Source organism: Notothenia rossii, assembly GCF_949606895.1.
Source record: "Notothenia rossii genome assembly, chromosome: 7".
In the NCBI taxonomy this organism is placed as follows: domain Eukaryota; kingdom Metazoa; phylum Chordata; class Actinopteri; order Perciformes; family Nototheniidae; genus Notothenia; species Notothenia rossii.
Genome location: NC_136905.1, coordinates 9,869,158 through 9,930,105, shown reverse-complemented (window position 1 = coordinate 9,930,105; position 60,948 = coordinate 9,869,158). Strand labels below are relative to the sequence as shown.

General features: G+C 39.8%; 6 protein-coding genes across 6 annotated transcripts; 4 read left to right on the top strand and 2 right to left on the bottom strand.

Moving 5' to 3' along the window:
- Nucleotides 1-507: 507 nt before the first annotated feature.
- Nucleotides 508-2,698, bottom strand: LOC307013737 (uncharacterized protein). Its single transcript, XM_079641287.1, has 4 exons — nt 2,594-2,698; nt 2,435-2,485; nt 1,865-2,015; nt 508-1,722 (listed from the first exon to the last, which is right to left on the bottom strand). The coding sequence occupies exons 2-4, from the start codon at nt 2,472-2,474 to the stop codon at nt 1,158-1,160; spliced, it is 756 nt and encodes a 251-aa protein (XP_079497413.1). The 5' UTR covers nt 2,475-2,485; nt 2,594-2,698; the 3' UTR covers nt 508-1,157.
- Nucleotides 2,699-13,569: 10,871 nt separating this feature from the next.
- On the bottom strand, nt 13,570-15,513 carry LOC307045683 (uncharacterized protein). The gene is made up of 4 exons (XM_079691511.1): nt 15,415-15,513; nt 15,257-15,309; nt 14,703-14,853; nt 13,570-14,581 (listed from the first exon to the last, which is right to left on the bottom strand). The coding sequence occupies exons 2-4, from the start codon at nt 15,294-15,296 to the stop codon at nt 14,017-14,019; spliced, it is 756 nt and encodes a 251-aa protein (XP_079547637.1). The 5' UTR covers nt 15,297-15,309; nt 15,415-15,513; the 3' UTR covers nt 13,570-14,016.
- Nucleotides 15,514-17,490: 1,977 nt separating this feature from the next.
- Nucleotides 17,491-18,888, top strand: LOC307045684 (uncharacterized protein). The gene is made up of 4 exons (XM_079691512.1): nt 17,491-17,602; nt 17,685-17,729; nt 17,847-17,997; nt 18,109-18,888. The coding sequence occupies exons 2-4, from the start codon at nt 17,690-17,692 to the stop codon at nt 18,671-18,673; spliced, it is 756 nt and encodes a 251-aa protein (XP_079547638.1). The 5' UTR covers nt 17,491-17,602; nt 17,685-17,689; the 3' UTR covers nt 18,674-18,888.
- Nucleotides 18,889-29,739: 10,851 nt separating this feature from the next.
- On the top strand, nt 29,740-36,116 carry LOC307013429 (meprin A subunit beta-like; the record flags this gene model as incomplete). Its single annotated transcript, XM_079640830.1, has 11 exons — nt 29,740-29,752; nt 29,847-29,885; nt 30,036-30,061; nt 30,154-30,241; nt 30,472-30,589; nt 30,853-31,051; nt 33,683-33,887; nt 34,193-34,354; nt 34,678-34,908; nt 34,992-35,453; nt 35,563-36,116. 11 exons carry the CDS (start codon nt 29,740-29,742, stop codon nt 35,769-35,771), a joined length of 1,752 nt encoding a protein of 583 aa, XP_079496956.1. The 3' UTR covers nt 35,772-36,116.
- A 16,901-nt stretch (nt 36,117-53,017) lies between these two features.
- LOC307013428 (meprin A subunit beta-like) lies at nt 53,018-56,546 on the top strand. Its single transcript, XM_079640829.1, has 2 exons — nt 53,018-54,844; nt 55,039-56,546. Exons 1-2 carry the CDS (start codon nt 54,678-54,680, stop codon nt 55,373-55,375), a joined length of 504 nt encoding a protein of 167 aa, XP_079496955.1. The 5' UTR covers nt 53,018-54,677; the 3' UTR covers nt 55,376-56,546.
- A 1,223-nt stretch (nt 56,547-57,769) lies between these two features.
- LOC307013426 (meprin A subunit beta-like) lies at nt 57,770-59,508 on the top strand (the record flags this gene model as incomplete). The annotated part of the gene is made up of 6 exons (XM_079640823.1): nt 57,770-58,003; nt 58,087-58,536; nt 58,648-58,821; nt 58,900-59,005; nt 59,209-59,247; nt 59,430-59,508. The coding sequence occupies exons 1-6, from the start codon at nt 57,793-57,795 to the stop codon at nt 59,506-59,508; spliced, it is 1,059 nt and encodes a 352-aa protein (XP_079496949.1). The 5' UTR covers nt 57,770-57,792.
- Between the last annotated feature and the right edge of the window lie 1,440 nt (nt 59,509-60,948).

Genomic DNA, 60,948 nt, shown 5'->3' with positions numbered 1-60,948 from the left:
GTTGCTCTGCATTGCTTCGGTATTGTCCTGAGAACGTCCGTATTTATTTTCTGTCATTGTCTTCTTTGTGTCTTGAAATCCTCTGTCTGTAAATCACTGGTTTTGATACATCAAATGCTCGGCTTACACTGTCACATTTACAGAAATGGTAATTAATACATGTTGTAATTTCCTTGTATTTTAGATAGCTTTAATTTAAATAAAACAATGTGCTTTTACAAAACAAATATGAAATGCTACTGTTAATTACACAATCTAAGGATTAGCTGCATATGTTTAGAAGTATGTTGGTTAGCACTCTTGCATATATATAAATAAGAAGATTAATACCACTCTCATCATGCATGGGTTTTAAAATGTGCTACAGTACAAAGTCTGAAATCAGGGATAAGAACTATCCTGGCTCTGTCAAGACTTTAAAAAACAATACTTACCAGAACCTCTAAACCTTGCTAATTAAGTCTCAGACAAAACCCTTTGTAGCCCTCTGTAGTAAACACAACTTAATATTTGTACAACTTGTTTATTTACACAATCTCGATCCAACGCGTTGAGTACGTGTTGGTTTCACTTGTGGACAGGAGATACAGAGTGACTAATTTATGAAAAACATGTCATTCTCTTTTAGTATGTTCTTCTTCTAAAAATAACTTCCTTCTCATACATTCATAAATTATTCAGAATGATGTGTGACAAATATATAACTGTAGATTCTTTTTTTTATGAATACAATCATTAGTTTCTTACTTCATATTACACAACATTTCTTCAGCACACTTTAGTTACCAAACGTTTTCACCTGTCTTGCTTTCACGAGTAATTATAGGTGGTGCACAGTAAACTCATGAGCTTCAGTGCAGCTCATAATGTGTTTGATGCTTCAATTTGTCTTTTTAGTTTTTCATGTCCACTTTCCCCAGTCTGATTTCACAATGCAGGAAAAACATCTGTTTTTCAGATTTTCAGAATCTACCAATCTATGTTCACTTTTCATTAATTCACTAACACAGTTCGTTACCCCCAAATCATTATTTTTTTAAAAGATCTATAACTGGTTAGCTTGTTTTGTCATTTTGTTCATTGTGTGTCCCGGGGTCAGATTATTGTGTTTCTGTTGATGCAGTTACTTTCCCTTTAAGGTGAGGGGGGGGGTTGACTTATGTTGTTTTGGCGTAGGCCTCGTAGAGGGAGGTGAGGCGGGCCTGGAGGTCTTCGGCGTAGGGGTCCAGCTCTACTCTCAGATCCTCAACGTATGGGGCGGCCATTGCTTGAAACTGATTGGCTCTCTGGATCATTTGATCTTGAAGCCGCTCGGTCACGGGGGCCACGCGCTCCTGGAAGTCCTGCAGGTGCTTTTCCACCTTCAGCTTCAGGTCATCAGTGTAGGGTCCGAGCTGAGCCTGCAGGTCCTTCACACTCTGCTTCAGCTCCTCGCTCTTCTGCTCCAGGGTGCCTCTCACAGCCTCGGTGTCAATGTACTCAGCGTAGGGGGCCAGCTCCTGTTTGAGCAGCTCCACTCTCTGCTGGATCTGGACCTTCATGTCGTCGGTGTAGGGCTTCATGATGTCCTGGGCAGCGGCCAAATCTCTTTCCACACGCCCCTTCAGCTCTTCGGCCTCTGTGATGACTTTGTGGATCATGTCCTTAGTTGCAGGGGGAAGCTGCTCATGCATGGCGAGCACAGAATGGGCGGCCACATATCTAGTTTGATCCAGGCGGGCACTAGAAAGGAGCGAGACCAATGGGATGTTACTTTTAATTCGAATTCAGTGAGGAGGAATTGCATATCAGTTTGCAGTATACTTTTTTTTGTTTGCATTATTAGAATGTTGACGATGGTAAAAATGGTCTTGTCTAGACTTACTTGACACCCTGGCCAAACTGTGATTTCTTGATCATCTGGAGGGTGTCATCAGCTGTCACTGTTGCCTTGGCGACATAGTCCCAGAAGGCCTCAGTCAGCAATTCAATCTGTGGCTTGGGTGCATCAGCATATAAGATGTTGGCATTGCAGCCTGTTGAACAGACAGAAAAACATTTTTGAAGAACAGTTGGAAGGTTCAAAATATTTCAGAGTGTTTTCAGGTATTTTAACCCCAAAAATATTCAGAAGGAGGTAAAGTGGCACTATACTTAACTTCCAAATCCAAGAGGCATGTGTGAGTGCGTGTGAATTACTATTAGGTTGGATGATGAGCAGTCTCGCTCCTTATATGGTCTCCCATACAAGGTTCCATATCAGTACACAGCAGTGTTATAATGTGCGTGTGAATCGGTTAATTTCCCATCCAAGGAATTGCTGGGTGCACCAATGATTTCAATGGTCCAAAAATCTCATTGCAATTCTATATTTTTCCTTGAAGTCTTTTGATTTGAGCGTACCAGTTGATGTCACGCTCCAAAACAAATAGGGATGTTTTTCCACCATACTCACCAGTGAAAACGGCAAGGACGAGCACAACAAGGACCTTCATGGCTCTTATATCTTAATAACAAGGAGATACAAAGATAGTTAGCAAAGCATGTTCACTAAGATTTAGTTTAAAAAGAAAAAATTCAGAAGCTACTCCGAGGCAATCCTTAATCATCTCACCTGAGTTTGTTGTTGTATCTACAAATCCACTTGGCACTGCTTGTGTTGAGCTGGTGAGGTTCTGCAGCTTATAAAGCAATCCGGACTCTAATGATCCCAAAGTCCAGGGGTGAGTGTCTTGCTGTCACCTTGCCTCTCCCTGCTATCCTCACAGATACCCAGTGCCAGGCACCACACAGCAATCATGCACAACCCAATATTGTTGCACCAATGCACAGACACACCAAGCAAATCATTTATTTTAGGCAGTTTCATATGTCATTTATCATCTACCAAACAGTATTGATTTAGTCATGTGCCTTTTTATATTTATTTAGCCTAAAAATATGTGATTCCTCACTGTTAGATTGTGACTAAATCCTCAGGTGACCTTGTCCTCAAAAGCCCTCCTGTCCTCAATGGTATGTCAGTCACACAGCTCTTGCCTGGTTTGAGTCCTACCTCTCAAACCGGAAACACTTTGTCACCATCAGTGACTGCAGTTCCCCTTCGGCCTCAGTCAACCAAGGTGTGCCTCAAGGCTCTGGGCTTGGACCCCTCCTCTTCACCATTTACTTGGTCAAATCCTCCGCCACCATGGTCTCAGCTTTCACTCATACGCTGATGACACACAGCTCTATCTCTGCATCAAACCATCCACTCAGCTCCCCCTTCAACCCCTTGTCAACTGCCTACAGGACATAAAAAACTGGATGTTATCAAACCAATAGCAATATAACAGAGCTCATGATTGTGGCTCCCAAAATCTGTCATCAAATCTGTTTTCTACCATCTCAAAAACATTTCCAGACTACGGCCTTCACTCTCAGAAACACTCATACACGCTTTCATCACCTCCCGCCTCGACTATTGCAATGGAGTCCAGTCCGGGGTTCCCAGCAAAGCCCTGGAGAGATTACAGTACCTCCAGAACTCTGCTGCCAGGCTTCTATGAAGGTAGATATGGTGCAAAATGCGAGAGCGTGTAAAACCTGATGTGAGCACTTGCAGAAAAAAAATCTGAGCTTGTGTGCATACATTTACACTTGTATAAAATATCCACGTAACTGTGAACCAAATTTGAATTCACAGAAGAAAAAAAAAGTTTTGTAGCTTGTAGAAAAAAAATGAACTTAGTGATGAAATGTTCACTTGCAGAAAAATACTTTTTTTAAAAATATGTTTTCCATTACAACTCCAACTTGGTTATTACAACCTCTCAAATCAGTCATTACAACTTGAAAATCTGCCCTGTGGCAGTATAAAGCGACGAATCTGCGGTCTTGACTTTTGCTACACTTCTTGCGATAAATGTGTCGCAAAAGTAATTTTCACCTGTAGATCAGCTGTAGATGTGGGGGGAGGGAGGGGGGTTGGAGCGAAGGGGCGGAGCTATCAGAACTACGAGGCTTGACTGCGGGGCTAACGGTTCGTGTCGCTACCTTTATATATACAGTCCATGGTCGCTACCAGTCCGTCGACAAAGCTAGCGTTAGCTGGCTAACTGACGTTATTTTGCCGCTAAACTGCACGATATAAAACGGTGGTCTTCAAAGCGGATTTAATCCTCAATCACAATAATAATATTCAAAGTAATACTGGGCAAGTAATGGGCAAAACTTACCGTTGATTGACGCGCCATGTCAGCGGACTGGTAGCGACCATGGACTGTATATATATAGGTAGCGACACGAACCGTTAGCCCCGCAGTCAAACCTCGTAGTTCTGATAGCTCCGCCCCTTCGCTCCGCCCCTTCGCTCCAACCCCCCTCCCTCCCCCCACATCTACAGCTGATCTACAGGTGAAAATTACTTTTGCGACACATTTATCGCAAGAAGTGTAGCAAAAGTCAAGACCGCAGATTCGTCGATTTATACTGCCACAGGGCAGATTCGTCAAGTTGTAATGACTGATTTGAGAGGTTGTAATAACCAAGTTGCAGTTGTAATGGAAAATATATTTAAAAATATGTATTTTTTTGCAAGTGAATATTTCATCACTAAGTTCCTTTTTTTTCTACAAGTTACAAAACTTTTTTTTTTTCTTCTGTGAATTCAAATTTAGTTCACAGTTACGTGGATATTTTATACAAGTGTAAATGTATGCACACAAGCTCAAACAATTTTTCTGCAAGTGCTCACATCAGGTTTTACACGCTCTCGCATTTTGCACCATATCTACCTTCATAGCTTCTCACCCCCACCAAGCCCTGGCAACACATCACCCCCACCCTAATCCACCTTCACTGGCTGCCGGTCAAGTCCCGGATTCAGTACAATACACTCCTCCTCAATTACAATTTTCTCCATGCCCTCACCCCCCAGTACTTGTCGGACCTCCTCTATCCCTACACCCCTTCCTGGAGTCTGCGGTCCTCAGACATTATTCTCCATTCCCCGCTCTCGGCTCCGAACTGTTGGTGACCGGGTGCTCAGTGTTGCGGCCCCCACCATCTAGAATACATGGAGAGATCTGCAATGCTGCTTCCCTGGACATCTTCAAGTCATCATTAAAAACTCACCTGTTCACCATGGCCTTTGACCCCTAACCCATCACAGTCCCCCTGCTTCTGCTACTGCTATTTATTTCATTTAAAAGGTTTTACTTTGTTATTTGCCCCTTTTGTTTTTTTGTTTGTTTGTTTGTTCACCATGTAAAGCGGTCTTGGAAAGGCGCTATACAAATTGAATCTATTATTATTATTGTAATCACTTTTATGTTAGCTCTGCGTCGCCACAGATAACGCTTTGCCAAGAATGGCAAATCCCTATCCTTGTGTCTCTGATGTCCTGCTCTGATTAGATTTATAGTGGTTGATTTATTGTCACTATTTGTTTGCCATGTTGCCAACCAATGTCACAGTAACTTATGGTTCCAGTCTGTGTCATGCTATGAGTCCTATGAGTCAGTTTGGCCAAAGGTCTATAGACACCAACACTGTCAGCTTTCAGAGGACAAAGTGGCCTCAGTTTCACACAAGGCAAACTATATATGCAACATTTTAGTTTCATACATTTTTTCTATAGACAGGATAAGGTCCTACTCACAATGGCTAAGACGTGAAAATGTAACATTTTAATTAAACGATTGTTATCATTTTGCCATGACAGTATTCTAAGACTTTTATACAAGTGGGCTAAACTTGATATCTATATATATTCTGCTTCTTTTGGTATTCAAAATATGTGTAGTGCCCATGCAAAACCGGCCATAGTCTATAAAATTGCTACTTGAACAACTTGTAGAAACAACTTAACCCTCGACACTGCCTTCTCTTTGAGTCCTTATGATAAGTTGTGGCTTCTTGCATTTCAAGTATCGGGTTCCAAAAAGAGATATCCGGTTATAAGGTAAATCAAGGATTTTACTTAGTTTTTGTCTATCGTCAACCAAATGTATTAACAGTCTGTATTAATGTTGATGGAATATCTCTTTGTCAAAAAACTCAAACTTCATGGGAGATGCAGTATTTTGTTCATAGTGTAATAGGTTATAACAGCAAACTTGTGAAGTTGGGTTGTAATGTGTTTATATTCAGCAGCAATTGTGACTGAACTGGGTGGGTAATAGCCTGCTGCAGACATGATGACATGATGATCAAGAACATGGAACTACAACTTCCCTATTCCCAGTAAAAGCTTACTATTTTATCTAAAACTGTCTCTAATCCATGTTGCCTAGCTGTGTTGTGTTGCTAAATATTGCTTGCTACATTTAGAAATCAGTAGACATTTTTGAAGCAGAAATGACATTTTTGATTGTATTTATTTGTTTTAATGTTCTGGCGTGGTATAGACTCTTTATTTAATATGTTACTGTACTTTTGTTTTCTGCTTCTTGTTGCTCTGCATTGCTTCGGTACTGTCCTGAGAACGTCCGTATTTAGTTTCTGTCATTGTCTTGTTTGTGTCTTGAAGTCCTCTGTCTGTAAATCACTGGTTTTGATAAATCAAATGCTCGGCTTACACTGTCACATTTACAGAAATGGTAATGTATACATGTTGTCATTTCCTTTTATTTTAGTTAGTTTTAATTAAAATAAACACTGTGCTTTTACAAAACAAATAATCATTGCTACTGTACCAGTAATGACATATCAGTGTTTGTTTAAACTTGCATTAGTTATGATGAAATACAAGCTTCATCACTGCCCTTTGCTCTCTAGGACGTAGCCTGGTTGTTGTCAATCAAAGAGTCCTTTTTTTCTCAGAAAATCCACTTTACACAGAAACACAGTTTGAAGCGTTGTTCTGGTCAGATAATTAGTGTGAGAACATGATAACATTAGTGTGTGATAACCCAAAAGGGTTAACTCTGTTTTGAGTGATTGGGAGACTGTACATACATGAGTGGATCAGCTTTCTTCTTGTGGTTAACATTTTAATTTTCTCTGATAAAATGGTAATCCATTAGATTAAAGAAGTTGATGCAATTTCAAGTACAGGCTGAGGTGTCACTTTTTTGTTTTGTTTTAGGAATATGTCTAATCTTGTGTGACAATCAACCAAATAAGCTACTAAAATGCAGTTCCATAATAGACATAAATGATATATTTTGTGTTTATGTAATGCGGACGTGATGGACCACAGTGACCTAACTACACATACCAACTAAGGTCACAGGCTCCAAAAATGCTGAGCCTCTCATCCAGCAACTTCGCACAGCCTCAGGGTCTGGGGGGGTCCGAAAACCAGTCAGTATCTGGTGTGACCAACATTTGCCTCACGCAGTGCAACACATCTCCTTCGCATAGAGCTGATCAGGTTGTTGATTGTGGCCTGTGGAATGTTGGTCCACTCCTCTTCAATGGCTGAGCGAAGTTGCTGGATATTGGCAGGAACTGGAACACGCTGTCGTATACGCCGATCCAGAGCATCCCAAACATGCTCAATGGGTGACATGTTAGGGTTAGGATTTAACCCTAGGGTTTTCGGACCCCCCCAGACCCCCCCAATAAAGCAAAACTGCACGTTCCAGAGTGGCCTTTTATTGTGGCCAGCCTAAGGCACACCTGTGCAATAATCATGCTGTCTAATCAGCATCTTGATATGCCACACCTGTGAGGTGGGATGGATTATCTCGGCAAAGGAGAAGTGCTCACTATCACAGATTTTTTCAGATTTCTGAACAATATTTGAGAGAAATGGTCATTTTGTGTATGTAGAAAATGTTTTAGATCTTTGAGTTCATCTCATGAAAAATGGGAGCAAAAACAAAAGTGTTACATTTATATTTTTGTTCAGTGTATATCACTCAATATAACAGGCCTACTCTTTATTTGCTTTAGTTTAGTAGATATCTACAAACAAAGAGTCGATATTTTTTTAAACCATTTAGTGCTTCACATAATAAAATACACAACAGCTGTAGTCTGATTATAGCTTTAGGAGCTGTAGGTGCGTGTGGTACTGTCACGATCTGTCTGTGTTGTGTTTTTTCTTGTCTAGATCTGCCTTTTGTTTTCTGTCTGCGTTGTGTTTTGTCTTGTTTAGATCTTTCCTTAGTTTCCTGTCTGTGTATTTTCCCTCCTACCTGCTCCCTCCTACCTGTTTACTTGATTGTGTTCACCTGGTGCCCCTGTGTTTTCTCCTCCCTCCTCACCTGTCTCTTGTTTCGTTGATTAGTGTTGTGTGTATTTAAGTTCTGTTTTTTGCTGTCTGTCATTGTTGGTTTTTCGTTTGTCTGAGACTGTGTTCTCAGGGTAGTGTTCTGTTTTTTGACACCTATACCTTGAAACAAAGGTATTTTTCTCTGTTCAACCTGCATTTGGGTCCTGCCTGTTTCACTAACCTTAAGAGAAGAAACCAACCAAAGATGGGCCCAGCAGATCAATTTGAGCAGGAATGATTGGATTTTTCCTTTTCTCTGGCTTACTGCTCTGATCGATGGAGGGGAGCGTCCGGTGTTCAGCAGCGAGAGGCTGCTCTGGCAGAGGCGCGCCAGATGGCTACAGAGAAACCAGGCTTGGTGAAATTCTTACCTGGCTGGATTTTGGATTTCCTCTCGGTGTGTGATTCCAGGCCTGCTAGCCCCAGGTATGCTAGCTCCCTGCCTCCCAATTCCCAACCTGGCATCATACGCCTCGGTGTGTTCCGTCTGGAGTCAACTTCTTCTTCAGTTCCTGCTCCTGTCCAGGAGCAGTTCTCTGGAATTCGTCTGGCTTTTGGAGGTCCACGGAGCCTCCAAAAGGCTCCTAAGAGAGGGAGTCGCAAGTCCAGGCGAGCAGCCCGAGCCCCAAGAGCCATGGTTCGGCCCCAGTTCTGGCCCCAGCAGCCATGGTTTCGGCCCCAGTTCTGGCCCCAGCAGCCATGGTTCCAGCCCCAGTTCTGGCACCAGCAGCCATGGTTCCGGCCCCAGTTCTGGCCCCAGCAGCCAGGGTTCCGGCCCCAGTTCTGGCCCCAGCAGCCAGTTCTGGCCCTCCTCTAGTCCCTTCTCTAGTCCCTTCTCTAGTCCCCTCTCCAGTTCCCTCTCCAGTCCCTTCTCTAGTCCCTTCTCAAGACCCCTCTCTAGTCCCATCTCTAGTCCCCTCTTTAGTCCCCTCTCGAGTCCCAGCTCAAGCCCCCTCTCCAGTTTCCTCTCGAGTCCCCTTTCAAGTCTCCTTTCGAGTCTCCTCTCGAGTGCCGTTGGAGGTGCCGCTGGGGGTCCTGCCAACTCTATGTCCTGTCCCGTTGGAGGTCCCACCGACTAGTCTTCTGCCGGGGGTCCTGCCAACCCTATGTCCTGTGCCGTTAGAGGTCCCGCCGACTACTCTCCTGCCGAGGGTCCTGCTAATCCTATGTCCTGTCCCGTCGGTGGTCCTGCTGACTACTCTTCTACCGGGGGTCCTGCCAACCCTGTGTCCTGTCCCGTTGGGGGTCCCGCCGACTACTCTTCTGCCGGTGGTCCTGCCAACCCTATATCCTGTGCCATTGGCGGTTCCGCTGGGGGTCCTGCCAGCTCCATGTCCTGTCCCGTTGGGGGTCCCGCCGACTACTGTTTTGCCGGGGGTCCTGCCAACCCTATGTCCTGTGCCGTTGGAGGCCCTGCTGGGGGTCCTGCCAATCCCATGTCTTGTTCCATTGGAGGTCCCGCCATCACCTGTCTCACCAGGGGTCCTGCCAACTCCTTGTCCTCTTCCGTGGGGGATCCTGCTGAAGCCTGTCCCACCGGCTCCGGTTCCTGTCCGGCCGACACCGGGTCTTGCCCGGCCTCCGGAGCTGTCCCGTCAGCGCCTTCCTATCCGTCCTCTGGAGTTTTTCCGTCGCCGCCTGCTTCGCCCTCGAGCCCGGCCCCCTGAGAGCCGCGGTCTTCACCCTCGAGCCCGGCCCCCTGAGTGCCGCGGCCTTCGCCCTCATGCTTGGCCCCCTGAGTTCGCCCGCTGTGGTCTTCGCCCCTCCATGGACTCTGCCTTATCCAGTCTCTGATAGTGTTACATTACTATGATGAAAGTGCTCTGTTTGATTCTGAAATTGTATATGTTTATATAAATATATACATATGTGTGTGTCTGCATCTGTAGCCTGTTGTCTCATCATACCGCACTATGAATGAATCAAAGTAAATATATAAGTCGTCATGAATACATCTGTCCATCAGACAGAGGGCTGCTCTGCCTCCTGTCATCAATAATCAGTGTTGGGCAAGTTACTTTTAAAAAGTAACTAGTAATAGTTATAGGTACTGCTCTCAAAAAAGTAACTAGTTACTAAATTATAAAAGTAACAAGTTACTTTACTTTAAAAATAATAACAATAAAAATAAAAGTTTTTGTGTTTTTTGCTGACTAGTTCTCTGAAGGCAACAAACTCGACCGTTGCGATGGGCAGCATGTCCTCAACAACATACATGGCAATCTATTTAGTTGACTCTGGGTGACATGTGGCGATTTGAAAGAATCGTTTTTTGGCTGTTTAGATGGTGTAGCTCCATCTGGGTCACTGCCGGTGGTTGAGACGGTGGGGTCTTTGGCGACTAGTTTTATAGCCCCATGTACATTACTTAGGTGCTTCAGGAGATTGGCATTGCTGTTATTCGATGTGGACAATGCTTTCTGTCCTGCACACAGTTTACATTTTACCGTAATATTTTTTGCGTCCTTTATCCCCACAAATTGAAAATAGTGGTTATATCTCCAAATTGTAAATGCGCTGCTGCTCTCGCTGATACTTGCATCTGCCATTGTGTGTGTGTATGCTGGTGGTGAGCGTTGCCGTATGTGTGTGTGTGTGTTAGCATTGGCAAGTGTTCGTGCGTGTGTATGTTCCCCATAAGGCAAGACCCGCCCAACTCTGTCTCTGATTGGCTTACCCTGAAATGTTACCCCGCGTTAACCAATCATCACTCCTCTCTGGTTACTTTCACTTTTCAATGGTGCTGTGAGAGGACATCACTGTATTCGCCTGTAAGTTACATCTGCAGGGAGATTAGTTTCAGTTCCATCACATAATGTAACGCAGTAACGCACCCATTTGAATCACAGTAACTATAATGACGTTACTTAATGAGAATAGGTAACTAGCAACGCTATTAGTTACCGCAAAAGTAGTTGCGTTACAGTAACGCGTTAGTCCCAACACTGTCAATAATGGACGTCTCTTTAAAATGACCGCTCAGAGGAGGGGAGTTCTCATTTCTCTAACCGCCTGCTGCTTCCCCTCCTCTCTCCTCGGTTCCCCTCCTCGGCTCCTCCGCTTGCATCTCATGTGGGCGGGACTAAGTCTCGAGGATCGGAGTCGAGGAGGGGAGTTAGAGAAATGAGAAAGGGCCATGGTGGTTAATGCACGTTATTGAATTTTATTATTAGATATTAATAGGATCCCTATAAAGTATATTCATATACTCGTTATTTTCTACTGATAGTTCATTAAAGACTATATAATGACTATTTTGCACATCTGTTTCAAGATTTCAAGATCTTATAAGGTTTATTGACATATCATATTATACACAACTATACGATGTAGTTATGCAATGAGTGAAAAACTTGGCTCGCAGGTTCCTCAACAGTGCATTACAAGACATCTATCAATATGTGTATATAACTCCACCATTAAACTGTCATATTCTGCACATTTCTTATACTATCTACATACATCTTATAAGAGTATAATACATAAGTATAATATCAGTTAAAATAAGTGCTTGAACATAACATTGCAGGAAAGCAATATATATTAGACGTTAACTACTTTGTCAGGCTTAATATTTATCTGTAGATACAAATGTCACTGTGTGCTGAGTGCTCTGCATCTGTGACCATTAAAGAGGGTTTCATCCCTCCATATTTTTCTTCTATACCCCCAAAGGTTTTTTCTTATTCAAAAAGAAGACCTTGACCTAAAGTATTCTTTAATGTTTAAATTAAGCCTTATTAGTTTGTCTGTTTTGCACATCTTCCTAATAATATCTAATAATACAAATAATAAAATGCAATAATGTGCTTTAACCACCAGGTGTCCCTTTCTATCAGCTGTGCACCGTTATGGTGTAAATACAGCCTATTTTTCATTTCAAACCTTTATTTATCCACGTGTATCCCATTGAGATCATTGATCTCTTGTCTGATGTTTAGACAGGATGTCATTTGTACATAAAAAACACCTTTACCTGTTCACTCACTAGGCTTTCAAGAACCTTGGCCAGAACTGATAATTTAGAGATGCGCCTATAATTATTTATAATAAACGTCTGTTTCCGGTTTCGTTTATGACGGATGTATTTTGTTGTACACACATTCCTTCACATTTACATTTTAATTTACATTAAAGTATTTCGTGAGACCTTCTAACATGTTTTTAAATATAACTACGGTTGTAGTTGAAAAGTTTGTAAATTAACATGAACCGAAGCTGTTGCCTGGCAACGCAATCGCACAACGTCACGTCAGTTAATTCCACACATTTAATACATTAATGTAGCCTTTGTTTCGACTAAAAGAGGTGTCGACAAGCTGGGGCAAAAAGAAAATCTGCGTAATCGAGTGTGACTATAAAAAAATTAATCATTATTACATTAATATTGACAATAACAACCGACCGTCGGGGTAGCATTTGCTTGGCATTTCCGGGTATTTCTCCACTGGTTAACATGGGTTAACAATACCGTGTAACTGTCAAGTTTGAAGGGACGAAATCCTGACATCTTCACGTCTACCAGCATGGTAAATCGTCACATGTTCACGTCTTGCTGTGATACCGGGTTGGTATTATGTCTTTAAGGAGCCACTGTGACAGAGGGCATCTTCAGATGCTTTGAACGAAAGTGACCCCTACCCCATGTTGTTGTTCCCTTGAACTGGGAAGTGGAGTACACCATTGAATGTTTTTCCTGCAACGTAACAACCATCACCTAGTTCTGATGGATGAGGTTTTGCCAACAGAGCTAGATGTCTGAGTTTATAGGCCTGTCTCAATATAATGAAGGTTTTATAGCTTATGCATGTCCATCAACAAAAACAGCCGAGTGTCACATCCCCCTTTACCAAGTTCCGGTTCTAAGGTTAAATGTCAAAAGCCTCTTGAAGGGGTTTAAGCTGTGCAGAAAATTGATAATGCCTAAATTACATCTAATCTAAGGATTAGCTGCACATGCTTAGAAGTACGTTGGTTAGCACTCTTGCATATATATAAATAAGAATATGAATACCACTCTCATCATGCATGGGTTTTAAAATGATGCTACAGTACAAAGTCTGAAATCAGGGATAAGAACTATCCTGGCTCCCTCAAGACTTTAAAAAACAATACCTACCAGAACCTCTAAACCTTGCTCATTAAGTGTCAGAAACAACCCTTTGTAGCCCTCTTTAGTAAACACAACTTAATATTTGTACAACTTGTTTATTTACACAATCTCGATCCAACGTGTTGAGTACGTGTTGGTTTCACTTGTGGACAGGATATACAGAGTGACTAATTTATGAAAAAACATGCCAGTCTCCTTTAATATGTTCTTCTTTCAAAAATAACTTTCTTCTCATCCATTCATAAATTATTCAGAATAATGTGTGACAAATATATAACTGTAGATTCTTTTATTTATAAATACAATCATTAGTTTCTTACTTCATATTACACAACATTTATTCAGTACACTTTAGTTACCAAATGTTTTCACCTGTCTTGCTTTCACGAGTAATTATAGGTGGTGCACAGTAAACTCATGAGCTTCAGTGCAGCTCATGATGTGTTTGATGCTTCAATTTGTCTTTTTAGTTTTTCATGTCCACTTTCCCCAGTCTGATTTCACAATGCAGAAAAAACATCTGATTTTCAGAATCTACCAATCTATGTTCCCTTTTCATTAATTCACTAACACAGTTCGTTACCCCCAAATCTTTATTTTCTTAAAACATTTATACCTGGTTAGCTTGTGTTGTCGTTTTGTTCATTTTGTGTCCCGGGGTCAGATTATTATGTTTCTGTTGATGCAGTTACTTTCCCTTTAAGGTGATGGGGAAGTTGCCTTATTTTGATTTGGCGTAGGCCTCGTAGAGGGAGGTAAGGCGGGCCTGGAGGTCTTCAGCGTAGGGGTTCAGCCTTACTCTCAGATCCTCAACGTATGGGGCGGCCATTGCTTGAACCTGATTGGCTCTCTGGATCAGCTCCACCTGGGCCTTCTCGGTCACGGGGGCCACGCGCTCCTGGAAGTCCTGCAGGTGCTTGTCCACCTTCAGCTTCAGGTCATCGGTGTAGGGTCCGAGCTGAGCCTGCAGGTCCTTCACACTCTGCTTCAGCTCCTCGCTCTTCTGCTCTAGGGTGGCTCTCACGGTCTCGGTGTCAAGGGACTCAGCGTAGGGGGCCAGCTCCAGTTTGAGCTGCTCCACTCTCTGCTGGATCTGGACCTTCATGTCGTCGGTGTAGGGCTTCAGGACGTCCTGGGCAGCGGCCAGCTCCCTTTCCACACGCGCCATCAGCTCTTCGGTCTCTGTGGTGACTTTTCTGATCATGTCCTTAGCTGCAGGGGGAAGCTGCTCCTGCACGGCGACGGAATAATGGCTAGCCACAAACATAGTTTCTTCCAGACGGGCACTAGAAAGGAGAACAATGGGATGTTACCTTTAATTCGAATTCAGAGAGGAGAAATTGCATATCAGTTTGCAATATACTTTTTTTTGTTGACAATGTTAACAATGGTCTTGTCTAGACTTACTTGACACCCTGGCCAAATGGTGATTTCTTGATCACCTCGAGGGTGTCATCAGCTGTCTCTGTTGCCTTGGCGACGTAGTCCCAGAAGGCCTCAGTCATCAACTCCAGCTGGGGCTTGGGTGCATCAGCATAGAAGAGGTTGGCATTGCAGCCTGTTGAACAGACAGAAAAAACACTTTGAAGAACAGTTGGAAGGTTCAGTTGGAGTGTTTTCAGGTTTTTTAACCCAAAAAATATTCAGAAGGAGGTAAAGTGGCACTATACTGAACTTCCAAATTCCAGAGGCATGTGTAAGTGCGTGGGAATGAGCATTATGTTGGATGATGAGCAGTCTGGCTCCTTATATGGTCACCCATAAAAGGTTCCATATCAGTACACATGTATTAATGTATGTGTGAATCGGTTAATTTCACATCCAAACAATTTCTGGGTGTTATTTAAAAGTGATTTGAGTAGTCCAAAAATCTCATTCAAATTCTATATTTGTCCTTGAAGTATTTTGACTTGAGCGTCATGCTCCAAAAACAAATAGGGACATTTTTCCACAGTACTCACCAGTGAAAACGGCAAGGACGAGCACAACAAGGACCTTCATGGCTCTGATATATCTAAACAAGCAGATACAAAGATAGTTAGTAAAGCACGTTCACTAAGATTTAGTGTAAAAAGAAAAAATTCAGAAGCTACTCCAAGGCAATCCTTCATCCTCTCACCTGAGTTTGCTGTTGTATCTGCAAATCCACTTGGCACTGCTTGTGTTGAGCTGGTGAGGTTTTGCAGCTTATAAAGCAATCCGGACTGGGAATGATCCCAAAGTCCAGGGGCTAGTGTCTTGCTGTCACCTTGCCTCACCCTGCTATCCTCACTGACACCCAGTGCCAGACACCACGCAACAATCATGCACAACCCCATATTGTTGCATCAATGCACAGACACACCAAGCAAATAATTTATTTTAAACAGTTTCATATGTCAGTTATAATCAACCAAGCAGTATTGATTTAGTTATGTGCCTTTTAACATGATTTGGCCTAAATATGTGTTTTCCTCGGTGTTAGAGTGTTACTAAATCCTCAAGTGTAACCTTAAATGGACCTTGTCCTCAAAAGCCCTCCTGTCTTCAAAAGTAGGTCTGTAATCACTTTTATGCCAGCTCTGCATCACCAGAGATAACGCTTTGCCAGGAATGGCAAAAATCCCTCTTCTTATGTCTCTGATGTCCAGCTTTGATTAGATTTACATTGGTTGATTTATTGTCACTATTAGTTTGCCATGTTGCCAACCAACTTCACCGTAGCTTGTGGTTCTAGTCTGTGTCATGCTATGAGTCCTATAGGTCAGTTTGGCCAAAGGTCAGCAGACACCAACACCGTCAGCTTTCGGAGGACAAAGTAACCTCAGTTTCACACAGGGCAAACCATAGATCAACATTTTTGTTTTTCCATTTTTTCTATAGACAGTGTCCAACTCACAATGTCTTAGACTTGAACGTGTAACATTTTATAGAAACGATTATTCTCATTTTACGATGATAGATAAGACTTTTGTACAAGTGGGCTAAACTTGATATGTATATATCTTCTACTTCTTTTGGTATTCAAAATATGTATAGTGCCCATGAAAAACCGGCCATAGTCTATAGAATCGCTGCTTGAACAACTCGTAGAAACAACTTAACCCTCGACACTGCCTTTTTTTTGAGTCCTTATGATAAGTTGTGGCTTTTTGCATTTCTCAATGTATGTATGTATCAGGTTCCAAAATGAGATAGACACTGGCTTTGAGATAACTGGTTATAAGTAAATCAAGGATTTAATTAGCTTGAACATTTCGCCTTTAGAAATGCCCTTAGTTTAAGTCAATCGTCTCAAGGTCTGCTGCACCTATTTGAGACACATTCCTGTATCAATGTTGATGGCATATTTCTTTGTCAAAAAACAAAGTTCCTAGGTTAGAAGAGCAAACGTGTGAAGTTGGGTTGTAATGTTTGTATACCCAGCAGCAATTGTGACTGAACTGGGTGGGTAATAGCCTGCTGCAGACATGATGACATGATCAACTCAGTATTCAGAGCCCTGAACTCCTGACCTGCTCCGGCCCAGAGTCCTGTTCATTTGTTTGTTTTCTATAATATTGGACATGTCCTATTTGACCCTCTTCGGCACTTTACAATCCGAAGCATTACATCTGTAAAGTGTGAAGAAGGTCAGATAAACTGTTCTCCAGGAATGAAAGGAATACCAACATACAGATCCCTTGCTTTATATTTACAACGCATTTTAAGAGGCAGTTTGGTACATTTATTACAAACTACTTATTCCAATTATTCCCCTCGGTCAGTTTAAAGCATTTTTTAAAAGGCCACAATTTGATTGAAAGCTTACTTAAATCACCTCAACCGCATTACCAAGGAAAATTGATACCAAGACTTTGGATATTTTGGCTTCTCACTACGCATATTTTACTCACGTTGCTTGCCCCTAACACAAAGTCCACCAGTCCAAGCATATCGAGGTTATCTGGAGTTATCTTAGGACACTTTTACCACTGGACAACGTGGACGGTTACTATGTCCTAAATGCTTTCTAAAAAGGGGTCAAACAAGAACTACTGCAATATTCATGGTCGGGCACATTGGTTTTATTGTTCCAAAAGCCATATTGCCTGTGAAAACTGTAAAGGTTGTGTCAGTGCGCCTGCGTTGGAGGCTCAGCAACTCATGTGATAGCAGTGCGGAAGCAGAGGAGTCAGGAGGAGAGTCATTGTGACAACATGGAACTTGACTCCTGGACTTTGAGCTCTTGACTACAACTGTTCTGTGCTTCAGTATATATACATGGAAGCACCAGTCTGTCATTCACAAACACGCTTAACTCTGAGAGACGCACAAGCCAAAAGCAGGTGAGAATTACACTAGATTTCAATACATCACATGACACAATAATGAAGTCTGAAAACTAACAATCTTATAACTGTCTTTCAGCAATCATGAAGGTATTCCTTGTACTCGCCATTGCTGTACTGTCTGGTAAGTTTTTTTTTGCTTTCTCAAGTGTCTTTTCTACATCACTCTGTATGGTTTACCCAACTAAGAGCTATTAATATGAACTGCATTTATAAAGCTGCTTCTGTGTCCGTCCAACAGGCTGCAATGCCAACATCTTTTATGCTGATGCACCTAAGCCACAGCTTGAAGTGCTGACTGATGCTTTCTGGGACTACATTGGGAAGGCCACCCAAACAGCTGATGACACCCTCCAGATGATCAGGAAATCAGAGTTTGGACAGGAAGTCAAGTAAGTAGTGTGACACACAGGAACCATGGTGACTATTAGTGGCATGTGTGGTTGGCATGGTATTACACAAAAACGTCTGATTGTCTAACCTTCACCCTGCGTGTCTTCCAGTGCTCGCCTGGCCGACAGCACTGACATTGCCAGCCAGTATGCCGTCTCCCTGCAGGAGCAGCTCCCCCCTGCCGCCCAAGACCTGATGACCAAGATCACCGCAGAGGCTGATGTACTGAGAAATGTTCTGACCAAGGAGCTGAGCACTGTCAGGGGCAAGCTGGAGCCCTACACCGACGACATGAAGGTCCAGATCCAGCAGAGAGTGGAGCAGCTCAAACAGGAGCTGGCCCCCTACGCTGAGTCCCTTGACACCGAGGCCCTGAGAGCCGCCCTGGAGCAGAAGAGCGAGGAGCTGAAGCAGAGTGTGAAGGACCTGCAGGCTCAGCTCGGGCCCTACACCGACGACCTGAAGCTGAAGGTGGACCAGCACCTGCAGGACTTCCAGGAGCGCGTGGCCCCCGTGACCGAGAAGGTCCATGTGGAGCTGATGCAGAGAGCAGACCTGGTGAAACAGATGGTGGCCCCCTATGCTGAGGACCTGAAGGAAAAGTTGGACCCGTACGCCAAGGACCTCCAGGCCCAGCTCACGTCCCTCTACGAGTCCTTTATCAAGGGCAACTAAGTCCACCTCCACACCTGCTCCATCGTTCATCAGGATGCCGACCTCTGTTGGAAGCATGTAATATACTGTAAACCAAATTAAACTAATATTTATTACAAGTTGCAAAGCTCTGCACTTGTCGAAATTGTAAATATTTGTGTTTTGAAGTTGGAAACTGTGACTTTTTTGTAATCTCTTTTAAGTTATCAAAAATAAATACTTGTATCTACAAACAATACTTTTGTATTTCTGGTCGATTACAGATGATGTAAATCTACAATAGATGTAATCCTAAAAAAAACATTAAATATATATTTTATACTTACGCTGTTTAGAGCATACAGTGAATTATCAAAACATCTCTAAAACAAACAAATGGTTACATAAACATAAAGAGGGACTGCTGTGGTCACAGTGGGGCATGTGCTGCTTTTTTCATAGGAGGTAACTTGTATTTCTTCCATGTCTTAACATGTCCTGGCTCTGGTCACAGTTTCGTCTCAATCTTTATCCAGAGGCAGAATTATGTTCCTATTCAGATACTTGTCAATGCTTGCCATGAAACTGCACCTTCCTGTTTTCAATACTACAATTGGGAAATGTTTTCAAAAACATGGATGACCAAGGTACTGTGAGAGAGGCCTAGATACACAGGTATTGATTCATCCCATTAGATTTTAATTTTTTTAAAAGCCCTAAAAATCATGTGAATCTGCATTTTATTCAATTTTATTTTAATGCTACTTTGGAAACAACAAAAATACTTCCATGGTGGAAAAAAGTTGTGCAATGTCTTATAGTTGTAAACATCCAAAACAAAGCCTTATCCACCTCTAGTGACGCTGCCGGCATCCAACTGGAGGTCCAGAGTCCAAATACAATACTAACTTTACACTCATGCACACAAGACACACAAGCAATGTGCATGCGTTCCCAGGTGAATACGGTGGAAAAGTGTTATCTAGATATATCAGGCCAAATCATTCATTACAAACATCACCCTTGAAGATTACATACCTTTATTTGGACAGGGAAAGAACTTGTTTCTGACTGATTCTTTATGAAGCTTCAGTGAGTAACTAACAATAAATGCACTTATAGCATGAGGCCAAAGTTTATATTTATTGCTCAAACTGTGAGTCCCACAAAATATATCTGCCCTAATTGTAAATGCAGAACTTCTAAGTGTTACATTCAATAAGACTATTCAAACTACTGCAAAGCTCTATAAAACTTTACAAATGCAAATCTGATGTTCATGCTCCAGCCTGTTTTTACACCTGATTAGCATTTGTGCTGGCACCAAGAAGAGCCATTCACACTCCATTATCAGTCAAAACAGCCAAAAGGCACCATTAAGGTCTTGATCCTAATGGCTACTTCCTAAGCTACGAAGTCTGTCTGTCTGTCTCACTCCACTCTACGATGCAGCCCATTGAGAGGAGGAGGGAGGTGTTGTTTGACGCACACAAGTTTCTTTGAACAAGACACATCTTGCCTTTACGACCGTGGTTACAAACAGAGGTTCACAGTTGTTTTGATGTAGATAGGAGGTTGTTACTAGACTCTTGCTGCTGGTTTGATAAGCAGATAAGTGCCTGTGGAGATGAGAAGATGGCTGTCTCTTGTCGTTTGGTCATTGTAAACGCTATCAGAGCAGGCTTTGTTGTTTAATCCAGCTTGTTGTCCACTATCAGCTGGTCTGGTTTTAGAGCAGGATGGTCTTGAGGAGTCTTAGGGGACTTAACAACTTGAATATAATCCAATCCAATGATGCTGTAAGAAATATGAGAAGCTTCTGTTTAAACTGTGTGAAGTTAGTCTCTTTCTTTACACTGATTTCCTCAAAAGTGTATACATTTAATCAAAAGCTTGAGATTGACTTCTGTAAGTTTACAAATTTAATATTACTTTAAGAGCATATGTATTTGACTGCACAAGAAATAAGGCCAAATGTATCTGTTTTTCAGGTGAAAAGTAAGAATGCATTTCATATCAAAAATAGCTTTAGTGAACTCACTTCATCTTTTAATTGGAAAATTACTATTTATGTTTAGTCAAGTACTGTATCAAAGTAACATGAACATTTGTACTTCTACTCCACCACATTTGAGAGGGAGTAGCATTAACATCGCTACATTTTATTAACGACTATTCTTTCTTTTATATTAAGACTTAATGATCAGGCTATAACATATGTTAAATGTTTTTAAATAGCTATTATTAGGAATCAGTGAACATGTGCTTCACCCTGACCAAGTATATTTTAAAAGTGTTTAAATGTTAATGAATATGAATAATCCCTTTATAACACAAATATGAAAAATGCGTTGTTAATATTTATAATAATGTGTAGTAAATACTTCCAATTTTACAACTTAGGTAAATGGTTTTGCGAGTAATATTAGCAAAGCTGTTTCTAATTTTACTTTTTAAAGTAAAGGAATTGGTTGTAGACCTAGAGATATAAGCCTTTGATGAATGGTTGCCAATAAAATAGTTAGTTTTATTTTATGTTACTTTAGATTCTCTTCACAGTCAACAATATAGTGAAGAGGATGTTGTGTTATAGACTTAACTGTTTCAAAGTATTTAAAGCATATGACATTAAAGCACTTTTTGCATACTAATGCATCAATGATATAATGATGAAATAGTGACGGGCCCTTCTGACCAATGATTCGTTTTTAATATCATTTTTAGTACGGAATGCTTTTTGCTGAATTTTAAGTTAATTTTAATTTTAATTCAGTACTTTTAGTATTTTTATCGTAAGCTTTCACTAGTTTAATTGTGACTTCTTCTTTTTTAACCACCACCACTCAGTGATGCATCATGCAACTCAGGGGTGTCATAGTCACTTTTTTGCCAATAGAAAAGTCTACACTACCACCAAGTGGTGAAACTGAGCCTAATGTGTGTGTGAGGGATTCTGGGAACTGTAGACACATCGAGTGGGTAAAGGCTCAGTTTAACTGTTCGTCCACTTCAACTTCAAAGTCACGTGATAGTTTGTGCAACAAAATGTTCTGTATTTTGACTATTCAAGCTCACTAGCCACTTGGCCACCTTGTTGAAATTATGTTATGGTACTTTATTGATATTTTACTGAAGAAACATCCCAAAAGATAACTATGGAATCATAATATATTTGTCAAAAATATTTTAATATTTCACTTTTACCTTGATACCAAGGAAAATTGGTAAATGAGCCTTAAACTAGTGCGATCAAATATAAAGAATAGCATATTTAATTATGTATTCAGCTCACTTATTGCATACCTTTGATTTAGAAAAGAAACATTCAAATATATGTCATCATAATTTCAAATGTTTTACTGTTTTTATCTTGTCATAGAACATCTTTATGAGATTTGTCATGTTTTACTTTGAAACTTTGCACATTTCTCCAATCATTGTGCATATTTGTGCCCAAAATTACAACAACATTTACATAGAAATGTATGAAGGTTTTAATGATATATAACTTTTTATAATATTTGCTCTCTCATTTTGATGTATCTTACTGTATTAGTGAATGCACCATTATACACCAAAGCTTATTCCCTGTATATCTAAACCTGTGTCTGTGTGTGTGTGTGTGTGTGTGTGTGTGTGTGTGTGTGTGTGTGTGTGTGTGTGTGTGTGTGTGTGTGTGTGTGTGTGTGTGTGTGTGTGTGTGTGTGTGTGTGTGTGTGTGTGTGTGTGTTGTGACATGTTTGTAAACACGTGTGTGTACATTATTGTCTGTTTCCACATGCTTACATGATGCATGCTGTGTATAAGTGCATGCAACAGTTTGCAAAAGACAAAAAAATAGTCTCAAAGGCGGAAATAACATTAAATTAACAAAATACGTGTGTGATAACATATGTCTAACACGTTGAGTGTCGAATTTAAATAATGTATTTAATTGCAAGATAACCATGCCTAAACCAACTGTAAGAGATGCAGCTGACAGATGGACATTTAGATGAAAAGCACAAAGTAAAAAAAGAACATGTTGAAAGATTTACTGAGTGACATAAGACCGTATGACAAAGCATTTGGAAAAGCCCGTATGACAAAATGCCCCTTACCTCTTCTGACAGAATAGAAAACAGTAACAAATAAAAAAAAATCCCTCAATTATCACGTTCCTGTCAGACAACATGTTTACAACGCAAACATTTCATTTCTAAAAGTACAAAACTGAAGTTGTATTTCATAAAACTTAATAGCTCTCTACCGTTAAATATTGTAATTTCCACTTTGCACACACATTTCCATACCCTGCCAGTAATTTGCATTTCCAAATTTAATTTTGTCAAACATACGGAAGAAAAATGAACTAGTATTTACAAAGAATGATCCCCAAGAGCTGAATCTGACATGGATAACTATTTTCTTTGTAACTTATATTTGATTGTTTCAGTCCTTCTCTGTGTTGTCCTTACAGCAGCACAGAAAAGCCTACTCGGGTAAATGTGGCTAAAGGGGTTTTCGGACCATATCCGCGACCTCATTTTTAAGAGCTTGCAAAGAATATAACATACAATACAATTGGTGTAATTGCTGAATATTTGCTTTCAATTATTTGCCCTAGACTTCTTCTTTCAGACGTAGTTATTCATGAAGTTATTACCAGAACTGATAATAATCCAATGCAGAGCCAATAATGCAATATATAATACATTATTTAATATATATTATATATTTATATATGTATATCTATATAGAGAAGCCAAGAGTGTGCAAAGCTGTCATCAAGGCAAAAGGGGAATCATTTGAAGAAACTAAAATATAAATCATATTCTGGATTTCGCAACACTTTGTTGTTTACTAGATAATTACATATGTTTTTGTTATAGTTTTGATCCCTTCAGTATTAATCTGCAATGTAGAACATTATTAAAATAAATAAAAACCTTTGAATGAGAAGGTGTGTCCAACGATTGACTGGTACTGTATATGTATATAGTTACAACCGGCCCTTTGAGTGTAACCATAACACTAATGTGGCCCGCGATGACATTTAGTTTGACACCCCTGATCGAAGTGTATTGTAGTTACTTAAAAACCTGATATATGACTTGTTTTAGTTACATGACATTACATTACATTGCATTTAGCTGACGCTTTTATCCAAAGCGACTTACAATAAGTACATTCTACCAGGAAGATACAATCTTGAAAAAACAGAATCATATAAGTACATCAGGTTTCATAGAGCCAAACATTTCAAGTGCTTCTCATATAGATAAGCCAGTCCTTTATTAGTATATAAGTGCTCTGTTAGCAGTTCTTTGTTAGTAATTCTATCGCTCAAAGTGGAGTCGAAAGAGATGAGTTTTCAATCTGCGCCGGAAGATGTGTAAGCTTTCTGCTGTCCTGATGTCAATGGGGAGCTCATTCCACCATTTTGGAGCCAGGATAGCAAACCCACGTGTTTTTGCTGATGGGAACTTGGGTCCCCCTCGCAGTGCGAGTGCAGCGAGCTGTTTGGCCGATGCAGAGCGGAGTGCACGTGCTGGGGTGTACGGTTTAACCATGTCCTGGATGTAGGAAGGGCCAGATCCATTCGCAGCATGGTACGCAAGTACCAGTGTCTTGAAGTGGATTCTAGCAGTTACCGGAAGCCAGTGAAGGGAGCGGAGGAGCGGCGTGGTGTGGGAGAATGTAGGAAGGTTGAGGACCAGACGAGCCGCTGCATTCTGGATGAGCTGCAGAGGTCGGATGGCACATGCAGGTAGACCAGCCAGGAGGGAGTTGCAGTAGTCTAGGCGTGAGATGACGAGAGCCTGGACCAGAACCTGCGTCGCTTTCTGGGTCAGCTGGGGACGTATCCTCCTGATGTTGTAAAGCGTGTATCTGCAGCAGCGGGTTGTAGCAGCGAAGTTTGCAGTGAAGGACAGTTTTTTATCTAGGATCACACCCAGATTCCTTGCAGTCTGAGTCGGGGAAACAACAGAGGTGCCGATGTTGATTGTTAGGTCAAGAGTGGGACAATCTTTTCCCGGAAGGAAAAGCAGTTCAGTCTTGTCAAGGTTGAGCTTGAGGTGATGAGCAGACATCCACTGCGAGATGTCAGCTAGACAAGCAGAGATGCGTGCGACGACCTGGGTCTCTGAGCGGGGAAAGGACAGAATGAATTGGGTGTCGTCAGCGTAGCAGTGGTATGAAAAACCATGCGGGCTAATGACAGATCCGAGCGAGTTTGTGTACAAGGAGAAGAGGAGGGGACCAAGAACAGAGCCCTGAGGGACCCCTGTAGTTAATTGACAAGGCTCGGACTCGGACCCTCTCCAAGTTACCCTGTAGGTGCGGTCTTTGAGGTATGATGTGAGGAGGGAAAGTGCAGTGCCTGAAACTCCAAGTTCTTGGAGAGTGCGAAGGAGGATCTGATGGTTCACCGTGTCGAATGCAGCTGACAGGTCCAGAAGGATGATGACAGAGGAGAGGGATGCTGCTTTAGCCATGTGTAGTTCCTCAGAGACAGCAAGGAGAGCAGTTTCTGTTGAGTGACCTGCCTTGAAACCAGACTGGTGCGGATCCAGAAGGTTGTTCTGATGGAGATAACAGGAGAGTTGTTTAAAGACAGCACGTTCAAAGTTGTCAGCAAAAGAAAAGTATACATTAGTTCCCAATTGGCTTCTATGCAGGATATCTGTGATAAGTTTATTTGGATTTACTAAGACTTTATTTAAGTGGTCTACAATCAAACTGTAGATACACTGGATATTTGATGTTTCTGCTTGTATTCTAACCCATGGTGTTTTTAGGACTGTAGTATTATATCAAATGAACAAAAAAATGCCTGTGTTTAAGTCCCTAAAACTTAGCTTTCAAATTCATGTGTATGTGATATAATCTTCACAGATAACATTTTATTTCAATGTTTCATTCTTCCTGACATAATCCTTAAAACTATTACTTATTCTAACATTCAAATTCAACACACATATTAATATTTTTATAAATAGATTAATCAAATCTCCCTCTGAATGGCTGAGACCTGCATCAGGTGTTGCCAAACATCAGCCATGTGACTCTGATAATGAAAGGTGATAAGATAACTTCTCTTAAACCAACTGTAAGTGATGCAGCTGACATGTAATGAGAGGAAAAAACAGACACAAAAGAATATGTTTTAGAGATACTGTGTCCATCTGCGACTGCATGTCAAAGAATGTGGAACTGTCTGATTTACAAAACAAACCCTCACTCTTCTGACAGTCTGGAAAACTACAAACCACCATTCTTCAATTACTACGTGCATGTCAGACTTCCTGTCTTAAACACAAATAGTACCTAACTCAAGTCTACTACTACTACTACTACTACTACTACTACTACTACTGAATGAATCATTATCTGTTTCCTCACATCTCAGTAGAAAATGACAAAATGTGAATAGATTGTGCATGACAGATGTATGACTTCATTAACTAAGGCAGTCAAATTTAAATAATGAATTTAATTGATACTTATTTCTAGATGTCTCAAGTCTTTAACTGAGTCACCTGACCAAGGCTGTAATGTGTCTGACCTAATCAATTACATGCAGACAGATAACCATGCCTAAACCAACTGTAAGAGATGCAGCTGACAGATGGACATTTAGATGAAAAGCACAAAGTAAAAAAAGAACATGTTGAAAGATTTACTGAGTGACATAAGACCGTATGACAAAGCATTTGGAAAAGCCCGTATGACAAAATGCCCCTTACCTCTTCTGACAGAATAGAAAACTGTAAAAAAAAAGATCCCTCAATCATCACGTTCCTGTCAGACAACATGTCTACAATGCAAACATGTCATTTCTAAAAGTACAAAACTGAAGTTGTATTTCATAAAACTTAATGCCTCTCTACCGTTAAATATTGTAATTTCCACTTTGCACACACATTTCCATACCCTTCCAGTAATTTGCATTTCCAAATTTGATTTTGTCTAACATACTGAAGAAAAATGAACTAGTATTTACAAAGAATGATCCCCAAGAGCTGAATCTGACATGGATAACTATATTCTTTGTAACTTATATTTGATTGTTTCAGTCCTTCTCTGTGTTGTCCTTACAGCAGCACGGAAAAGCCTACTCGGGTAAATGTGGCTAAAGGGGTTTATGTGTTCATTGTTTTATCAGTGTGATACTTAATGACATTATCTAAGTCAGGGGTGTCAAACTCAAGGCCCGTGGGCCATATCCTGCCCGTGACCTCATTTTTAAGAGCTTGCAAAGAATATAACATACAATACAATTGGTGTAATTGTTGAATATTTGCTTTCAATTATTTGCCCTAGACTTCTTCTTTCAGACGTAGTTATTCATCAAGTTACTAACAGAACTGATAATAATCCAATGCAGAGCCAATAATGTAATATAATACATTATTTAATATATATTATATATTTATAAATGTATATCTATATATAGAGAAGCCAAGAGTGTGCAAAGCTGTCATCAAGGCAAGGGGGCTATTTTGAAGAATCTAAAATACAAATCATATTCTGGATTTTGTAACCTTTTGTTTACTAGATAATTACATGTGTTTTTTTATAGGATTTCATTGCTGATTTTTGCCGAGGAAGTAGTTCTGATGGCATTATCCATTAGCGACCTTCAGCACTAATTGGATCTGTTCGCAGCCGAGTGTGAACACTGGAAAAAATGCTGCTCCAAAAACAAGTTCGACAATAATTAAAAAAAAGGTGTTATTACTTGATTCCTTGAAATAAGAAGGGGTATTTAGATAAATCAGATCTTGTAATTGGCCGGGAAAACTTATTTTGAACTATATTTTACCTGAATCAGGAAATGTTTTTACAATATAAGCCGCAAATGCTCAAAAGTGTCCTGTTTTTCTGATGCTAGTTGGTTATTTTTCAATTAATATGAAAAATAAATGTCTTTCATCTGAGATACAACTCAAAATAAGATTATTTGACTTAACAAGGAGGATGCATTGTCTAAAAGCAAGACCCGATATGTCGTTGCAGTGTTACTCCTGAAGTTATTATGTCTTACAGCAAGTGTAAAGACATATTCGATATGTTGACTAGATATTAGACGAATATAATTGGCAATTCAATCAGGAGAGACGTGATGTATGGAATACATGTTTATTATCGGGTCACATTATATAAATGAAACATAATGATGACAGTTTATAACAAGTGAATGAAATGGTGTTTGGCGATTAGGCCCAGGTTTTGTAGGATGTCATTCGGGAAGGGAAGAACCGTTTCCGATGAACCCCCCCGGGTCTAGACACTGGTGGTGGTGATAAGTGGTTAGGTCCGGTTGGAAGGGAGAAGCTTGGGCTTGGCCCTGAGTTGGAAGCAGGAGGCGAAGGGGTGGAGGAGGGTTGCGCGTTGACACCTGGAAGACAGCTGATGGAAAAGGGGAGAGCATATATAGAGGGATTAACAGGTGCGATGATTAGGCTTGTGAACGGAGGGAAGTGATAGGTTAGCTGAGGAGTGGCGCTCCCTATCATTTAGTGAAGGGTGCGAGTATTGCCATGACGCGCAATACGAAGTGATAGGTCTTCCTGCCTGAACTTGCGCTGAGCTTCATGAGTCTTTGTAGTGAAGCGGCGGGGATAAGGATCAACAACTCTAAATGTAATGCAATGGTTCTCAGCAGAAAAAACGATGGTCGGTTAACTCAGAGTAGGGAACGAGTCCTTACCCCAAGTTAAGGAGTTTAGGTATATCTGGGAGTCTTGATCTTGTGTGAGGTGACAATGGAGCATGAGATGAGCCAGAGAATCGGAGCAGGGGGAGAAGTGCTTCAGTCACGTGGGAGGAGGATGGGTGGATGAATGGATCAAACTAAATAATCATGCATGTTCATAACATTGTTCATATATATTAGAAGAAAGCCCAGAATCCAAACCATAAAGGTGTGTATTATTCGTCCAGTGCAGTTATACAATGCTTGATTTTGAATCCCTGGATTACATGACAGTGAAGCTATTGGAATAATCAATAAACACTCATAGATCATAGAACAAGCACTAAAAACAGTAAAAATAGCCGGGTCTTCTCTGTGTAGTGTAGTAATATATATCATATCATTGGAGCTATTGGAATGAAATGAGAGTTTTCTATACGCTGAATTTCCCTAAAATATTCATATAAAATTGAAAAAGCTCGAGAATTAAATCAGAATAAATGTACATTTTGTTGTTTGTTTTGCACAGTTGTAATATCTGATATCGGTTTAAGTGATGCTGCAGTATTAAACTAAAGTGCAAAAGATAATGCTCCACTCCGGATCCTCAATTAATAGATTGACAGCTGAGACACAATGCAACAGTTTAAGAGTTTGCTTTGCTCTCGAATGGAATTCTCAAGGTCCTTTGTCTGTACTTTTTTGTCTCTCTTCACATCATTGCAACCACAGCATCAATTGTTAAGTATTCGGAAAGAATGTAAAAGAATTGTCTGAAGTTAAAACCTGTTCTACTTTGTTTTCGCAGATGGACATGATGATTTACACACATATATAAACTCATACTGTATAGCCAAAACCTTCATGTTTAGAACAGACAGTCGAGCTGGCAGAAGGTAAACGCAGATGAGCATTTTCTGTCTTCTTTAAATACTTCATTTTCAGATAAGTGAAGAGGACACAATAATGTATAGTAACTTTATCATGTTTTGAGAGGTTTACGATTATATTTGTTCATATTATACAAATATATTACCATATTTTTGAATTGATCATGCTTATTAATATTGATCTTGTTTATATTTCCAGTTTATTTCAAGACACAAGGATGAAAGGCTACATTTTCCTTGTTGTGATTTTGACCGTTTCATCATCATTCTCCAAAAGAACAGTAAGAGTTACTTTATTTTTGTACCTTTCCTTAATTTATAATATATTTGTTGCTGTCGATTTCCTAACGTTTTATACAGAAATTAATAAAGTACTTTTTTAAAATAAAAGTTGAGACTCAAGCATATTTAACTGCATCCGAAAAAAACTAAAAATAGATGGAATGCGAACATGTTATTTGTATATTCTGTTGTATGTTATATATTATAGTTTTACTCTTATTCATCTCCGCAAATGTAATTGTTCACAGGTCAGAATGGAGATAGTGGGTAAGTTGTGGTATTTCATATTTTATTTCATAAAATATATAATAATGTAATTCTCAATGTTACTTCATAAGGCAACCTCTTATCTGTTTTGTAGACATTGGTGCAAGCAAGAGCATTCAAGAGGCAAACAAAGGTAAAGTTAAACATTTTCAAACCATTAAATGGACCTTGTGGTAATATTGTTCTGTTAAGTTAATTTATAACCAAGTAACTTTATTGTGGCTTCAATGTGTCGTTATTGATATTCTGTTAAAAAACCATCCCCTTTTATGTGTTATCTTAGATTCTTTTCAGGACGATATCCTGAAGGTGGGTTTAGCATTTTTAGGCAAATATTCAAATTATAAATATGTGTGTGTGTGTGTGTGTCACATGATACAGTTTCTTATAAATCTTCTCAGGACCCACCAAACAAAGAAAGGAGTGCCACTACTAAGGAGAAAAGACTGTGGACATCCCCAGTCCCATATGTTTTCAATGAAGACCTTGGTGAATATTAGTTTTCCTGCATTAACCAGAATATTTGTTTTAGTTAGGGAGGCCTATGCAACATGTTAAGGAGTTAGTTACATCATTGAACAGACAGAAGTTCAATATGCATCAAATTTGGGAAATTCATACCAACAATGTATACAAGCGAGAATACCTCACTGCTCTTGTCATTTACAATGCCATTTCTTTGTTCTTCCTTTTTGAAAAATGCCCATGCACATTGGAAGAGATGAATGGTAAAGGAGTCATCCTGAAAGCCTTTGACCAGTTCAGGTTGAAGTCATGTATTGACTTCAAACCAAGGGACTCTGAGGAGTATTACATCAACGTCAAAAAGTTAAGCGGGTAAGCTTTCAAAATATTTAAAAAATCATTCGAAAAAATATCTATTTATTTCTTGCTCGCGACATTTATCCACAAAAAGCACCTTTTTGATCATTTTTTGCTATTGTTTGTAAATTTGCTTGTGATATTTATTGTTCTTTGTGTACCTTTGATAAATATACATTTTGTTGTTTGTATCTACAGTTCCTTTGCACATTTTTCAAATTTCTCTATATGTGCTTTTCATAAATTGATGAGCTGATGACTGCTTTTTCTCATTTTAGATGTTATTCATATATTGGGAAAGTAAGATCCAACGGACAGGACCTCTCTATCGGACCTAACTGTGATTCCATCTCAACGGTTGAACATGAGTTCCTCCATGCTTTGGGCTTCTACCATGAACAGTCCAGATATGACAGAGATGATTATGTGACCATTGTTAACGAGAACATCCGAGAAGGTTTGTTTAAGATTTTCATTGTAATATTTTATATGTGTTTAAGAACTTTTTTAATTGTACATTTTCATCATTTATCATTTAAGACTAAAGAGATCAATATCAAAATGTGACACTTGTGACCGTTTTTAATTGTTTGGTTAAGAAAATATTTAGCTGTCTAGATCAATAATATGTTAGTTGTGCTTTAAAGGTAATCTATTATTATTATTATTATTGTCTTTTATACACAAACATGTGTCCCCTCTGTGTAAAGAGATTCTGAAAGTTTCAGGAAGAAAGACCCCCTCACTTTTTTTCCCGATCCAATTATATGAAAATAAGCTGATCAGATTTTGGTCACTTTATGATGTCATAATATTTTTTGTGGCTTGTGTAACCATTAGCCAATCAGCAACCAATAGAAGCTGCCAGTAGAAGCTGCTGGGACTCCCAGCAGCTTCTACTGAAGCCTTCCGAGTAAATCGCCAGAACGCCGACACCTCCTCATCTCCACCGCTCCCATGTTTTATTTTGTGTTGCCATAAGTTAGTCGCTCTGCGTTTCTGCGCTGGGCTAATGCTAATAATGCAATGCAAGGATAATAAAATGGCGGCTTAACAACACTTTTTGGGACTTTTACGGGGCGTTATTTGCAATCCGCCCAGCCAATCAGACATAGGAACCTTTTTCTCCCACGAAAGTACCTGCTCTGTAGCAGGGACTGAAAAGGGGGTAAAAAGGTTCTCATGAACTAATTTAGTTCCTGGGGCTTTTTGATGTGAACGCAAATATATCGTAGTTCTGGTGAACTATTGTGGGAAAAGTACTCCGGTGTGAACGCGGCTCTGGTGTTCTTTTTAACCAAATCTCTCTCAGAGGGGTGTTGGTGAGAGGCTCCTTATTTTCATCTAGCAGAGGTGCCCAGTACGTCGACCGCGGTCGACCGGTCGACCGCGGGGGCAATGCTGGTAGATCGCGAGTCATTCATAAATTAAAAAAAATCCAGCTCCGTTAAAATAGACAAAACAGGTTTTGATCCCTCCTCCTTTGGCCTCCCTGCCACTTAATTCAGGAGTTGACTTGATTGACAGAAAAAGCGACCTATTGCTTTCCAGTCTGTTAACACAGAATGCAAAGCGATACAAAATCAGTCAAGTGCTGGGAGAGACAAACAACAAAATGAGTGCGGGAACGAGCAAAAAGCTAAAGACATACCACTTCCACACAGAATGGGAGGGAGAATCTTTGTTTGTGATGTCACATTCAAAGGTTATTTGCCTTATTTGTAAAGCAAGCGTCGCTCTGCCAAAGAAAGGTAACGTGGAGAGGCATTATCGGAGTGTTCACAAGGCATATGACAGCGACTTCCCTCCGAGTAGCGAGTTGAGAAAGAGAAAGGTCATGTATTATTGCTACACAAACATTATCTCTTAGTCTTAGTGTCGCCAACTCGTTTCTAACATGCAGAAAGACAAACAAATGCGTCTATGGTCGGTGTATTTTCGACCTTTCCAATCCAGAAGAGATCTCTCTCTCCCCCGTCTGTTTGCAAGGGGGCGGGGCAGTTTACACACACGCACCTGCTACATGCAGCAACACACGGAGGAGATGGTGGAGAGAAGCGCTCCAAGGTGTGGTTACATGTTACCCGTCTTGAGGTGGACAATGCTCGTCACCAAAAGAGTTTAGCATGTAAGGGCGGTAACACGAGCAATTTGTCTAAACATTTAGCAAAAGTGCACCACATTCAGACGGAGGAATGCACCGGGTTCGACTGTCTTTCGAGTAGCTCTGTAGCCCCATCCACGAGCAACGTTTCCACCTCAGGTGTTATGTATGCTAGCAGCAACACACGGAGTTAACTACATTATACAAATATGGGTTAATGATTAGAGGTAACTGAGTTATTTATTTTGTTAAAGTTTCAGCTATTCTGTTTCCAGTTCTGTCATCAGATTATTTAATATGATTTGTTAAAACATTGTTGTTTCTTTTGATGTGAAATATTATTTATTTAATTCAAATAAAAAGCAATGTTAATTTTGTTCACAATTTGTTAAGTTAATTTAATAATATATGTATTTTTGAATCAAGTATTCATCTTTATTGTCTTCATTGTTAGTTTCCACATGCCTAAAACAACCTCAAACTAAATCTAAAAGTTGATGGCTAAATAAGAGCGTTTGAGAAATTGTGCAAGGCACACAGTAGTAGTCCGAATAGTCGATTAATCGTTTCATTAATCTATAGATTAATCGATAATCAAATTAGTCGTTTGTTGCAGCCCTATTGTAGTTATCCCATGTAAAAATAAAACGTGTTATTCAGCAACCCTTGCAATTTGGGTTTTTATTTTTGGTTGGTAGACCTCGGTTAGCTGGTCATTTCAAAAGTAGCTCACCAGCCAAAAAAGTGTGGGCACCCCTGATCTAAAGTAACAGAAAGAGAATCATCACTTTTGAAACAAGGCTGAAACACAGGGGATTATGGGATGCTGCAATGATCTGTTCGGTATTTGGAGCAAAACACTCCAGAGACATGTTTTGTATATAACTGAGAACTATAATATGTTGATGAAAAAGAGTATAATAAACGACCTTTAACCATTTATTCAGCCCTCGAGATTTAATACAAATATACATTATGCTGTGTCTTCTAGGTTTCGAAAGTAGTTTTCAAAAAAGAGCAATACAAGCACCACCACCCAGGGAGTCCCGTACGACTTCTTGTCAGTGATGCACTATGGCGAAAATAGTTTCAGCAATGGCAACGGGTCAACAATTCTAACCAAAGACCCAAAGTTCCAGGATGTGATTGGTCAAAGACTGGAAGTGAGTCCCAAAGATGTTCTGGAGCTGAACCTCCTCTACAAATGCAGTAAGTGTTTGTTCCAGTGACAGTCAATTGACTGTGAACATAATATGTCATTAAAGTCAGAACCAGGCAAGCAACCATTTCAATATACATTTTGTGTTACTTAGTTACTTTAATTGTGTTTAACTAGAGTAATCAGTTTTCAGATGTATCATCAATTACAACACAACCAGGAACTAAAGCTTTTATTAATTTAATCGAATCAAAAACAAGTTTAGGGTTTCCCTATGCACCATATCTAACTGACAACGATTCAAATGAATAACTTAATACGTCTTCAATCCTGTGTTCTTTATTTTACTCTACAGAGTCAACCATTGCATTTCAGATGCAATGCAGCTTCCCTGATGAGACCATGTGTCAAATGACTAGCTATTCACAGAGCGGGCTTGGCTGGGAAATGGTAACTAAGGTTAAAGGGGGTCCTGTGTCTGACCACACCAGTTTACCCAGTGGCAGTGGTGAACAAGGTAAGATTTATAAATCAAACATTTTCAGTTGTGTACTACTAAAAATATGGCCCCGACCATGAACTATAATATTCTCTGTTTGTATATCTTGTTACCTTTGAACTATCAAGTATCTAATAAGTGCATATACCCCCACACATTTATTCTTTTACAAAGTACAAATGAAACACACAAAACGTTATCACAATCTTAAGACAGATGTATGCGGGGCAACGTGAATCTCCCTGATACGTCAATCAATTGAAATGATATGTACCTTTTATGTGGATATTATGTTTGAAGGTCCATCATAACACAATATTTGTGGACAATACACATTCTAGGTGAAGATGCGGGTTTCTTCATGCATGTTAACACGGCATCAGGTGAAGAGGGAGACTCGGCCTGGCTGGAGACCCACAGGATGAGTCTCAATAGGGAGCATCATGTCCAGTGTCTCCAGTTCTACCATTACCACAGTGGGAACATGTCAGACCACCTCAACATCTGGATCAGAGAGTTTCAGGATAAATTGGACCTCAAGGGAACCCTACGCCTCATGGGACAGATCACTGGTAATTTAGTATATATGGATGTGGTGTCATCTTTTGTACATGTTATTAGAACCTAATCTTTGAAAGCTACACTCTTCCTCTAGGTGAGCCAACAAAACACTGGAAGCTCCATCATGTGTCCCTGAATGCCACTAAGCACTTCCAGGTGGAGTTTGAGGTTCGTAAAGGAGCAGGAAGCTCTACAGGCGGCTTCTCAATCGATGACATCAATCTGTCAGAGACCGAATGTCCACATGTAACCCTGCAGCTTGATGACTTTGAGCAAACCTTGAGCTCTAGCAAATATGGCACCACTATTTACAGCCCTCGGCAATACTCCAGCGGGGGCTATGCTTACAGGGTTGGGGTTAGGCTTAAAAAAACATATTTTGGATTATTTGTGCAACTCTTGTCTGGTGAAAATGATGACCGGCTGGAGTGGCCTTGCCCACAAAGGCAGGTGACCTTCAAAATGCTGGACCAGAACGCCAACATCCAGCTGCAGATGTCCAAGCAATTAAGTATTACCAGTGACCTAAGCACAGCCTCTGGTGGTAAGTCTAAATGTACATTACAAATTATACTTAAAAATATATATTATCTCTGGAATGAGATAATAATGTAATGTTCTTGTGGTTACTTAGCTTTGATGATGTATATGCTTTCTATATACAGGCAGCTATCTGTGGGGCAATCCTCGTGAAGTTGGAACTCCATACGTAGATGAGAATAATGAGAACGCATTCGCTGGAACTCGGCTTGGAAGATCGTATTTTGCCAAACAAGAGGATCTTATCAAAACCAGAGAGTTCCTCAAAGGAGGAAGTGTCGCTTTTGTTTTCAGCTTCCAAGGCAGGCTGAGAAAATATTTGTATTTCTGCTAAACTTGACTGTTCTGCTTGTAATTCTAACACAAACTCTTTTGAATATTTGTTTCAAATTGAAGTTTCTGCACATTACAGCTAAATGGTTATTATTTTCTAGATATCACCCCGCTAGTCACTGGAAGTTCCCTGCCAAGTCCTCAAGTGGGACCAGTGGAGATCAAATATCCCCCGAAAGATCTGAATGGAGGCCCCTGCTCATCACGGTAAGACATTGTCTAAGAGAACAAAGTGTAATTGTCAAAACTGAAACCAATTCTCATTTTAAACACAACGTAATGAAATAGATAGTATTTTAAGATGTCTTTCAAATCATACAATTCTTTCTACAGAATCTCACCAACCACCACCCATTCAACTCCCAAAACAACGGATGAGAGGTATTCACACTGACTCCCACATGTTACATTTGAAGTAATTTGTAAATTGTAAAATGGATTGATACCCTTTAGGATAATCAACAAATAAAATATATATGTGTTTCTATTTTCATATTAAGCAAAAAAGGTATATTTCATTTCAAACAACAATTGAAGAATGCAAGTAGATTTGTACATGTCTTTAAAAATAATACTCTACTACTATAATACACATTTTACAGCACCACCACCCTTAAACCCCCTAGAACCACGGATCACAGGTATTCACTATTACTCACACACATTGCAGTCATTTGTGGGCTTTGATGATCTTATCTTAGATTTCACTAGCAAGGACTTCGCCACAACAGTATAATGTTTGTAGGTTTAAAGAAGGACTAACAATGAATTGATATGGTGGGAGTGATTAAGTGATGAAGGCAAATGACGTCTGTTGGTCTGGTCTGGGATGACGTGCTTTGGTCCAGGCAGACGGAGACTCAGAGTGGGGGTTCAGTCCCCGGCATGTTTCCACTAAATATGCACGAGTTGAATACGAATAGAGACAGGTGGAGAGGATGAGTGAATGTAGGGATAAGGGAAGGGATGAAGGAATGTAGGGATGTAGGGATGAAAGGATAAGATGTCGGGATTAAGGGGTGTAGGGATGTCAGGATTAAAGGATTAAGAGATATTGGGATGAAGCGATGAAGGGAGGAAAGGATAAGGGATGGAGGGATGAAGGGATTATGGGATTAAAGGATGAAGGGATGTCTAAATGTCAGGATGAAAGGATAAGGGATGGAGGGATAAGGGATTAAGGAATGAAGGGATGTCTGAATGTCAGGATGAAAGGATAAGGGATGGAGGGATAAGGGATTAAGGAATGAAGGGATGTCTAAATGTCAGGATGAAAGGATAAGGGATGGAGAGATAAGGGATTAAGGGATTAAGGAATGAAGGGATGTCTGAATGTCAGGATGAAAGGATAAAGGATGGAGAGATAAGGGATGCCGGGATGAAGGCGTCGATGGTTGGAGTGACAAAGGGGGTTTGGCTAAGGATGAGGTGGAAATAGGAATGTATGAGTGGAAGGGAGCGGGAGGGTGGGTTGAGAGAATGGAGACAAGCGATGGTCGGATGTTTGGCCAGATATAAATAGATTTAGCCTTGATTAGCGATGGGGCTGAGGCGTGGCCATGCTCCTGAACCTGAGTTTACAAATTCATTTAATTTAAAGAAACCAATTCGCTTTTCAAATCATGCTATGCATTTTACAGCACTACCACCCTAGAGCCTCCCAGAACCACGGATGAGAGCAGGTATTCACTTTTACACTTTAAGTAATTTGTAAACTGTAATACTTTGTAAGAGGTCAAATAGCTTGATGCACTTGAGGATAATCAACAAATAAAATATATATGTGTTTCTATGTTCGTGTTAAGCAAGACATTTATATTTCTTTTAAAACAACAATTGAAAAAAGCAAGTAGATGTGTACATGTCTTTCAAATAATACTCTGCTTTTTACAGCACCACCACCCTTAAACCCCCTAGAACCACGGATCACAGGTATTCACTATCACTCCCACACATTACATACAATCTTATCTTAATGCTCCTGAACCTGAGTTAACAAATTAATTTTTTTATTTAAAGAAAGCAATCTGCTTTTCAAATCATGCCTTGCATTTTACAGCACCGCCACCCTTGAGCCTCCCAGAACCACAGATGAGAGCAGGTATTCAAATGTACACACAACTGTTACACTTGCAGTCATTTGTGGGCTATGGAAATCTTATTTTAAATTGCACTAGCAAGGACCACGCCACAACAGTAGAATGTTTGTAGGTTTAATGAAGGAGTAACAATGAATTGATATGGAGGGGGTGATTAAGTGATGATGGCGAATGACGTATGATGGTCTGGTCTGGGATGACGTGCTTTAGATGAGGGGATGTAGGTATAAGGGATGAAGGGATAAGGATGGAGGGATAAGGTATGTTGGGATCAAGGGATCTAGGGATGTAGATAGTGTAAGGGAAACTTCTGCAGCAATGGAGAGTCAGGACTCAGAGATACACGAGGAGAGTTGGAGCTTTGATGTCAAACACTGATATTTATTACAAGTATACGGCCTGAGAAATTCACATCACAAGTCACAGAGCCAGAGATTCTGACTGCCCTGGTGGGTTGCCATGTCAATTCTGCCCAGCCCCTCTCCCGATAGCCCTTTTAACTAGTTTACAGAGAGTTAATGCACATATTGGGGGATGGAGCGTAAACACCTGGTAACACTGGCGATATCTCCAACATTCTGGAGATACTCTTAGGCTGACCGAGCGTTGACCAGTCATAAAACTGAGACTAAGTGCAACAGCACATTCCTTAAAGGAGATAACGAGACTTAGGGTTGGTCGTAAACGTCCCAAGACAGAACAGGTTAGACTCCTAGGAGTAATGCATTTTACAGCACCACTACCCTAGAGCCTCCCAGAACCACGGATGAAAGCAGGTATTCACTTTTACACTTTAAGTAATTTGTAAACTGTAATACTTTGTAAGAGGTAAAATAGCTTGATGCACTTGAGGATAATCAACAAATAAAATATATATGTGTTTCTATGTTCGTGTTAAGCAAGACATTTATATTTCTTTTAAAACAACAATTGAAAAAAGCAAGTAGATGTGTACATGTCTTTGAAATAATACTTTGCTTTTTACAGCACCACCACCCTTAAACCCCCTAGAACCACGGATCACAGGTATTCACTATCACTCCGAAACATTTCACTTGCAGTCATTTGTGGGCTTTGAAAATCTTATCTTAGATTTCACTAGCAAGGACTTCGCCACAACAGTATAATGCTTGTAGGTTTAAAGAAGGACTAACAATTAATTGATATGGTGGGGGTGATTAAGTGATGAAGGCAAATGACGTCTGTTGGTCTGGTCTGGGATGACGTGCTTTGGTCCAGGCAGACGGAGACTCAGAGTGGGGGTTCAGTCCCCGGCATGTTTCCACTAAATATTTACGAGTTGAATACGAATAGAGACAGGTGGAGAGGATGAGTGAATGTAGGGATAAGGGAAGGGATGAAGGGAAGTAGGGATGTAGGGATGAAAGGATAAGATGTCGGGATTAAGGGATGTCGGGATTAAGGGATGTCAGGATTAAGGGATTAAGAGATATTGGGATGAAGCGATGAAGGGAGGAAAGGATAAGGGATGGAGGGATGAAGGGATTATGGGATTAAGGGATGAAGGGATGTCTAAATGTCAGGATGAAAGGATAAGGGATGAAGGGATTATGGGATTAAGGGATGAAGGGATGTCTGAATGTCAGGATGAAGGGATAAAGGATACAGAGATAAGGGATTAAGGGATTAAGGAATGAAGGGATGTCTGAATGTCAGGATGAAGGGATAAGGGATGGAGAGATAAGGGATTAAGGGATTAAGGAATGAAGGGATGTCTGAATGTCAGGATGAAGGGATAAAGGATGCAGAGATAAGGGATTAAGGGATTAAGGAATGAAGGGATGTCTGAATGTCAGGATGAAAGGATAAGGGATGGAGAGATAAGGGATTAAGGGATTAAGGAATGAAGGGATGTCTGAATGTCAGGATGAAGGGATAAAGGATGGAGAGATAAGGGATGCCGGGATGAAGGCGTCGATGGTTGGAGTGACAAAGGGGGTTTGGCTAAGGATGAGGTGGAAATAGGAATGTATGAGTGGAAGGGAGCGGGAGGGTGGGTTGAGAGAATGGAGACAAGCGATGGTCGGATGTTTGGCCAGATATAAATAGATTTAGCCTTGATTAGCGATGGGGCTGAGGCGTGGCCATGCTCCTGAACCTGAGTTAACAAATTAATTTAATTTAAAGAAAGCAATTCGCTTTTCAAATCATGCTATGCATTTTACAGCACTACCACCCTAGAGCCTCCCAGAACCACGGATGAAAGCAGGTATTCACTTTTACACTTTAAGTAATTTGTAAACTGTAATCCTTTGTAAGAGGTAAAATAGCTTGATGCACTTGAGGATAATCAACAAATAAAATATATATGTGTTTCTATGTTCGTGTTAAGCAAGACATTTATATTTCTTTTAAAACAACAATTGAAAAAAGCAAGTAGATGTGTACATGTCTTTGAAATAATACTCTGCATTTTACAGCACCACCACCCTTAAACCCCCTAGAACCACAGATCACAGGTATTCACTATCACTCCCACACATTACATACAATCTTATCTTCATGCTCCTGAACCTGAGTTAACAAATTAATTTTTTATTTAAAGAAAACAATCTGCTTTTCAAATCATGCCTTGCATTTTACAGCACCACCACCCTTGAGCCTCCCAGAACCACAGATGAGAGCAGGTATTCAAATGTACACACAACTGTTACACTTGCAGTCATTTGTGGGCTATAGAAATCTTATTTTAAATTGCACTAGCAAAGACTACGCCACAACAGTAGAATGTTTGTAGGTTTAATGAAGGAGTAACAATGAATTGATATGGAGGGGGTGATTAAGTGATGATGGCGAATGACGTATGATGGTCTGGTCTGGGATGACGTGCTTTAGATGAGGGGATGTAGGTATAAGGGATGGAGGGATAAGGTATGTTGGGATCAAGGGATCTAGGGATGTAGATAGTGTAAGGGAAACTTCTGCAGCAATGGAGAGTCAGGACTCAGACCGACACGAGGAGAGTTGGAGCTTTGATGTCAAACACTGATATTTATTACAAGTATACGGCCTGAGAAATTCAAATCACAAGTCACACAGCCAGAGATTCTGACTGCCCTGGTGGGTTGCCATGTCAATTCTGCCCAGCCCCCTTTCCCGATAGCCATTTTAACTAGTTTACAGAGAGTTAATCCACATATTGGGGGATGGAGCGTAAACACCTGGTAACACTGGCGATATCTCCAACATTCTGGAGATACTCTTAGGCTGACCGAGCGTTGACCAGTCATAAAACTGAGACTAAGTGCAACAGCACATTCCTTAAAGGAGATAACGAGACTTAGGGTTGGTCGTAAACGTCCCCACACAGAAAAGGTTAGACTCCTAGGAGTAAGACAAAATTAATCTCTAACAGATAGGAAAGGATGTCAGGATGAAGGGATATGAGATTGAGGGATAAGGGATCAAGGGATGAAAGTAGTAAGAGCAGTCGGGATGAAGGGGTATAGGGATGTATGGATGTAGGGAGGAGGATGTAGGGAGGAAAGGATAAGGAATGTCGGGATGAAGGGATGTTGGGATGTCGGGATGAAGGGGTCGATGGTTGAAGGGATTAAGGGGCTTGGGTTTAGGATGAGGTAGAAGTGGATGAGTGGAAGGGAGAGCGAGGTTGGGAGAATGGAGACAAGCGATGGTCGGATGTTTGGCCGGATATAAATAGACTTATCCTTGATTAGCGATGGGGCTGAGGCGTGGCCATGCTCCTGAACCTGAGTTAACAAATGTATTTAATTTAAAGAAAGCAATTCCCTTTTTAATCATGCTATGCATTTTACAGCACCACAACCCTAGAGCCTCCCAGAACCACGGATGAAAGCAGGTATTCACTTTTACACTTTAAGTAATTTGTAAACTGTAATACTTTGTAAGTGGTAAAATAGCTTGATGCACTTGAGGATAATCAACAAATAAAAATATATATGTGTTTCTATGTTCGTGTTAAGCAAGACATTTATATTTCTTTTAAAACAACAATTGAAAAAAGCAAGTAGATGTGTACATGTCTTTCAAATAATACTCTGCTTTTTACAGCACCACCACCCTTAAACCCCCTAGAACCACGGATCACAGGTATTCACTATCACTCCCACACATTACATACAATCTTATCTTAATGCTCCTGAACCTGAGTTAACAAATTAATTTTTTTATTTAAAGAAAACAATCTGCTTTTCAAATCATGCCTTGCATTTTACAGCACCACCACCCTTGAGCCTCCCAGAACCACAGATGAGAGCAGGTATTCAAATGTACACACAACTGTTACACTTGCAGTCATTTGTGGGCTATAGAAATCTTATTTTAAATTGCACTAGCAAAGACCACGCCACAACAGTAGAATGTTTGTAGGTTTAATGAAGGAGTAACAATGAATTGATATGGAGGGGGTGATTAAGTGATGATGGCGAATGACGTATGATGGTCTGGTCTGGGATGACGTGCTTTAGATGAGGGGATGTAGTTATAAAGGATGAAGGGATAAGGATGGAGGGATAAGGTATGTTGGGATCAAGGGATCTAGGGATGTAGATAGTGTAAGGGAAACTTCTGCAGCAATGGAGTCAGGACTCAGAGAGACACGAGGAGAGTTGGAGCTTTGATGTCAAACACTGATATTTATTACAAGTATACGGCCTGAGAAATTCACATCACAAGTCACACAGCCAGAGATTCTGACTGCCCTGGTGGGTTGCCATGTCAATTCTGCCCAGCCCCTCTCTCGATAGCCCTTTTAACTAGTTTACAGAGAGTTAATCCACATATTGGGGGATGGAGCGTAAACCCCTGGTAACACTGGCGATATCTCCAACATTCTGGAGATACTCTTAGGCTGACCGAGCGTTGACCAGTCATAAAACTGAGACTAAGTGCAACAGCACATTCCTTAAAGGAGATAACGAGACTTAGGATTGGTCGTAAACGTCCCAAGACAGAAAAGGTTAGACTCCTAGGAGTAATGCGTTTTACAGCACCACAACCCTAGAGCCTCCCAGAACCACAGATGAAAGCAGGTATTCACTTTTACACTTTAAGTAATTTGTAAACTGAAATACTTTGTAAGTGGTAAAATAGCTTGATGCACTTGAGGATAATCAACAAATAAAAATATATATGTGTTTCTATGTTCGTGTGAACCAAGACATTTATATTTCTTTTAAAACAACAATTGAAAAAAGCAAGTAGATTTGTACATGTCTTTCAAATAATACTCTGCTTTTTACAGCACCACCACCCTTAGACCCCCTAGAACCACGGATCACAGGTATTCACTATTACTCCGAAACATTTCACTTGCAGTCATTTGTGGGCTTTGAAAATCTTATCTTAGATTTCCCTAGCAAGGACTTCGCCACAACAGTATAATGCTTGTAGGTTTAAAGAAGGACTAACAATGAATTGATATGGTGGGGTTGATTAAGTGATGAAGGCAAATGACGTCTGTTGGTCTGGTCTGGGATGACGTGCTTTGGTCCAGGCAGACGGAGACTCAGAGTGGGGGTTCAGTCCCCGGCATGTTTCCACTAAATATGCACGAGTTGAATACGAATAGAGACAGGTGGAGAGGATGAGTGAATGTAGGGATAAGGGAAGGGATGTAGGGATGAAGGGATGTAGGGATGGAAGGATAAGGGATGTCAGGATTAAGGGATTAAGAGATATTGGGATGAAGCGATGAAGGGAGGAAAGGATAAGGGATGGAGGGATGAAGGGATTATGGGATGAAGGGATGGCTAAATGTCAGGATGAAACGATAAGGGATGGAGGGATAAGGGATTAAGGGATTAAGGAATGAAGGGATGTCTGAATGTCAGGATGAAGGGATAAAGGATGGAGAGATAAGGGATGCCGGGATGAAGGCGTCGATGGTTGGAGTGACAAAGGGGGTTTGGCTAAGGATGAGGTGGAAATAGGAATGTATGAGTGGAAGGGAGCGGGAGGGTGGGTTGAGAGAATGGAGACAAGCGATGGTCGGATGTTTGGCCAGATATAAATAGATTTAGCCATGATTAGCGATGGGGCTGAGGCGTGGCCATGCTCCTGAACCTGAGTTAACAAATTCATTTAATTTAAAGAAAGCAATTCGCTTTTCAAATCATGCTATGCATTTTACAGCACTACCACCCTAGAGCCTCCCAGGACCACGGATGAAAGCAGGTATTCAATTTTACACTTTAAGTAATTTGTAAACTGTAATACTTTGTAAGTGGTAAAATATCTTGATGCACTTGAGGATAATCAACAAATAAAATATATGTGTTTCTATGTTCGTGTTAAGCAAGACATTTATATTTCTTTTAAAACAACAATTGAAAAAAGCAAGTAGATGTGTACATGTCTTTCAAATAATACTCTGCTTTTTACAGCACCACCACCCTTAGACCCCCTAGAACCACAGATCACAGGTATTCACTATCACTCCCACACATTACATACAATCTTATCTTAATGCTCCTGAACCTGAGTTAACAAATTCATTTTTTATTGAAAGAAAACAATCTGCTTTTCAAATCATGCCTTGCATTTTACAGCACCACCACCCTTGAGCCTCCCAGAACCACAGATGAGAGCAGGTATTCAAATGTACACACAACTGTTACACTTGCAGTCATTTGTGGGCTATAGAAATCTTATTTTAAATTGCACTAGCAAGGACCACGCCACAACAGTAGAATGTTTGTAGGTTTAATGAAGGAGTAACAATGAATTGATATGGAGGGGGTGATTAAGTGATGATGGCGAATGACGTATGATGGTCTGGTCTGGGATGACGTGCTTTAGATGAGGGGATGTAGGTATAAGGGATGAAGGGATAAGGATGGAGGGATAAGGTATGTTGGGATCAAGGGATCTAGGGATGTAGATAGTGTAAGGGAAACTTCTGCAGCAATGGAGTCAGGACTCAGACCGACACGAGGAGAGTTGGAGCTTTGATGTCAAACACTGATATTTATTACAAGCATACGGCCTGAGAAATTCACATCACAAGTCACACAGCCAGAGATTCTGACTGCCCTGGTGGGTTGCCATGTCAATTCTGCCCAGCCCCTCTCCCGATAGCCCTTTTAACTAGTTTACAGAGAGTTCATCCACATATTGGGGGATGGAGCGTAAACACCTGGTAACACTGGCGATATCTCCAACATTCTGGAGATACTCTTAGGCTGACCGAGCGTTGACCAGTCATAAAACTGAGACTAAGTGCAACAGCACATTCCTTAAAGGAGATAACGAGACTTAGGGTTGGTCGTAAACGTCCCAAGACAGAAAAGGTTAGACTCCTAGGAGTGATGCGTTTTACAGCACCACAACCCTAGAGCCTCCCAGAACCACAGATGAAAGCAGGTATTCACTTTTACACTTTAAGTAATTTGTAAACTGTAATACGTTTGTAAGTGGTAAAATATCTTGATGCACTTGAGGATAATCAACAAATAAAATATATATGTGTTTCTATTTTCGTGTTAAGCAAGACATTTATATTTCTTTTAAAACAACAATTGAAAAAAGCAAGTAGATGTGTACATGTCTTTCAAATAATACTCTGCTTTTTACAGCACCACCACCCTTAAACCCCCTAGAACCACGGATCACAGGTATTCACTATTACTCCGAAACATTTCACTTGCAGTCATTTGTGGGCTTTGAAAATCTTATCTTAGATTTCACTAGCAAGGACTTCGCCACAACACTATAATGTTTGTAGGTTTAATGAAGGACTAACAATGAACTGATATGATGGGGGTGATTAAGTGATGAAGGCAAATGATGTCTGTTGGTCTGGTCTGGGATGACGTGCTTTGGTCCAGGCAGACGGAGACTCAGAGTGGGGGTTCAGTCCCCGGCATGTTTCCACTAAATATGCACGAGTTGAATACGAATAGAGACAGGTGGAGAGGATGAGTGAATGTAGGGATAAGGGAAGGGATGTAGGGATGTAGGGATGAAAGGATGAAAGGATAAAATGTCGGGATTAAGGGGTGTAGGGATGTCAGGATTAAGGGATTAAGAGATATTGGGATGAAGCGAGGAAAGGATAAGGGATGGAGGGATGAAGGGATTATGGGATTAAGGGATGAAGGGATGTCTAAATGTCAGGATGAAGGGATAAAGGATGGAGAGATAAGGGATGCCGGGATGAAGGCGTCGATGGTTGGAGTGACAAAGGGGGTTTGGCTAAGGATGAGGTGGAAATAGGAATGTATGAGTGGAAGGGAGTGGGAGGGTGGGTTGAGAGAATGGAGACGAGCGATGGTCGGATGTTTGGCCAGATATAAATAGATTTAGCCTTGATTAGCGATGGGGCTGAGGCGTGGCCATGCTCCTGAACCTGAGTTAACCAATTAATTTAATTTAAAGAAAGCAATTCGCTTTTCAAATCATGCTATGCATTTTACAGCACTACCACCCTAGAGCCTCCCAGAACCACGGATGAAAGCAGATATTCACTTTTACACTTTAAGCAATTTGTAAACTGTAATACGTTTGTAAGAGGTCAAATAGCTTGATGCACTTGAGGATAATCAACAAATAAAATATATATGTGTTTCTATGTTCGTGTTAAGCAAGACATTTATATTTCTTTTAAAACAACAATTGAAAAAAGCAAGTAGATGTGTACATGTCTTTCAAATAATACTCTGCTTTTTACAGCACCACCACCCTTAAACCCCCTAGAACCACGGATCACAGGTATTCACTATCACTCCCACACATTACATACAATCTTATCTTAATGCTCCTGAACCTGAGTTAACAAATTCATTTTTTTATTTAAAGAAAGCAATCTGCTTTTCAAATCATGCCTTGCATTTTACAGCACCACCACCCTTGAGCCTCCCAGAACCACAGATGAGAGCAGGTATTCAAATGTACACACAACTGTTACACTTGCAGTCATTTGTGGGCTATAGAAATCTTATTTTAAATTGCACTAGCAAGGACCACGCCACAACAGTAGAATGTTTGTAGGTTTAATGAAGGAGTAACAATGAATTGATATGGAGGGGGTGATTAAGTGATGATGGCGAATGACGTATGATGGTCTGGTCTGGGATGACGTGCTTTAGATGAGGGGATGTAGGTATAAGGGATGAAGGGATAAGGATTGAGGGATAAGGTATGTTGGGATCAAGGGATCTAGGGATGTAGATAGTGTAAGGGAAACTTCTGCAGCAATGGAGAGTCAGGACTCAGAGAGACACGAGGAGAGTTGGAGCTTTGATGTCAAACACTGATATTTATTACAAGTATACGGCCTGAGAAATTCACATCACAAGTCACACAGCCAGAGATTCTGACTGCCCTGGTGGGTTGCCATGTCAATTCTGCCCAGCCCCTCTCCCGATAGCCCTTTTAACTAGTTTATAGAGAGTTAATCCACATATTGGGGGATGGAGCGTAAACCCCTGGTAACACTGGCGATATCTCCAACATTCTGGAGATACTCTTAGGCTGACCGAGCGTTGACCAGTCATAAAACTGAGACTAAGTGCAACAGCACATTCCTTAAAGGAGATAACGAGACTTAGGGTTGGTCGTAAACGTCCCAAGACAGAAAGGGTTAGACTCCTAGGAGTGATGCATTTTACAGCACCACAACCCTAGAGCCTCCCAGAACCACGGATGAAAGCAGGTATTCACTTTTACACTTTAAGTAATTTGTAAACTGTAATACTTTGTAAGTGGTAAAATAGCTTGATGCACTTGAGGATAATCAACAAATAAAATATATATGTGTTTCTATGTTTGTGTTAAGCAAGACATTTATATTTCTTTTAAAACAACAATTGAAAAAAGCAAGTAGATGTGTACATGTCTTTCAAATAATACTCTGCTTTTTACAGCACCACCACCCTTAAACCCCCTAGAACCACGGATCACAGGTATTCACTATTACTCCGAAACATTTCACTTGCAGTCGTTTGTGGGCTTTGAAAATCTTATCTTAGATTTCACTAGCAAGGACTTCGCCACAACAGTATAATGTTTGTAGGTTTAATGAAGGACTAACAATGAATTGATATGGTGGGGGGGATTAAGTGATGAAGGCAAATTATGTCTGTTGGTCTGGTCTGGGATGACGTGCTTTGGTCCAGGCAGACGGACACTCAGAGTGGGGGTTCAGTCCCCGGCATGTTTCCACTAAATATGCACGAGTTGAATACGAATAGAGACAGGTGGAGAGGATGAGTGAATGTAGGGATAAGGGAAGGGATGAAGGGATGTAGGGATGTAGGGATGAAAGGATAAGATGTCGGGATTAAGGGGTGTAGGGATGGAAGGATAAGGGATGTCAGGATTAAAGGATTAAGAGATATTGGGATGAAGCGATGAAGGGAGGAAAGGATAAGGGATGGAGGGATGAAGGGATTATGGGATTAAGGGATGAAGGGATGTCTAAATGTCAGGATGAAAGGATAAGGGATGGAGGGATAAGGGATTAAGGAATGAAGGGATGTCTGAATGTCAGGATGAAAGGATAAGGGATGGAGGGATAAGGGATTAAGGAATGAAGGGATGTCTGAATGTCAGGATGAAGGGATAAAGGATGGAGAGATAAGGGATTAAGGGATTAAGGAATGAAGGGATGTCTGAATGTCAGGAAGAAGGGATAAAGGATGGAGAGATAAGGGATTAAGGAATGAAGGGATGTCTGAATGTCAGGATGAAGGGATAAAGGATGGAGAGATAAGGGATTAAGGGATTAAGGAATGAAGGGATGTCTGAATGTCAGGATGAAGGGAGAAAGGATGGAGAGATAAGGGATGTCGGGATGAAGGCGTCGATGGTTGGAGTGACAAAGGGGGTTTGGCTAAGGATGAGGTGGAAATAAGAATGTATGAGTGGAAGGGAGCGGGAGGGTGGGTTGAGAGAATGGAGACAAGCGATGGTCGGATGTTTGGCCAGATATAAATAGATTTAGCCTTGATTAGCGATGGGGCTGAGGCGTGGCCATGCTCCTGAACCTGAGTTAACCAATTAATTTAATTTAAAGAAAGCAATTCGCTTTTCAAATCATGCTATGCATTTTACAGCACTACCACCCTAGAGCCTCCCAGAACCACGGATGAAAGCAGGTATTCACTTTTACACTTTAAGTAATTTGTAAAGTGTAATACTTTGTAAGTGGTAAAATAGCTTGATGCACTTGAGGATAATCAACAAATAAAAATATATATGTGTTTCTATGTTCGTGTTAAGCAAGACATTTATATTTCTTTTAAAACAACAATTGAAAAAAGCAAGTAGATTTGTACATGTCTTTCAAATAATACTCACAAGGGATGTCAGGATTAAGGGATTAAGAGATGTGAAAAATGCTCTTATTTAAATTAATCCATTCCTTTCTTCCGGCTACAGCATTTTTGGCTTCTCTCCTGGTTTGGTGTGTTCTCCTGTCCTCACCCTCCTGCTAGTGTTGATGCTTTTAATACCTTGAAGCACATCTCGACTCATGACGGGACCAGTAAATGTGCCACATGCAGAGTAATTCAGCAGATTTTACATTTATTAACTTTCTTTGTTATAAACACAAATAAAAAAAGGGGTACACAAAAGGGTAAAAACTATTGGTGGATATTATACTGGTGGGAGTTGTTGTATCACAATTTAAAACAGCATATAAGAACGTATGAAATACCTGTAATACTGTGATGTTTGGTGTTGTGACCATAAATGTGTTAGTACAAATGATAGGGATCATATATGTCAGGGTTAAACTGATAACTATGCAATTGATTATTACAAAAACATTTGTATTCTATTGACTCATTTTTCATGACATCAACCGTTCAATCGAAGTTTTACATACATTTACAGCAACAGACAGTCACACTATTTACTGAATTTGAGTTTATGTATTGAAATCGATTTCCAAGGTGTTTCAAATGTCTGTGTTGTGTAAATGTACACTACAATACAGTGAAGTACCGACTGTAAATAAGAGATGGTTTTACTATAGTTAAAACTGGAATTAGGTTTAAGTCTATAACAGTATTGTGCTGCTTACCAATACAGTAATATGAGTAGTGCAAAAACTTTCAAAAAACTTGCTGATGGTTTTAAGGCATTACTACATTTTTAACAAGCCTGAAAATAAACGTTAGGGTATCAATTCCTAATATCATCTTAACGTTTAAAATATATACAGTATATATTGAAATATGTATTTTTCCATTTAGTGTATTGTATGAAAACAACCAAAAGAATGACACAATTATTTTAACAGCAATTGTTTAGTGTGGCCAAAGTTTGATCACTGTAATCATAATCACTATAGGGGGGTGAGGGTTAGTTTCCAATGTATTTTATCTTTTGTGGGCTTATCTTGAAATGTTACTTTGATTTCGAATAGCAGTGCACTGTCTCAAATGAATAAAAAATACTTTTTTTTTTAATTTTATAACTGGCTAACAAAAAGAAAATTTGCTGTTTTGACATATTTGTGTGTACACTAGTCTTTAATTCACAACAATATCATTTTGAGAGTGTAATCACATGCATATAACACGGTTTGTTTTGTTTTCATTAGACATCGCTTATTAGGCAAGGTAAGGCAAGGCACGTTTATTTACAGCATCTATCAACACAAGGCAATTCAAAGTGCTTTACAAAAATGAAAGACAATAAGCGCATTAGTATTATGGATTAGATTATACAGGAACTATGTAGAAAATGCAAACTCACAGAATGAAAGGAAGTGTTTTTTGCAACAAAAAAACTATTTTTGGCTGTTTAGTAAAAAAACAAATTACTTACTTCAAGGAAAACGGGCTTCATTCTGTCAAAGTAATACAAACTTGGCAAACTTGCTAGAAACACTTTTTTATAGTCCGAGCAGATAACGAGAATGTTGTTACATGTCATATGACTTCATATATACATTTCTGTTATAAAACTCAATCATTTTTTATTTTTATGGAAATGTGTGTGAAAGAACACATTCGATCAAATAACATGGAAGATATTCAAAGCAACCAATAGTTTATACTTACAAAAGTGTTAATTCTTTCATTGAAATCCTTAATTCTATCAAAAATAATGTGTCGTACATGTGGTAATACAATGACAAAGAGGTCATTGGGTTATATGACATGAAAGCTATCGTCAATGAATTAGACTAATAAAGAATAAAGAAAGTGTTGAATCTTCATGAAAGATATTCATAATGATAGAGGAAGCACTAAAATCCAATCCCTGCTTTTCCAGGACAGTAATACAAAGTTGCATTTATTTGCAGTCACTTGACATGGAAACTTTATTAATAAAAACTCAAGACTTTCCACAAAAAAACGGTGTAATTAAAAGGTTACCTATTATGCTAAATCCACTTTTCATGTAATTTATACAGAAATATGTGTTCCCTGTAAAGAGATTCTGAAAGTTTTAGGAAACGTTTTTGTCGTGATCCATTTATATAAAAACCTGTCTGAAAATGAGCTGATCAGAATTTGGCCTATTTGTTATGTCACAAGAGTTTTTTTCGGTTGTGCAACTATTAACCAATCACCAGCCAAGGTAACGCCCGCCCACCTTATCACCTGAATCTCCACCTAGAGCACCATTGTGTTTTTTGACATAGGGGTGTGGGGAGTGGCATTTCATTTTCTTTAACCTGTTAAGCCCCGAGCCTGTTTTTCAGGCTCAAAATGACATTCCCAGAACAATTGACTATATCTTCACTTCTAAAAGGGGTAAATTAATACGCTTTTTTCTCAAAGCAATGATAAACCTTTGAGTTGGATTTAGAAAAGTCAGAATCAATATAGATGTTTTTATTTTAAAGTAAATTCAAATTGAACATCGTAAAAACATGTAAATGTTCAAAAGAAAAACATTACTTATAGTGAATACCACCCTTGAATGATGGGATAGTAGACCGAAAGCTTTAGGAATCCAAACTATACATATTATAAGTACCCTGTATCAAGATTGATGCAAAACAAGTTAAATTTGACCTTTTTAGAGAGGTTTAGAAAAAAAAAACACTTCTGGGGTCATTTGGGTGGATTACAGAATCGAGGGGAAGTTCCTAAATCCATCTAAACCAGGGGTAGGTAACCTCCAGCCTCTGGGCCGTATACGGACCGCGAGACCATTTGGAACGGCCCTCGAGGTAATTTATAAACACACGCAAAAAAGAAAAACATTTAGACCGCAAAATAATTAAACAAGCGAGTGCCTGTTTTTCCTGGCCAAGGTCAGGGTCCTTGAACACAACACGAGCCTAATGTGTCATCACGTGGTATATGTCTCGTCTGACAGGGGTGTAGTTCTGACGGAGAGCACCAGAACGCGGCTCCGGTGTTGGGTCAAATTATGCACCCCCATCATGAAATGCACCCCTTGTCACGGGAACGCGCATTTGTAAATGAAACGTTAAGAGCTTAAAACGATGCTTAAAACGAAAACTAAACGTCCAAGTTTTTTTTTTAATGGTTAATTTACAGACTGTGAGTCGCTTAGTGGTAGCTCATATAGTCTTGATTCTTGTGGTTAAACTTTTCGCTCCGTATTTTGATGGTAGTGGTGTCGAATCCTGGATTTTTCATTCATTGGTCACTTATTTGACGTTCCCACAGAACTAAACTGCATTCTCAATTACGTTTAGCTAGAAACGTATTTTCTCCCACGTTACGTTTGTTATCAACGTATCTCTACGTTTATTTTCTACATATCTACAGTTAGTTATGAACGTATCTTAAATGATTGAGGGTGGGAATAAGAGAAACATCTTTTTGGTTGGAGTGCATTTTATAACAGGCCTGCTTATCACAATATGCACCCCCTTGCTATCTTACAAAATAAAAGTCTCACATTCATGAAACTTGCTCCATTCATTGGTACTAGTCCTACAGCCATACCCTAAAAAGTGCTTGAGCGTGGGATGAATATAAACATATTTTTGGCTGGGGTGCATTTTATGACAGGCCTTACAGCATGACAGCATTTTTTAGGGTATGGTTGTAGGACTAGTACGAATGAATGGAGCACGTTTCGTGAATGTGAGACTTGTATTTTGTAAGATAGCAAGGGGGTGCATATTGTGATAAGCAGGCCTGTCATAAAATGCACCCCACACAAAAAGATGTTTCTAAAAAAGGTATAAAATACTATATGAGAGTGATTTGTAAAATATCCATAAAGAAAAGGAAAATCTGAGGAGGTTAGGTTTTCTTCTGGTAATGTCATTTTCGAGCCTGAGACCTGAAAAACAGGCATGGGGCTCAACAGGTTAAGGCAGTTTATACAAGTGAAACATTAACATATGAATAACAAAGGGAGTCATTCTGCAGACCCATTTAACATTTCTGTATGAAGTCAAGTTTAGATGAAACCCTCTGTGTTTACTGCATTGTCTGAATAGTTTTAAAACCTGTTTTTCTTTCTTTTGTATGAAATCAATCAAGTTAATCTGTGAAAGCCAAAGCCTCTCATGTTCAGTTAGGATTCAGACGATCAGGCTGGCAGAGGGTAAACGCAGATGAGCACTTTCTGTCTTCTTTAAATACAAATTAATCAAACTTATCATTTATTTATTGATTAATTTAAAGAAAAAAAAGCTATTGTTTAAATTGGTCGAGCAATATATTCTCATTATGATATTTAAACAATATACATATTGGGACATCTTGTACGTTTATTCATATATCTCTGTGTTTAGGTTTGTTCCAAGACAAAAGGATGAAAGGCTACATTTTCCTTGGTGTGACCTTAATATTTTTATTATCATTCTCACAAAAAATGGTAAGTTACTTTATTGTTCTATTTTCTCTCAAATCATGATGTATTTCATACTGCAGTGTTTCATTTCGTAAAGTTTATAGCAGGAATTAATTACGTATTGTTTTGACGAAAGTTTTAATCGTACCTGTTTCCCAAAAAAGCTATCATTAGACAGAATACAATAACGTTATTTGTGTTTCATGTTGTACATAACATATTATATTACTAGATCTGTTAATATGATCAAATGTCTTTGTTCATAGGTGGGAACATTGATAGTGGGTAAGTTGTAGTCGTTTATCTGATCAAATATAACTAGTATAATCATATCATTCATACATGTTACTTTATATGGCAACCTCTCAACTGTTTTTAGACATTGGTGACGACAAGAGCATTGAAGAGGCAAACATGGGTAAAGACAAACATCTTCATATCATTCAATGGACCTTTGTTAATATAGCTGTGTTCACGTTCATACTTAACTGCAGCACCTTTCTTTGTTTAAAAACTCAACCAGTTTATGCTTTCTCTTAGATTTTTTACATGATGATATCCTGAAGGTGGGTTTTTTTTGTTGTAAATTAAGAAATTGAAACTTGGTTTGTATAATTATTTTCCGTCACCCATTACATTTCTTATAAATCTTCTTAGGCACCACCAACAACGCAGAGGAGTGCCATTACGGATGGGGACCAACTGTGGACATCTCCAGTCCCATACGTTTTGGACAAAGACCTTGGTAAATATAATAGTTCCTGCATTAACCAAAAAATGTGTCTTTGCTAGAGAGAAAAGCTATGAGCCATGTTAGGGAGTTTGTTAAATATGTTATATCATTGACCTAACCAGTTTATTGGAGTCAGTTCCTGGGATATAAGAACCAGATAGCAGCAGCACATTGTCGTGAACAAAGCTCCTTTGGCATGATCTTAATCATTAAAGGCATCCACCAGAGCATACATATTCCAGTAATGTTCCCAGGAAAGAAACGCCAGCTAATCTATGCATTCATATTATAATTTGTTCTTCTTCTTCTATTTGAAAAATTCCCATGAACAATGGCAGAGATGAATGCTAAAGGACTCATCCTGAAAGCCTTTGACCAGTTCAGGTTGAAGTCATGTATTGACTTCAAACCAAGGGACTCCGAGGAGTATTACGTCCACGTCAAGAAGTTAAATGGGTATGTTTTTTTTGTTCCGTCTTTACCATTCCTTTCTCGTTAGCTTCTTTGTCCACAAAAAGTTACTCAACATTAGATAATTTCATAAGTATGTGGTTGACCATATTTTGCTTCTGGATGTAAATGAGCTGCTGTGATTTAGGGGCATGTTTGATAAATATACGTCTTTATTTTTTCTACAGACGGTTCCTATACGCATATTTTTTACTTTCACTATGAAAACTTGATAAACGATGCCTGGTAAGGTCAGTCAAAATGCTGTTGCTGATGCTCTCTCATTTTAGATGTTATTCATATGTTGGAAAAATAAAATCCAACGGACAGAACATCTCCATCGGGTCTTACTGTGATTCCCTCTCAACGGTTGAACATGAGTTCCTCCATGCTTTGGGCTTCTACCATGAACAGTCCAGATCTGACAGAGATGATTATGTGACCATTGTTGACGAGAACATCATAGAAGGTTTGTTAAAGACTCTTGTTAAACATGCCTCTTCTTTATATGTACAGGATTATATCAAGGTATATAAAAGGACCTACAATGAGTTGGAAATAAATAAGTTATTAGAATAATTATTCCACAAACATATCATCAATATTTTTGTCTAAATACAGACGGTATAATCAAAAATATTTCAAATATATCGATTGGTGGCAAGATAAATGCGGCTGAAAATAAAACATTATTCCAAACAATCTTCTTCATATCTTCAGTGATGCAAACACACGTATGGTGAAAAAAGAGAGAACTATTCGAAGCAGGAAAAAAACAGCGTAATATACCATCTGACAAAGGCCTGTGCTATAATGCTTAAATTAACTGGCTATTCTTTATAATATACTCAGATCAATAGGAGACAGATGTTAAGTTATAAATCAAGGGTTTTTATTATTATTTACAGAAGGGGTGGGGAACCTTTTTCCTTTCAATTTGTACAACATCCTCCGAGGAACGTACAAATTATTGAACTCAACCTCTGCTTAAAAAAACTAAAATCACAGCCCATTCATTTCGCCTTTCTTTCATGCTGCTATCTCACCATGACTCGCGCTGTCGCGCATGCATTCACGTGCACGGTTGTGGCATGACCACCAAAATAGAAAGATATGGACACAAGATGTGTGCAAATGTATTTAGTATCCTATCCATGTGAACATGATTTAAGTGGGGGGGACCTAACCTCCTCTAGGGGAGTCCAAGGGCTAGCTCCCCCGGGAAGATTTTTTTTTTAAATATTGAAGTTAAAAGCATCAATCTGGTGCACTTAGAGAGCAACATCAGGAGATCTATGGATACATCTCTCAACACCCATATGAAACAGAACTGTAAGCAGATTTTTCTTTTTGGATATTTTACAAATCACTCCCCTTTCGAACTCTATTCTTGTTATTTTTAACAACTTTTTTGTTACTGTCATATAGTATTTTATACCTGTTAATAATTTACTCTCTAATGTCTCATTAATAACTATAATGATCATATCAAGGTGTGCCTTAACCTCACTGAGCTGAGGTTATTTGAGCCTCTCAGGAGAGAGCTCTCTTCCAGCTGGTTGTAGAAAAGCTCTTTAAATTCGTTAGCATAGCTAGCTAACCAGATGCTAATAACAACTGATCGCCACTGTGCTTACAACTAAAGACACAGCCACCCAAACACTGCGGTGTGTGTACGGCTCCTTATGGGTACTGCAATATTTGAAGAGCTGGAGCGGCGTTCCGGTGCTCTCCGTCTCCGTTACTCAGACGAGACATAACCACGTGAAGACACGTTACGCTCTTGTTGTGTATAATGTACCTGTCCTTGGCTAGGAAAAACAGGCACTCGATTGTTTAATTATTTTGCGATCTAGGACCCCCCCCCCCCCCCCAAAACGAAAACTCTTCGGTTCTCCACGAATTACACAAGTCACCCAAATCAGCGTTAAAAAAGCGGGAGGCGCCGAAAAGCGACTAATTTGCATCACTTTATCTTAATAAGTTTAAACAAATAATGGTTGGCTTTTATATGTCTTTATCCAGGCCGTGAGAATAATTTTGAAAAACACAGCAATGAAAACACCACCACCCAGGGAGTCCCGTACGACTACTGGTCAGTGATGCACTACGGTAAAGGTTATTTCAGCAATGGCAACGGGTCGACAATTATAACCAAAGACCCAAAGTTCCAGGATGTGATTGGTCAAAGACTGGAAGTGAGTCCCAAAGATGTTCTGGAGCTGAACCTCCTCTACAAATGCAGTAAGTGTTTGAAAGTTGGTGGAGATATAATAATGCTATTTGCAGCCCAACAGGTTTTCAAGGGGCATTTTAATGAACTTAATAATTGTACCTGTCATTGACTAAAGCACAAGCTCAAACTAAAGCTATTCTTCATTCATTCTTATCAAAAAGCCAGATAAGAGCTTACTTAATGATTCCTGTGAACCTGTATAAGGCCATTTGGTTGCAGTTTGTGTATCAAAACATGTATTTGAAAGGTTTATTCAGTATTAAATGATTACCCACCAAAACAAATCGGAATCAGTCTTATTTTGATTTGATACCCTATATTCAACCAAGAGTCCGCAACCCAATGTTATATCTTACTCTACAGAGTCAACCATTGCATTTCAGATGCAATGCAGCTTCCCCGATGAGACCATGTGTCAAATGACTAGCTGTTCACAGAATGGGCTTGGCTGGGAAATGGTAACACATGTTACAGGGGGTCCTGTGTCTGACCACACCAATCTACCCAGTGGCAGTGGTGAACAAGGTAAGATTTTTAAATCTAACATTGCATTTGTGTGCTTAAAAACTTTCCCTGACAATGAATTAAAATATGTACTATTCCTATCCAACTTTCTTATGCCACCCACCCTTATGTCATGTTATCTTTGAACTGTTGAATATATTGTCAAGTATCCCCACAGAAAATTATGAAAAACACAAATATATAACTTCTTATTTTTGGGACAATACACATTCTAGGTGAAGATGCGGGTTTCTTCATGCATGTTAGCACGGCATCAGGTGAGGAGGGAGACTCGGCCTGGCTGGAGACCCACAGGATGAGTCTCAATAGGGAGCATCATGTCCAGTGTCTCCAGTTCTACTATTTCCACAGTGGGAACATGTCAGACCACCTCAACATCTGGATCAGAGAGTTTCAGGATGAATTGGACCGCAAGGGAACCCTACGCCTCATGGGACAGATTGATGGTAATCATCCTCTAGAAATATAGCATTTAATTATCTTGTGTTTATATATATGCAATTCAGACATTGCAAAATTCTTTTTCCAGGTGAGCCAACAAACTACTGGAAGCTCCATCATGTTTCCCTGAATGCCACTAAGCACTTCCAGGTGGAGTTTGATGTTCGTAAAGGAGCAGGAAGCTCCACAGGCGGCTTCTCAATCGATGAAATCAATCTGTCAGAGATTGAATGTCCACATTTAACCATGCAGCTTGATGACTTTGAGCAGACTTTGAACTCTAGTAGTTATGGCACCACTATTTACAGCCCTCGGCAATACTCCAGCGGGGGCTATGCTTATAGGGTTGAGGTTTTGTTGAATAATTCACTTTTCGGATTGTTTGTGCAACTCGTGTCTGGTGAAAATGATGACCGGCTGGAGTGGCCTTGCACAGAAAGGCAGGTGACCTTCAAAATGCTGGACCAGAACGCCAACATCCAGCTGCAGATGTCCAAGCAATTTAGTATCACCAGTGACCTTAGCACATCCTCTAATAGTAAGTCAAAAAGAACATAAAAGTGTTCAGTATTTATTTACATAAGAAGTTTCTGGTTTAGAACAGTCTCTCGTTGTTTAACTGAAATGATCTATTGCTCTCTTTAAACAGGCAGTTATGTGTGGGACAATCCTCGCCTGGATGGATTGACTTACGTAGATGACAATGGTGAAACCATCTTTGCTGGAACTATGTATGGCAGATATACTTTTTCCGATAAAAATGAATTAAAAACCAGAGAGTTCCTCAAGGGGGGAAGTGTCATTTTCACCTTTAGCTTCCAAGGTAAGCTGATTATTTGTCTTTAAATGTAGGCTAAGTTGAAGAATGGCATATGATTACCCAAGTTGTTTTCTTTGCTAGATATCACTGCTCTCATCAATGGAAGTGCTATGCTAATTCCTCAAGTTGGACGAGTGAATATTAAATATCCTCCTAAAGAGCTGAAAGAAGACCCTTGTTCATCACGGTAGGACATTGTGTTATAATTTTTCAACACTAAAACCACTTGTTATTGTCAAAACAGAACTTTGTAGTTTTTTGGGAAAAACATAGGAGTTTAATATGTCTTTCAAATGATGCCATATACTGTATATATATATATCTCTTTTTTTTCTAAATGAAGCAATTCGATTTACATACACCTTTCTAATTATTATATGCATTTTACAGCTTCACAACCCGTGAGCCTCCAAGAACCCCCGATGACAGGTATTTATATTGACTCACACAGTATTGATGAAAAACCTTGTAAGCCATAAAAACAGTGGACTTTGAAAGCAATTGGATGCTGTTGAGACTATTTCCAATTGTTACAAAATACGGTTTTGTATTTTTGTATGTGTCTAAAATCTTCATATCTTAATTAATCCATTCCTTTCTTCCGGCTTCAGCATGTTTGGCTTCTCTCCTGGTTTGCTGTGTTCTCCTGTCCCCACCCTCCTGATAGCGGCGATGCTTTTGATACCTTGAAGCTCATCTCGTCTGTGAGCCTGTGACTTAAGATTTTCATCGTCATAACTACACTGTAGCTATGCACGTATGACTAATAAAAGCCTTGAACCTTGAACCTCAGCTCATGACGGGACCCGTAATGCAAAGTTATTCAGCTGTTTCTCTTGTTGTTTTCTTTCTCTCGTTTTTTTCTCTAGTTATATACACAGATCAAAAATGGGTAACTCAAAAGGGTAAAGCAAATATTGGTTACAACTGTATCACATGTTACAACAGCTTATCTGAAAGTCAATGAAATGCCTGCACAGAGTTGATGATGTTGTGACAATATATTTGTTATTGTGATCATGTCTGTCTGGGTCAAACTGGTGATTGGGAGTTGATTATTATAACCATGTTTTCTTTTCTAGTTCCTCATTCCTCATGGAAATGACCTCTTAAATTGACATTATTTGCACACAAAAAAAAATATTTTGGCGTTATGGATTGTTTTGAAATACAGTTAAATATTATTTTCAAATGTATGTCATAATTGAATTACTGAGCTCTGCCGCTAGTTTTAGTGCTTCACTCATGTTTTAACAGGCCTGAAAACAAACTGCAGGCTATCAATCCCTAATATCAAAATAAAATTCAAATATATCCTTCTTTGTTTATATGTTGTGATGTTCGAAAGACCTAGGACATTAATTAAACAGAATCGTAAGGGAATTATTGTGTTTCAAGCTTTTTGATCCATGAAGTTGATCAGTGTAACCACAGTTTTGTTCTTATCTTTTTCTACTTTGAATTCTTATGGAAGTCAATTCAAATAAATTAGAAATAAGATTCACTGCTTTTATAACTGAGGAAAGTTTAAGTGTGACCCTTTATTTGTGTGCGAAGTGGTTGTCAGTTCACAACATTAGCATTTCTGAGAATATATAAATGTGTGCAACGACATGGTTTGGGTCGTGTTAGTTTGACAATGCTTGTTAGTATTTTGGATTGTGAAAGCGTATGTAGAAAATAAAAAACTCACCGAGTGGAAGGCCGTCTTCTTTCTCTATCACTTGGTCCACATATCACATTTATCAGATGCCAGTCATAAAATGAACAGCTCTCTTTTGGCCACTTGATGGCAGCAGAAATAGGCAAAACAATGAATTGGACACGATCAACACTTAAGCTGATTTGGTTAACTTGCTAGGTGTAGGTGGGAAAGGACAAGGGATTAAAGGATGAAGGGATGTCTGAATGTCAGGATGAAAGGATAAGGGATGGAGAGATAAGGGATGCCGGGATGAAGACGTTGATGGTTGGAGGGATGAAGGGGTAAGGGATGTTGGGATGAAGGGATTAAGGGATGTGGGATGAAAGGACTAAGAGATGTCAGGATGAAGGGATGAAGGAATGTCGGTATCAAGGGATAAGGGATGGAGGGATAAGGGATTAAGGGATGTCAGGATTTAGGGATGA

Bases quoted from the DNA above. Each gene is read 5' to 3' on its own strand.
- LOC307013737 (XM_079641287.1), bottom strand. From the start codon at position 2,474: ATGAAGGTCCTTGTTGTGCTCGTCCTTGCCGTTTTCACTG. The intron at 2,016-2,434 runs GTGAGTATGGTG...TCTGTTCAACAG, and splicing joins CGTCCTTGCCGTTTTCACTG to GCTGCAATGCCAACATCTTA. The intron at 1,723-1,864 runs GTAAGTCTAGAC...GCTCCTTTCTAG, and splicing joins CAGTTTGGCCAGGGTGTCAA to TGCCCGCCTGGATCAAACTA.
- LOC307045683 (XM_079691511.1), bottom strand. From the start codon at position 15,296: ATGAAGGTCCTTGTTGTGCTCGTCCTTGCCGTTTTCACTG. The intron at 14,854-15,256 runs GTGAGTACTGTG...TCTGTTCAACAG, and splicing joins CGTCCTTGCCGTTTTCACTG to GCTGCAATGCCAACCTCTTC. The intron at 14,582-14,702 runs GTAAGTCTAGAC...TCTCCTTTCTAG, and splicing joins CCATTTGGCCAGGGTGTCAA to TGCCCGTCTGGAAGAAACTA.
- LOC307045684 (XM_079691512.1), top strand. From the start codon at position 17,690: ATGAAGGTATTCCTTGTACTCGCCATTGCTGTACTGTCTG. The intron at 17,730-17,846 runs GTAAGTTTTTTT...TCCGTCCAACAG, and splicing joins CGCCATTGCTGTACTGTCTG to GCTGCAATGCCAACATCTTT. The intron at 17,998-18,108 runs GTAAGTAGTGTG...CGTGTCTTCCAG, and splicing joins GAGTTTGGACAGGAAGTCAA to TGCTCGCCTGGCCGACAGCA.
- LOC307013428 (XM_079640829.1), top strand. From the start codon at position 54,678: ATGGCAGAGATGAATGCTAAAGGACTCATCCTGAAAGCCTTTGACCAG. The intron at 54,845-55,038 runs GCTTCTTTGTCC...TGATAAACGATG, and splicing joins TTACCATTCCTTTCTCGTTA to CCTGGTAAGGTCAGTCAAAA.